The sequence below is a fragment of the Cyanistes caeruleus genome, chromosome 8, assembly GCF_971803275.1.
Source record: "Cyanistes caeruleus chromosome 8, bCyaCae1.hap1.1, whole genome shotgun sequence".
Taxonomy (NCBI): domain Eukaryota; kingdom Metazoa; phylum Chordata; class Aves; order Passeriformes; family Paridae; genus Cyanistes; species Cyanistes caeruleus.
In genome coordinates, this window is record NC_141708.1 from 38304370 (window position 1) to 38375167 (window position 70798).

Genomic DNA, 70798 nt, shown 5'->3' on the forward strand with positions numbered 1-70798 from the left:
CCGCCGCGGCCTCGGGGCCGGCGGAGCGGGGGGCCCGGGCCGGGAGCGCTCCGGGGCTGCGGGACCGGCCGGGCCCAGGCGGGGGCGCCGCGTCCGAACCGGGACCCGCAGCGCTCCCGCAGCCGGCGCCGCCCTCCCGCCGCGATGCCGAGCCCGGGACCGAGCCCGATCCGCCCCACGGGGGAGAGGCGGCACCGCCCGGGACCGCAGGGCGGACACCCGCAGGACCCGAACCCCCGCATCCCGGCTCCGGCTGTGGGCTCCGTCACCCGCTTTCGGTCAGCCCCGTCCCGGCATCGCGGCAGGAGGGGGGAGTCGAGTCCCGGCGAGGGAGTGCCCAGTCCCCCCGGCCTTGTCTCAACCCCAATCCGGCCGTGCTCCGCCGCCCCCGAGACCCGCCACCCGGGGCCGGCCGGGGGAGAGGCGGCACCGCTCCGCCGGCGGACACCGGCAGGACTCTGCCCCGCGGCAGACCCCGTCCCGAGCCGCGGCCCCGCCGCAGCGCGCAGGGCTCGGAGCGGAGCCCGCCGGGAGCAGCCCCCGGGCCGGGGCTCGCCCGGCGCCGAGCGAGAGTCCCGGGCCGGCGGCACGGGGGGCGGGGCCGCATGAGGAGCGGGGCCACGGGGCACAGCCCGAGCGCGCCTGGGAACTGCCGAGGGGTCCCGGGCGGCGCCGCCTCTCCGTCATCGAGGCGGCATCGGCCTCGGGTCCGGGATCGGTTCCGGGTCCGGGATGGCGGCGGCGATTCCCGCCGCGGAGCCCCCGTGTGGGCCCGGGACCCCGCAGGGCGCCCTCTGGCGGACGCGGAGCGCCCGGTGCGAGCGCGCCGCCCCCGGCGGCCCCGGGACAGCGGCACGAGGGGGGCGAGGCCAAGGAGGGGCGGGGCCGGCTCAGGGGCGGGGGCACGGAGCGCGTGCGCAGCTCGGGACAGCAGAGCGCGTGCGCGGCGCGGGGCCGCCTCAGGTGTGCGGGGCGGGGCCGGCACAGGTGCGAGGGGGGGGACCGAGGCCACTTAAACACCAGAAGGGCGGCGGCCGCCATTTTCTCCGGGAGGAGCCGGCTGCGGCCGCTCCGGTGAGGCGCTTCTCTCTTTTCTGCTTTTATCTCTCCATTCTGCTTTTATCTCTCCTTCCTGCTTTTATCTCTTCTCTCTGTCTCTTCTCTCTCCTCTGCTTTTATCTCTCCTCTCTGCTTCTTTCTCCTCTCCGCTTTTATCTTTCCTCTCCGCTTTTATCTTTCCTCTCTGCTTTTACCTCTCCGCTTTTATCTCTCCTTTCTCTGCTTCTTTCTCCTCTCTGCTTCTTTCTCCTCTCTGCTTTTATCTCCTCTCTGCTTTTCTCTTCTTTCTGCTTTTCTCTCCTCTCCGCTTCTCTCCTTTCTCTGCTTTTATCTTTCCTTTCTCTGTTTTTCTCTCTCCTTTCTGCTTTTATCTCTCCTTTCTCAGCTTCTCTCCCCTCTCTCCTTCTCTGTTTTTCTCTCTCCTCTCTGCATTTGTCTCTCCTCTCTGCTTTTATCTCTCCTCTCTGTTTTTCTCTCCTCTCCTTCTCTCTCCCGTCTCCTTCTCTCCCCTCTCTGCTGTTCTCCCCCGTCTCCCCTCGCACCGCCCGCCCCCCCCTGCCCCCGCCTCTGTTCCTGCTCTGTTCCCTTACAAACCCTGACTCCTGTCTCTGTTCTTCCTTCTCCTTCTCCCTCCATCCTCCCGCCCGTCCCGACCCTGCAGCCTCCCGTTATCCTCGCCTGTGCCCGCTCTTACCCTCCCTGTCCCCCTTCTCCTTCCTCTCTCGTCCTTATCCTTTCCCTCTCTTCCTCATCCTCCTTCTCTCTTCCTCACCCTCCTTCTCTCATCCTTATCCTCCTTCTCTCGTCCTTATCCTTTCACTCTCTTCCTCATCCTCCTTCTCTCTTCCTTATCATCCTTCTGTCGTCCTTATCCTTTCCCTCTCTTCCTCATCCTCCTTCTCTCGTCCTTATCCTTTCCCTCTCTTCCTTATCCTTTCCCTCTCTTCCTCATCCTCCTTCTCTCGTCCTTATCCTTTCCCTCTCTTCCTCATCCTCCTTCTCTCGTCCTTATCCTTTCCCTCTCTTCCTCATCCTCCTTCTCTCGTCCTTATCCTCTTTCTCTCGTCCTTATCCTTTCCCTCTCTTCCTCATCCTCCTTCTCTCTTCCTTATCATCCTTCTCTCGTCCTTATCCTTTCCCTCTCTTCCTTATCCTTTTCCTCTCTTCCTCATCCTTTCCCTCTCTTCCTCATCCTCCTTCTCTCGTCTTTATCCTTTCCCTCTCTTCCTTATCCTTTCCCTCTCTTCCTCATCTTCCTTCTCTCGTCTTTATCCTTTCCCTCTCTTCCTTATCCTTTCCCTCTCTTCCTCATCCTCCTTCTCTCTTCCTCACCCTCCTTCTCTCGTCCTTATCCTCTTTCTCTCGTCCTTATCCTTTCCCTCTCTTCCTCATCCTCCTTCTCTCGTCCTTATCCTTTCACTCTCTTCCTCATCCTCCTTCTCTCTTCCTTATCATCCTTCTGTCGTCCTTATCCTTTCCCTCTCTTCCTCATCCTCCTTCTCTCGTCCTTATCCTTTCCCTCTCTTCCTTATCCTTTCCCTCTCTTCCTCATCCTCCTTCTCTCGTCCTTATCCTTTCCCTCTCTTCCTCATCCTCCTTCTCTCGTCCTTATCCTTTCACTCTCTTCCTCATCCTCCTTCTCTCTTCCTTATCATCCTTCTGTCGTCCTTATCCTTTCCCTCTCTTCCTCATCCTCCTTCTCTCGTCCTTATCCTTTCTCTCTCTTCCTTATCCTTTCCCTCTCTTCCTCATCCTCCTTCTCTCGTCCTTATCCTTTCCCTCTCTTCCTCATCCTCCTTCTCTCGTCCTTATCCTTTCCCTCTCTTCCTCATCCTCCTTCTCTCGTCCTTATCCTCTTTCTCTCGTCCTTATCCTTTCCCTCTCTTCCTCATCCTCCTTCTCTCTTCCTTATCATCCTTCTCTCGTCCTTATCCTTTCCCTCTCTTCCTTATCCTTTCCCTCTCTTCCTCATCCTTTCCCTCTCTCTTCCTCATCCTCCTTCTCTCGTCCTTATCCTTTCCCTCTCTTCCTCATCCTTTCCCTCTCTCGTCCTTATCCTCCTTCTCTCTGTCCCTTTCTGTCTTCCCCCGCAGCCGCGGGGCTCGGGGCGCCGGATAATAAAGCCCCGAGGGCCGGAGCCGGCGCCCCCGGCGGGAATCCCCTCACGGGGCCGGAGCCCGCGGTGCGGGTCCCCCCACGCACAACACGGCCCCACACTGCCGGGTGTCCCCACATCACACTGGGGGCTCCCGGGGGGCTTAGGGTGGGCCCCCTCCTCCGGAGGGGTCTGGGGTGGGGTAGCGAGGGTTGGGGGGCTGCGGGGGGGATTGGGATGGGGGGGTTTGGGAAGGGCCCCCTCGTTAGGAGGGGGTCCCGGGTGGGGGGGGAGGGTTAGGGGGGGTTTAGGGTGGGCCCCCTCCTCTGGAGGGGGTCCTGGGGGGGGTGGGGGGGGGGGTTTGGGAAGGGCCCCCTCGTTAGGAGGGGGTCCCGGGTGGGGGGTGGGTTAGGGAGGGCCCCCTCCGGAGGAGGGGGTCCCGGGGAGGGGCGGGGGGCGGGGCCCCCTCCGGAGGGGGGGGCCCGGGGTGGGGGGGGGCTGGGGGGCTCCGCCCCCTAAGCCCCTCCCGCTTCGGGCCCTCCCCTCCGGAGGGGGCTCCGCCACCCGGCCCCTCCCCAGGACCCCCTCCTCCGGACCGGGGCCCGGGGGGGGAGGGGGGGCGGGGTGGGTGGGGGGGGCAGCAGGAGGGGTCACGTCACTCTGCACCGTAATCGCACATTTGTGTCTAACGACAGCACTCCCCCTCCTATTCCCCCCCACCCACCCCGCCCCCCCTCCCCCCCCCGGGCCCCGGTCCGGAGGAGGGGGTCCTGGGGACGGGCCGGGTGGCGGAGCCCCCTCCGGAGGGGAGGGCCCGAAGTGGGAGGGGCTTAGGGGGCGGAGCCCCCCAGCCCCCCCCCACCCCGGGCCCCCCCCTCCGGAGGGGGCCCCGCCCCCCGCCCCTCCCCGGGACCCCCTCCTCCGGAGGGGGCCCTCCCTAACCCACCCCCCACCCGGGACCCCCTCCTAACGAGGGGGCCCTTCCCAAACCCCCCCCCCCCCACCCCCCCCAGGACCCCCTCCAGAGGAGGGGGCCCACCCTAAACCCCCCCTAACCCTCCCCCCCCACCCGGGACCCCCTCCTAACGAGGGGGCCCTTCCCAAACCCCCCCATCCCAATCCCCCCCGCAGCCCCCCAACCCTCGCTACCCCACCCCAGACCCCTCCGGAGGAGGGGGCCCACCCTAAGCCCCCCGGGAGCCCCCAGTGTGATGTGGGGACACCCGGCAGTGTGGGGCCGTGTTGTGCGTGGGGGGACCCGCACCGCGGGCTCCGGCCCCGTGAGGGGATTCCCGCCGGGGGCGCCGGCTCCGGCCCTCGGGGCTTTATTATCCGGCGCCCCGAGCCCCGCGGCTGCGGGGGAAGACAGAAAGGGACAGAGAGAAGGAGGATAAGGACGAGAGAGGGAAAGGATGAGGAAGAGAGGGAAAGGATAAGGACGAGAGAAGGAGGATGAGGAAGAGAGAGGGAAAGGATGAGGAAGAGAGGGAAAGGATAAGGAAGAGAGGGAAAGGATAAGGACGAGAGAAGGATGATAAGGAAGAGAGAAGGAGGATGAGGAAGAGAGGGAAAGGATAAGGACGAGAGAAAGAGGATAAGGACGAGAGAAGGAGGATGAGGAAGAGAGGGAAAGGATAAGGACGAGAGAAGGAGGATGAGGAAGAGAGGGAAAGGATAAGGACGAGAGAAGGAGGATGAGGAAGAGAGGGAAAGGATAAGGAAGAGAGGGAAAGGATAAGGACGAGAGAAGGAGGATGAGGAAGAGAGGGAAAGGATAAGGACGAGAGAGGAAGGAGAAGGGGGACAGGGAGGGTAAGAGCGGGCACAGGCGAGGATAACGGGAGGCTGCAGGGTCGGGACGGGCGGGAGGATGGAGGGAGAAGGAGAAGGAAGAACAGAGACAGGAGTCAGGGTTTGTAAGGGAACAGAGCAGGAACAGAGGCGGGGGCAGGGGGGGCGGGCGGTGCGAGGGGAGACGGGGAAGAACAGCAGAGAGGGGAGAGAAGGAGACGGGAGAGAGAAGGAGAGGAGAGAAAAACAGAGAGGAGAGATAAAAGCAGAGAGGAGAGACAAATGCAGAGAGGAGAGAGAAAAACAGAGAAGGAGAGAGGGGAGAGAAGCTGAGAAAGGAGAGATAAAAGCAGAAAGGAGAGAGAAAAACAGAGAAAGGAAAGATAAAAGCAGAGAAAGGAGAGAAACGGAGAGGAGAGAAAAGCAGAAAGAAGAGAAAAGCAGAGAGGAGATAAAAGCAGAGAGGAGAAAGAAGCAGAGAGGAGAAAGAAGCAGAGAAAGGAGAGATAAAAGCGGAGAGGTAAAAGCAGAGAGGAAAGATAAAAGCGGAGAGGAAAGATAAAAGCGGAGAGGAGAAAGAAGCAGAGAGGAGAGATAAAAGCAGAGGAGAGAGAAGAGACAGAGAGAAGAGATAAAAGCAGGAAGGAGACATAAAAGCAGAATGGAGAGATAAAAGCAGAAAAGAGAGAAGCGCCTCACCGGAGCGGCCGCAGCCGGCTCCTCCCGGAGAAAATGGCGGCCGCCGCCCTTCCGGTGTTTAAGTGGCCTCGGTCCCCCCCCTCGCACCTGTGCCGGCCCCGCCCCGCACACCTGAGGCGGCCCCGCGCCGCGCACGCGCTCTGCTGTCCCGAGCTGCGCACGCGCTCCGTGCCCCCGCCCCTGAGCCGGCCCCGCCCCTCCTTGGCCTCGCCCCCCTCGTGCCGCTGTCCCGGGGCCGCCGGGGGCGGCGCGCTCGCACCGGGCGCTCCGCGTCCGCCAGAGGGCGCCCTGCGGGGTCCCGGGCCCACACGGGGGCTCCGCGGCGGGAATCGCCGCCGCCATCCCGGACCCGGAACCGATCCCGGACCCGAGGCCGATGCCGCCTCGATGACGGAGAGGCGGCGCCGCCCGGGACCCCTCGGCAGTTCCCAGGCGCGCTCGGGCTGTGCCCCGTGGCCCCGCTCCTCATGCGGCCCCGCCCCCCGTGCCGCCGGCCCGGGACTCTCGCTCGGCGCCGGGCGAGCCCCGGCCCGGGGGCTGCTCCCGGCGGGCTCCGCTCCGAGCCCTGCGCGCTGCGGCGGGGCCGCGGCTCGGGACGGGGTCTGCCGCGGGGCAGAGTCCTGCCGGTGTCCGCCGGCGGAGCGGTGCCGCCTCTCCCCCGGCCGGCCCCGGGTGGCGGGTCTCGGGGGCGGCGGAGCACGGCCGGATTGGGGTTGAGACAAGGCCGGGGGGACTGGGCACTCCCTCGCCGGGACTCGACTCCCCCCTCCTGCCGCGATGCCGGGACGGGGCTGACCGAAAGCGGGTGACGGAGCCCACAGCCGGAGCCGGGATGCGGGGGTTCGGGTCCCGCGGGTGTCCGCCCTGCGGTCCCGGGCGGTGCCGCCTCTCCCCCGTGGGGCGGATCGGGCTCGGTCCCGGGCTCGGCATCGCGGCGGGAGGGCGGCGCCGGCTGCGGGAGCGCTGCGGGTCCCGGTTCGGACGCGGCGCCCCCGCCTGGGCCCGGCCGGTCCCGCAGCCCCGGAGCGCTCCCGGCCCGGGCCCCCCGCTCCGCCGGCCCCGAGGCCGCGGCGGGGCCGAGCCGAGCTGGGCGCCCGCGTCTCCCTCCTTCCCTTCCCCGGCGCAGCAGCTCCGTGGGGCTCCGGCCCGCCGCGCCCCAGGGGAATGAGGGAGACCGGCGGGGCGGCGCAAGAAGGGACACCCCGATCACAGCGGGTTTTGTATTTTAGCTTTACTCTCTTCCGGAGGCCAACGAGGAACCCGGCTGCTCCTCGGCTGGCTCACGGGGGTGGCAGATGCCTTCGCCACCCTGCCCAGTTAAGCCCGGGAGAGCTGGAGCAGCACGGAGGAAGGGCGGCGGTGCAGTCGCTAAGACGGGAGCAGGGGGAATTGACAGCTGCCCCTCCTCACCAGACTAAAAAAATACCCGTATGACTTGCAAGTGCACCTGCTTCACTTCCCTGGCCCTGGCCCTTGCAGAGGCCGCCGCTGTCCCTCGGTGGATGAAGGTTCCTGACGGTGCAGCAGCGGCCGCCCGCCGCCTTCGGGGCGCCCCGGGGCAGCTCCACCTCGCTGTTCAAGGGGAGCTCCTCGGGAGCACGCACCACCCAGCGAGGTGTCCTGCCTTTGCAATGGCATTAATTCCTTCAGGAACACGAATAAAGTGTTTTTAAAGAGCTTTCTCATGAGTGCCTCAGGGGAAAAAAAAAATGAAATTACGGGACTAACATCCTCATCTTCATTTCTTGTATCAGAGGTGAAGTGTGAAGGCCCAGAGTCTACAATTCACCAAGTGTTCGGGAGGTCCTGGACAGAGGAGTCCATTTTGGGCTACCAAAAGCACTGGGTACTCCATACCTGGTAGAGAGCATCCACCTTGAGAGTAAATCCATCAACTCCGGGCATGCTGCTCACCGAGTGGAACTCGGACAGCTGGGAAGCAAAGTGGGCAGAGTCAAAAGGCACAGCGTGGAAATACTTACCCGTCACTTCTGTCTGGTTTCGGTGCTGGAAAGTCAGAGAAGTGTGGTGAGGGATGCTGTCTGCTTTCCCAAGGGAGGCTGGAAGCCAGAGCCCCACCAAACACCTGTGTCAGGGATCTAGTCCGAATGCCCCATCTCCACACGTACACGTGGGCACCGATTGAGGAACACACTCAAAGGGTGGGGGAAAACTGATCTGGTGTTCACAGCTGGCAGCAGCAGCAGCAGCAGCACAAAACATCCCCCACGGGCTCCCTTCCTCATCCCTTTGCAGCCACCGCCTGCCGGTTGCCAGAGCAAATCCCAAACGGGAAGAAGCAGGAGCAGAGCACTCACCAGGAGGAGGAATCGGTGCTTCAGGTACTTGTGGGGCTGGATGCAGCCGTACTGGGGCCCCTGGTTGTAGACGGTGCCCGTGGGGTCGAAGAGGGGCACGTGGCCAGCCCTGCCTGTGCACAGGTAGACCTTCTCCAGCTGCAGCTTGTAAGCGGCGTTGAGGTTTTGTTCGGGGGGCCAGAGCACGCGCCGGTACAGGATCTGCCCGGGGGGAGGTCGGGACAAAGAGGGGCAGGTGAAATTTCCCAAGCAGGAAAACGCTGCCAGAGCCAAGTGTCCGTGTTCAGAAGGGTTGGGGTTGTTTGGGAAGGGCTCGGTGTGTGGGAGTGACAAAACGCGGTGCCAGAGCACGCTGTTCTTTCACAGGGCTGTAAGATGTCAATTACTGCTGTAGAAGAGGCAAAGCTACACGTGGGTTCTGCCCTTTCCTCTCCAGGGAATGGAAGCTGTGAAAGCAGAAATGCTGGGCACAGGCAGAAGAGGAGAGGTAAATCCTACCCTTGGATAAAGCCCCCTTGTAATCCATTTCTGCCAGAGACCTTTCCGATTTGGTGGGGTCCATTAGAAAAACCTTCTCGTTGTTACAGAGCTGAAACTCTGTGTTCAGGGAGTAAACAACTGGAAGTGGGCGGTTTGTCTGCCGGAAGGCGATCGGGATCAAAAACCTGCAACTGGGACAAGGAAGGAAACAAAGGGGAGATGAGGTTTGGACGGGTGTGCACCCCAAAGGGGCCGAGCCTGCCCTCCTGCCCTCTTACCGCTCGGGAGCGTGAGCCGGGCAGGGCAGGGCAGGGGCTTGGCTCCAGGCTCTGCCCACGGCGGCGTGGGCTGCACCGTGCAGGGCATCAGGAAGATGGTGTATCCTCCAGAGTAATCCTTCCTGGGAACAGACAGAAGACCCTGCAGCCACCAAGCACAGCTCAAAGCTCTTCACCCAGGGCAGCACCTCTCCCTTGCCCCAGCAATGTCATCCAGCAGTCCCCGAGGGACAAGTGTGACTCTGGGATCAGTCTATCCACAGGCCGCACTGCTGGAAACATTCCTTTCCAAGAGGCTGAGCTGATTTTTCTCGCAGTACAACGGTGCTCCAGCTCTGACCAAGCTCCTGAGCATTCCGTGCTATTGCTGGCGTGGCTGCTGGAGGGGTGCCAGGGAGAACGTGCTGCTGTGGGGGAAGCTGCTGGAGGGGACTGCACCCCCAGCCCTCACCTGTTGTAGGAGCTGGTTGCTCTCCAGAGCTGGTAGGGAGAATCAAAAGTCTGAGCGCTCCACAGCAGCTGCAGGGCAAATTCGATGCCTCCCAGGTGCTCTGGAGTTACCAAAGAGGACCTGACACCTGGCAGGCTGTGGTGCTCCATGACAAACAGCCCTGGGGGAGGACAAGGAGGTGACGGGAGGCAGAGCGCGGAGAGGCCCCACCTCGCAGGGGCAGAGGGGCTCCCGGCGGGGACGGGGACTCGTTCCGCTGCCTGTGCCGTCAGAGCAGAGCTCTGTGTGACCCTGCTCTGTGTCCCTGCCAGGATCGCTGCCCTCACCTCTGAACTTGGCCTGCGTCTTGAACTCGATGACCGGCCGGCCGTCCTCGCGGATGTAGATGGGGATTATCTGCAGGCAGGCCGAGAGCGCGCTGTCCGTCTGGATCCCTGCAAGGACAGCAAGCGCCACTGGGAGCCCACACAGCACCCTCGCTCTCCTCTGCTGGGCTCTGCCAGCCCCAGAAGCGCTTGGGACACCTCCACAAGGCAGGGTTCAGCTGGGATCAGCCTCCAGTGAGCCAGCTGCACGCTCCCTCCGTCAGCCACCGGCTGCCTAAGCCCCCCGCAAGCACAGAGGAAGGCAATATTCCGAGTTCCCCGCTCCCTCAGGACTCTGGGGGCAGTGCAGGAGCTAAGGGGAAAACATGAAGGAACCACTTCTTCCATAGCCCTTGGAGCGCCTCAGGCTCACCTGTCCTCCAGAGAACGGTGTCGTAGAAGAAGGAGAACTCCATCTCGCTGCGGTGCTCCGGGGAAGCCCAGCCCCTCGGTGCCGTCACACAGATGTAGGACACGTAGAGAGGGACGTGGACTGTCAGGAAGGACTGAGCAGAGTCCCTTACCTGGCAATAAAACCCCAGAAAGGGGGTTATGCGCCTTGCAGTGAAGTCAGAGGTGACTCTGGACGTTCTTTACGTGCAGGTACCTCAGACAAACCGGCGTTGTAATGCGGGGGCAGTGCTAAGGCTCCCTGGGACCATGGGACAAAGGAACTCTGGGCACAATTTCACCTCAAAACCCCCCTGATTTCCAAGGCTGTGAATTAAAAATGAGCAATTCTGCTTGCTCAGGCCTCCCAGAGCTCTCCATTTATTATCTGCAGAGTGCAGCTGTACTTTGCAGGCCCTGGAGAATTCGGGGAGATGTTCCAGCCTGGCTGGGGCCAGGCTCCACATGCTCCACTGGGCAGTTTCTCCGGCCAGGCGGCTCCTCTGGGTTTGTGCAAACAATTGGAGCTATAAAAGGAAACTTCATGAACTAGTTCCAGGCTGGCAGGAATTAAGAGAGATGATGCTGGTCCAAGCAATTTAATGGGAGAGCCTGGGGGAGATGGAGTGGGCTGCACGTGGATAACGCAGCCAGGAGAGGACAGTGAGACACCCCAAACAGGGAAAGCCACTCGTTTCTAGAGGAACATTTTTGGCTTCTGGTCTCTTAATTAGGGAATGAGCCAAAATATCCCATGTTGTGGAGCACGGCCTGAGCCGCCTCTGCTCATTTCTATTGGCCGAGAACACAGTCAAACTTATAAAAGGGAGCCCAGCTGAGAACGTTTTGTATTTCCAGTACGGCCCTACATTAAAAGAAACCAGTATTTTCCTGGCACTCTGAAGATTTAGAGAATAAAATAAATGGAAAATGAATGAAATGGAAAATAAATGAAATAAATGAAAAGCACCCAGGCCTCCCAGCTAGTCCCAAATCCAATGAGATTTTTAGGCCAGAATCTCCACAGCCCCACCGGTGCCTCCCCGCCCGCGTACCCTGTGGTTGACGCTGGTGAAGGGCGTGTTGTCCGTGATGGTCTCGAAAGGCCAGCGGGCTTCCGTTCCCGTCCGTGGGGGCGGCCACTTCCCAGCTGAACTGTATGGAAGACTGGTTGATCCCGGCCTCGCCGCAGCGCTCCTTCATCAGGGCGTACTTGGGGATGTGAAGGTCACAGGGAGTGACACAGACGAGGGGGTAGCCTGGGGAGGGGGATTTCTTCGCACCCTCCTTGGTCACTTCTTCCACGCGGTCGTAGTGACCAGCCACGGTGACCACCTGTGGGAAACCAGAGGGCAGCACTCAGCTGGAGCCGAGGGAAAGGGTGGAAAAAGCCATCCACGCCTCCCACGTTGCCACGGCAGCCCCACTTTCTATTTCCCAAATCCCACTGCGGTTTCCACTCTGTGCTTGAAGGGCACCAACTCACATCCACTCACCACGGGAGGTGCTGGGAGAATCGGGCTCCCCGCTGCCTCCTGATCCAAAATAGTCACTGTGGCAGTGCTGCTGTCTCCTAGAACTGCTTCCACAGGATCATCTGGGCCCAGCACCAGAGAAATGGACTCGTGCCACTCCCGGTCTTCGTTGGACATGATCTCCACCTTAAACATGATGTGGGCCACGCCTGAGGGAGCGAGTACAAGAAAAACAGAGAGAAGTGGATTCATCACCAGAGACTGCTCTGAAGTTCTCATCCGGACCCTGCTCCCAGCTGTGACCACGGAGACATTAGGATAAAATACGCATTATAAATTTTATTTCCACTCATTGCTGCTAATAATTTACCCAGAGGAGCCCACTATAAACATAAAACTCCAGCTATGACAACTGATCCAATCGATCCGGTGATAGATTTACTAGCAGATGCCATCTGAGGATTAATAGCGACTGTCTTGTAGTAGCTGCCTGAAGGAAAAATCTGGGATGCAAAGCACATTCCCATCCCTCGTCTTCCTCACACCAGTGTGCAGAGCCATTTGGTGAGGGCTTCTTGGTCCAGCAACGTGGTCTGAGGTGTTCACAGGCCTATGTTCCTTCAGGAGGACTTGACTCTGCCAAGTGCCAGCGCTTCCTCCTCTGCTCTGATCAGCCTTCCTTTAAACACATCAGCTAATTTTGAGTAACAACATTACAGCAAACTTCATGCTTTTCCAGTGGCTTTTCCCAAACCTCCTGGAAGTCCCTGGCGCGCACAAAACGTCCCTGGTCGCATCCCCACCTCAGACCCTCCCCGCCAGGCCCCTTCACCTGGGCTGAACTTGAGCATCCAACTCTTGGGGTAGTAATCCACGCCGGCCTGTGCCGAGCCGTCGCGGGCGCTGCAGCGCACCTTGGACGTTCTGTTCTGGTCACCTCTGCGGATCACCGGGATGTTCAGCACAGCCACTCCCTCCGGGCCCGGCGGCTCCCGGCACCTGGTACGCGGCCTCTTCGAACTCGATGCTGGGGGCTGCAGGCACAGCAGGGAGGGGAAAAGCTCCGGGTTTGCACCCCTGACTGGCTCAGCTCAGCTCCTTTCAGACTCGTCTACACGCCTTCGGAGCGAGGGGCTCCTCAAAGCAGGGGCCAAAAAGGCTTGGGTGTGACTTAGGGCAGAACTTAACGAGGGCATTGGGTTACAGAGGATGGCAAATGATTCTCCCATCCCTGGCATCCCTCTTCTCCCCCCACAGATCTCTCCAGGCTGTGATGCTGTGGAGGGAGAGGAACATCTCCCAGGGGAAGCACAGCAACTTCCAGCAATGGAAACAGGAGAGGTGGTGCGTCTGAGCTCTCTTAGCCAAGCCCTCCCTTCAGCCCAGCACAGGGCTGTGACCACGGCACCGAAGGCATTCACTGCAGCCCTGGGACTGTGCCGACTCCCTGGGAAGCAGCAGGACATCCTTGCAGAGCAGCCTCACTCACCATCTTCCTCATTGGTGACAGTTACGGTTGCCACGTCCATCTTCCCAACCCGAGCTCCGCTCCAATGGTTTCCAAGGGGGCTACTCAGATAGACCTGGAACTGCTCTTCTGGTTCGAAGGCAGAGTCATCACTGATGTGGACGCTGCAGTTCTTCACCTACAGCCAAGTGAAGAGGAGAAAGCAGCGCACACTGATACATCTGATAAAGCCCCGTAAAGGCCAGGCTGTGCCTCACTATCCAGGGTTGCTGTCCATCCTGGAAGAAACCCTTCTATTTTTAGGGCTGCTACTTCAGTGTGGACAAAGCACAGCCTGTTACAGGAGGAGACACATCAGCAAAGACATCTCTTTCCACAATCCCACAGCTCTCTGTAGAACAACCCTGAGTCCTCCTGATGCATCACATTTACATTTCATAACGTAACCAGTTTCATCATGAAACGCACAGCCCCTTCAGAGTGGCTCACGCTGCTAGGACAAGAATCTGTGCCACCTGAAACCAGCCTGGACAACTCTGCCAGCTCCCTCTGACGACAGAGAGCCGAGGAGGAGACGTGAACCTCTCTCCCAGCACCGGTTCTTCGCTCCCCCACGAGGCAGGTCCAGCTCACCTTCTCCCCTTTGAAGAAGGTGACGCGAGACTCCTCTGCATCCCTCCTCTCCGCGAAGTCCTCCGTGACCTGCGCCGTCTGGCTCCGCGTGTAGCACCTGACGGAGGACTCGTAGCTCAGGTCCCCCGTGCGGAAGATGGGGATGTGCAGGGTCCCTTCCTTCTCCTTGGCCGTGTAGGTGTCCTTGGTGAACTGCATGCTGGGCACTGCAGAGGGGCAGAAACAGAGCCCAGCAGAGCTGAGGATCCTCAGGGAGCCAAGGGGCCAGAACAGAGCAGATAGAGCTGCCAGGGGTAACTTACCGTCTTGGAAAATGTCGTTAATGGCCACGACAGCCTGGAACGGCTTTGCCAGCTCGGCTCCGTAGGGGGAGCTGAGGTAAACAACAAATGTCTCCAGCCCTTCTATCACTGGGTACTGAGCATCGTCCAGGATTGTCAGGGGGCAGAACTGGGAGGAAAGTGGAATTCCTGCTGTTAGACGTATAAAGCTTTCATCCCTCTCAGCACTCACATCTGGCAGTCTAGTGTAAAGCCATTATGTCACTGGGTTTTCTGAATCCATTAATCAATGCAAAGAACGTTCTACGTGAATCCAGCTTATCATTTCAGAGAACAGGGCAGCCATCCTTATCATGGAAGAGGTGGCACGGCCAAATCTCTCCTGGCTGGAGTGCTGATGGGATGGGAGTCTGTGCTTAGCAGACTCATTAACAGTTCTCAAGTGGCCCAGCGAGGATATTCAAAACAAATGCTAGATATGCACAGAAACACAAGACAAGTGTCACCAGGCAAAGCAGACCCAGCAGGAATCCAAGTGGCTCCTCACCTCTTCTGTCTTGCCTGGCCTGAACTCTATTTTTCTGGAGCTGGGGACATAATCAACTCCCGGGCTGGCCGAGGGCGGGTCTGACGTCCGAGTGGCACACCACACCGACGTGGGCGTGGAGAGGTCGGGTCCCTGCCGGAGCACTGGGATCTCAATGTGTCCTGCAGCAGCACGTGCACATGAGAGAGAACAAACTGAGAGAGCACAAACTGAGAGAGCAGCCACGTTCCACAAACCCCTGCCTTGCCCTGCAGCACTGCTCCTGCCCCCAGGCTCCCCCTGGGCACACAGGGAACCAGAGCCCATCCGCACATCTCTGAAGTTCTGCTGTGCCCCGAATCGCTCCTTCTGGCACCTCCTGGTGGTGAAAGCTTCTACAGTGAGCATCCCAACACGACCACCTGCTCCTCACCTGCAGCCTCGCTGACAGTAAAGGTGGCATTCCCCAGGAACAGCGTGGAGGCGTCGTTGGGACCGGCGATGACCGCGTTGGCTGAAGCCCGGCTGCCGATGCGGGCGCTGTTCGAGGTGTCGGCCAGCACCACCTCAAACTCCTCTTCCTCTTCATATTCGCTGTCGTCGATCAGAGTGACATCACAGGTCACCAGGGTGACACCTGGCCCCAAAATGAGGCGGCTCTCATCCGACAGCCCCCGGGACTTGAAGTCGGAGCCGGATTCCAGCACGTGAAGGCTGCTGCCCTTGGCCGATTGGGGGACGGTGTAGCAGATGCAGACACGGTGCTGCTGGCATCCCCTAGGAAGCAACAGGGAAACTCCATAGATCTGTGGAAATACTTTTAATCTGTTTGCTGGAGATACTGGTCACTTAAAAAATAAAGCAGCATTCGGAAAAGAGGGCGAGGAATGAAAAAGAACACCGTCCCTGCTCCTGAACTTGCATGGCAGCTGGCTTAGACATGACTTCCAGGCATGCTCCTAAATCCACACTCAGAAAACCGGTGGCACTTGCCTATTAACATGCAGCCCAGTGACAGGGTCCACATAAAACACTGTCTAGGTCACAGAGAAGCAGCAAACAAATACAAGGGTTTGCTCCTGCTGGGAGCTGAAACAAATCCAAACCCAAGAAGCTTTAACAGCAGAGACAGGAACAAACACACTGCGTGTAGCTTGACGTTTCACAGTCGTGCCACATAACATCGGAGAAGACCCCAAAACCACAAGCAGGCACAGCCCAAGGGCTCGCTCTCTGTCACGAGGGTTCCCCCATGGCCCTCCCATGGGGCTCAGCATGTCCTGCCCAGCCCGACCCACCTTTCCTTTGCACGGGAGCCGAGAGCAAGCCGGCGCTCTCGCTGACGTGGAAGGCGTTCCCGTCAAACTGCAGCGTGGGCTCGTCCTCGGGGTCCGCGACGGTGACGGTGGCCCGGGTGACGTTCCCCAGCAGGGCGTAGGCCGGCATGCTGAGCTCTACGGAAAAGCTCTCCGTGCCCTCGAACACGTCGTCGTCGTTGATGGTGACGGTGGCAGGCCTTGGTGTCCTCCCGCTCCTCGAACTGCACCTGGAAGGCAGAAATCCGGCTGCTGTCCTTGGACCGGGCTCTGGAGCTTCCCGTCCTTCCCGTCTCACCCTGCTCTGAGGCGTTCCCTCTTCTGACAGCAAATAACTCGCGTGACTTTAGGAATAAAACACACCCTCCTCGGTGTTTTTAGCACTTTTTGTCTGTTCTTTCCTCCAGGCTCTGTGTGAGGCAGGTGTGGTCAGGCCCACCCACCTGCCCCGCATACTCCACGTAGTCCTGCTCCCCGGGCCGTGATGCGGCTCCAGCGGTGGCCGTTCCCTGCTCGGTGCGGCACAGGACAATGCTGTACCGGTTGAGGTTCCCCACCCGCCTCACGGCGACGCTGACGGAGCCGGCGCTCTCCCTGACCTCGTAGCTGGAAAAAGGGATCGAACACACACAGGTAACGGGCTGGGGAGCAAACCCCGTGCGGGGCTGCGGGGGTGAGCGTGGCCTCCCTGGGAGATCCGAGGAACAATAACAACCGGGGACTTGGGCGCGGGGCAGCTGCTCCACGCTTTAGGCCCCTCTCCTCACTGACAGAATTGCCTTCCCATGCTGCAGGGAGCTCAGCTAAGAGCCCAGCCCCCAGCCAAGTGCCCCTCGTGCCACTTACCTGCCGTGAGTAAAGCTGAGAAGGGACCGCTGGACGTGGAAGACGTTGCCGCTGACCACGTTGAGTTTGCTGTCCTTCACTAGGAACTGAAAGCTGTCCGCGGTCTCCTGGACCATCTCCTCGTGCGCCACGTACCGAATGAGGCCCTGGTTCACATCCTCTGCCGGGAGGGAACGTCCAAGGAGTTGGGACAGAAATCCCAAGGCAGCTTTGGAGATGAGCAGTGTGGGTCTGCACGGCCACATGGAGCGAGGATCACAGGGAGCAGTTACCCCCTCACCTCCCCTTCCCTCAGCCCCGCAAGAGTGAACTCTCCCCACATTTTGCTGGCTCTGCACAGCTAGCCACACCACTGTGATGAACACCTCCTGCAAGATCTATAACCCCTCTTCACTGCCCCAAGTCACAGCTCCAGCTCTAACAAGCCTGGAGAACCTGTGACAAGCTGCAGGACACAGGTTGGTGTCTCCAAGAAATTACAGGATTTCTGCAACTGACAGCCAAGTTCAATGCTTACTGTCAACACACTTTGGAGATCTGCCCCTTGTCTTCTCCCCTCACACCTATTTTTCCCTTATTTTAACAAACTGAATCAAGTGATGGAAAAAAGCAGCAGGACACAGCCCAGCTCCATACCCTGTGTAAAGGTGGTCACAGCTGTGCCCGGCTTCAGCTTGTTCTCCACGTGGCCATTTCTGGGACCGGCTGTTATCTCATAGATCAGCTGTTCGTCATCTGTGTCAGGATCTGTCATCAGTAATTCCTTCTTAGTGATGAGATTGGTGGCCTGGATTAAAGCCAAAACCAAGGGAGTCAAACTGAAGCTCCAGCAGTGCAAGTCTGATTGACTGTTCACACAAAAAGCCCGACCATCCCTCTGTTAAAACAGACAAAGGGAAAATCTAGGGATGTGAAAGCACAGAGCGGCCTTGAACTGAGATATCCCACAACGTGTTTGACAACACAACAAAGATTCAAATTTTGCCTCGCATCTGGTTTAATTAAGCCAGGTTTAGTTTAATTAAGAAGACAGATGTGGCTCAAAGAAAAGCAAATTCCAAAGCAGCTGCCCAGCCTTATTTAGCTGGGGCTAAAAGCTAGGACAAATCTTTGGGTTTAACTTAGAAAGTTCTGTTCCACGAGCTGTGCTGACGCTCAGGTGAGGCCCTGCTTGGCAATAAAACATCTGCAAACAGCCTCAGATTGAAGGACTCACTCAAGACAGTTCGCACAGCCTTGGAGAGCCTCCAGGAGAGCACTTTTCAAATGCCCTCAGGTGGATCTGATTCAGTTCTACCACATTTTGCTTTCTCTTCAAAAGCAGAATGTTTTTGACAGCAGGAGAAAGAGAGAAAATTGAGCTGCTCGAGGAGCAGGAGTGCTTTTCCTGAAGTGAGGAGTTTGAGCTGAGATAGCCATTTCTTAATGCAATTTCTTACTACAGCGTTTTCCACTCATTTTTTTCTGGGAAGAACCAAAGTGTTGCTTTACAGTTAGTGCTGGCTCCTCAGAAACAAGCTGAGAGTTTTATGGGGTTTTGTTTGGATTTCAGCACAACAAAGGCATTTGTTTCACAGCAAGAAACTCCTGCACCGTATCCTTGGAAAGCCATCTATCTCTGCCGCACATCATCAAGACATCTCTACCGTCAGCAAAGCTAAAAATGTACCCTGGGGAGGGTATTCTCCATCCCAAAAATCAAAGTGCTGAAGGATGAGGATGCTCTCCTGCGAAGCCCCTTCTCCTGGAGCAGCCTGAGAAGCAGCCCAAGCTGAGGCCAGGCAGCTGTTACCTTGCCATCCGTGTACTCCAGTCACTGCAGGCCCAGGTTGGTGACCACCCTGGGTGTCCCGTCATCCACAGGGAGGATGTCCACCTGGAAGCGCTGCGGTGCTGCCGTCACCACCTGACACCAGTTCAGAGACACGGGGGTTACTGTGCGAGTCAGAGCCTCAGCCACCACGTCACCAGCTCGGCTCCCTTCGGCTCTGCTGGCACCAAGGGCAGAGTTTGCAGGGAGGGGAAGAAGCAAAGACGTGACCGAGAACGTTCAGTCAGCATCTCAGTCCCCCCTGCCCCGAGAGGAGGCAGATCCCTGTGAGCTCCCAAGGCCCCCTCCCATCCCTTCTCCTCCCTGACCTTCTTCCCTCCCTCCTGCACCACGAAGAGGGGGCTGGTGCCGTCGGAGACGGTGAGGGTGAAGCGGTCCCTGAGCGCGCTGCCGCCGCCGTGCCTGCAGCTGCCGCGCTTCTGGTAGATGTGATGTCATCCCTGGTGAAGGTGGTGGCCTGCAGAGGACGCTGCCCGCGGCCGCTGCGCTCCATCAGCCCGTGCCGGGGCGGCTGCACCGCCCCGAACGTCAGGGACTCCACCTGTGCCCGGACATGGAGGGGCAAAGCTGGGGACACGACCTCAGGACACTGCCCTTCCAGCTCAGGAGGCCCGGACAGGGATTCTGGCCGGGCAGCTCCCCTGCGTTGGTGTTCCCAACACAAGGGTTAGCACAGAACATTCCTGGTTCCCCCTGAGCCCCGCCCTGTCCTTGTCCCTCTCCCAAGGGATTTTGTTTTGTAGGTGTCTCCCTATAAAACAAGGCACATCCCACCGAATTCCTGCTTCAGCTGGTCTGAGACAGCTCCCACCCACCCCTGTGCCTGCTCCACGAACACAAGAGCAGCCCCCAGTCCTGCAGCCATTCCGGGCAGTGTGTCCCTTGCCACTTCTGCCAGGGCAAAAACCTTGGGGGCAGGATTTTGGCTCAGGCAGCCAGATCTCTCGCTGCAGGGGAAACAGCAGTGAGATAGAGCCAGTGTTCGACAGCTCAGCCTCTGGCCAGACCCAGGAAGAAGAGGAAGTGCCATTTCCATCCATGCTGAGCATAAATTCAGCATTAAGTCTTTAAACACAAGCCCAGATGTGCAGCACAAGAGGGGAGCAAGGAGGCTGGGGGTGGTCCTGCCTTACCTCTGTGTCAGCATCTGTCGCTTTGAGCTCAAACTCCGTGATGGTTTTTCTCACCCCTTCCTGAACTGTCATCCCAAAGATTTGCACGATGGGCAAGGAGTCATCCACGGGGTTTATGGTGATGTCAAATGTCTGGCTCACCTGGGACAGGAAGAAAAGCTTCCCTTGCCAAATTCAGCCTTCCAAGAGTGTGACTTCACCGCAAGAGCACAGCGATCCCCAGTTTGGGTCTCTTCATTTCAGCCTTGTCTGAGCTGCTAAGCCCAGATTACTTCTTTATCCCTCCCCACTCATTAATTCTCCCTCTTTCTGTGATATTTACGGACATCCACTTTCCCTCCCTCTCTCACTCAGTTTTGCCCCTCTCCCTCTATGTGCAGCTAGACTTCTTCTCTTTCAGAAAGCAGGAAAAAGGCATTTCTCCAGGGGCTGGCTGTCGTCACTACGCTGTCAGTGCACTGGATCAAAGTTGAGCTCCAGCAACAGTTGGCAAGCAGCTGAAAACCAGGCACCCAGCTCTTGGTGAGCCCACAGGGCAGGTGGCTCCCTGTTCCCTGCACAGGCCTTCCTCCCTCCCTGACCTGAGCGATGTGGGAAATCCCACAGCAGGAGAAGGAGGAACAGCCACATCTGCCCACTCAGGCAAAAGTCAGGCTGGGACTGACCTCGTTTGTCCCATCAGACACAGAAAAGGTGAAGGCATCCGTGTGCTTTTCCTCCTCACTGGTGTGGATGTACTGGATGCTGCCAGAGGCCAAGTCTGCCTGGCTGAAGGAACTAATTCTTGTCCCTGGAAAACGAACAACAGGGAGGAAATGCGCAGCAGAAAGAGCAAGGCAGGGAAAAACTACGGGAAGCAGGACATATTTAGGCATGAGGACTCGGTTTTGGCTGGTTCTGATCCAAGGCAGGCTGCCCCGTGAACCCTCAGCTGAGCCAGGGATTTAGCTGGCACAGAGCCTCCTAAAATTTCCTTCTCAAAAAGAAGTCCAGGCTTCTTTTCATCTCCTCCTGTTGGGAGTGGGCCTCCTGGGGCAGAGAAGCTGGGAGAAAAACTGTCCATGTAACACTTGGATTGTCGCTGCTGGGCAGGACTAAGCCAACCGTGGCATCACTGGGGATGAACCGAAGGCCTCCTGGCCTCACAGCAGTTTTCCAAAATGCCTTCCAAGGATCTCTTCTCTCTGCCCTTCCTTATACCCCTGCATTTAGTACCCAGTCCCATTTTCAGCACTGATTTATAGTGACATCTTTACAGCCCATTAGGTGTGACACAGCCACAGAAAGGTACCTGACAAGCATTTTAAAAAACACTTGAGCATTTTTAAATCTCTTTGCTACGTTCAACAGTTTTTACTGCTGCTGTCAACCAACATCCTGACAAGAAGTTTGCCACCAATATATCACACTAAATGGCTGCTGACAAGTGCTGGCCACACTACAGAAGACACCAGGATCTGATTTAAATAAATGAGCCACAATGGAACGATCAGCTAATATTTCCTCAGAGCTCATCAGCTGGAAAGGTTTGGGTTCTCTTTTGAACACTTCAGTATTCTCTCCTTAGGTTTAGGTCATTTGAATCATTACAGCTACTTCTCAGTCTGTGACTCGGTAGCCTTATTGGTCCCTCACAGACATGAAAAAGCAGAGAAATCAGAATCATCATCAGATTTTAAATAACAGGAGGAATAAAGCCCTTAATTCAAGTCTCCCAAGTACAAGATTCGCTGGTTAGTTTGCAATTTAGACAAAGATACTGCAAGTTTTTAATTTACTCTCACAGCAGAGAGTAGTTTGCTTATTATAACTCATTCACTATTCCTGCCCTTTCAACATGTTTTTGTGAGAAGATGAGGCAAACCACACACCCAAACTGAGCTGTACAGGGACCGTCTGCATCTTGAAAACACAGAGCAGATATTTCCGCTTTCATCTCACGTTAACGAGAAATATAAAGTTAAGAAGAAATACAACCTTAGATGAATATAATAAAATCAGAAGAGCGTATTTTATGACACCACAGATCAAGATTAATTCATCAGGGAGAGGCAGCACACTCGCACAGTCAGCAGGCACGAAAGGCAGCTCTGAAATTCAGATCACATCTGCAGAACTGACCAACCCCCTTCCCTGAACAACCAGAGTTCATTATCCAGCACAACCATCACACCCCAACATCGCTTCCTGTTAAACTCAGTAGACGGTTCCCTTCCTCTCTCCACAGCACAGCTTAGGGAAACAGGCTGGGCTTTAGGGATCAAGGGACATACTGGCCAAGAGGAGGACAGAAAGCACCAAGGAGGACAGTCTGTGCACCAAGATGAGCCGTTCCCAAGGACATTAAGGGATGGATTCTTTGCTGTTCACAGCAAAGGCCAAAGGTTTTCCTGGGAGAAAAGGAAAACCTACTGCAGAAGCAGCAGTAGGGCCAGAAACTGGCCCAGAGGCTGAATAAATCCTAAACTGGGATTATTGGGCTGCTCTGCCTCCACTCACCTTATTCCCTAACCCTCTGGGCTCATTTATTTTAGCTTTGATTTCTAACAGGAACTGGAATTGTGTGTCGCTGCCTCTGGGCATGTTTTTCCTGCAATGAATGTTTAGGGCTCAAAAGCCTCCAGCATTTTGCTGCTGTGAGAGCCCAACACCTCCCAGCTCACCTGGGGAAGCCACGTGCTCCAGATGCCCCAGCTGTGGCTGCCAGGTGACCTTCAACTGGAGCTGGGAGGCTTCGCTGTCCTGGTCAGTGGCCGAGAGCTGGAGGGTTCTGATTGTCTTTGCCGAGTTCTCATCCAACACCAGCCCCTCGTTAGTGATGATGGAGGGGGGAAATCTGTCCTCTGGAAGGGTTAAACACAAAGCTGAGTTAGGAGATGCTTCTTCCCGTGGGTGCTTGGGCAGGAAAACAAAACACACGCACAAATGTTTTGATAATTCCAAACCAGGAACTTTAGGCCTTGCCATTGATCGGGGTTGATAACATTATAATGTCTTATAGACGATCTCAACAAAATGTGAAAGATACTAAGGGGAATTTTTCTACCTTTTCACTGAGTTTGTCAGAAGCCAAAGAATGAACCCTTACATCTGCAAAATCTCCCCGTGCCCCTCACTTCAAAGGCCTTGGAATTGACGGCGCATCAAAACCGAGTCTCAAGAATTACATTTCGCCTTGCAGTACATGTGGGATGGAATCTGGGAGCAGCCCTGAGCGCTGCAGCAAAGAAAGCATAACTGCCTTTTACCTATGACATGGATGTAAAAAACCCGGTCCATCAGTTTGTTGCCATCTGCATCCATCACATCAAAGGTGAAGGGGAAGTTTCCACCAGGATCCCTTTTCTGTGGCTGGCATTTTCACCACATGCCCTGGAGAGAGGGACAGCAGAAAAGAGATGCTTCCTTACAGGCTGCAGCTTCTAATTCTTACTTTGGAAGCAGGCTGACCCCATCAGCTGAGGCACCTGGGGCTTGACAGAGCTCCAGAATTTGGGTTTCACAACTTTCTCTCTTTATTCTTTTTCTCCTGCTGAGAGAGCTGTTTTAACATCTGTTCAATGATACAGGGTTCTGCTCTAATCTTACTTCTTTCCCTCCCTCTCTCATAAAGAATCACAGAATCATGGAATATCCCAAACTGGAAGGGACCCATAGGGATCATCAGGTCCAGGATGTTAAGAGTGTGTTATCCCCTTCTTGCCTCCCTGCCCCACCTGCCCCAGCCCCCGTGATTTCGCGGTCTGTTCCTATGTCCCCAAACCCCACGGCGGATCCCGCGGCGCCCCCTCCCCTTCCCCATCCTCATCCCTCTCCCGTCTCCGACGTGGCAACCGGCGAGCTCCCCGCTCCGTGTTCCACACCCCCCCCAGCCTCGTCACCGGTGTCGCAATCCCCGCCCTGCCCGCCCCCGGCTCTGCCCTCACGGCCCCCGTTCCCTCTGTCCCCACAGGCGTCCCTCCCTTCCCGCCCGCTTAGAGCGGCGCGCCCCCGCCCCTCGACCGCGCGGCCCTCGTTACTCCTACCCCAGTTCCGGCACGCTCCGCTCCCCTACAGCCGCTCCGTGCCGCCCGCGCCGCCTATGGCGCCCCGCGGGCTCCGCTTTCCCGGCAGCCGTGCAGTCGCCGTTCCCGCCGCCGCCGCCGCCGTTCAGCGACGCCGCTCTCAGCGGTGCCGCCGGGGCCCATTCGGAAGTCGCGCCGTCCCACACCACTCCCCCATGCTGCCCTGCGGCGCTGACGTCATCCACGCATGCGCAGTCACAGGTTCTATCGCCGATGTTCCTGCCGCCGCGCGCGGCTGCCCCGTGCCCGCTCGCAGCCGCAGCTTTTCCACCGCCCTCCGTACCGGCCTCTCAAGCCGCGGGGGGGAGAGCAAGGACGGGCACGGGGCCCCGGCTCTACAACTGCTGACAGCCGCGTCGCCTCTGCCACCGCCCGGCCCAGCCGCTGTCCGGTCCCCGCCGTGCGTCTTCACGTCCCCGCGTCCACCACCGCAGCCGCCCGACGCCGGCACACGGCCCCCGCCTGTCTCTGCCCCGCTGCTAACACCGGCACAATAAATAAACGGGAATTGGGGGAAAATCGGGAACTGGGGGAAAAAACGGGAATAAAGAAAAAAACACTGGAAATCGGGAGAAAAAAAAAAACGGGAAAGAAAACAACAAACCAGGAATAAAGAAAAAAAAGGGAATTATGGGAGAAACGGAAATTGGGAAAAAAGGTAATGGGATCAAAGGGAACAGGATCAAAGGTCCCGAGGGTGCTGAGCGCCTTCCAGAAGGTACAGGATGAGTCCCGAGCGTGCTGAGCACCCTCGGTACTCATCCTGCATCCTCGGGATGGTGCTGAGCACCCTCGAGACGGCGCTGAGCACCCACGGTATGGTGCTGAGCACGCTCAGGACTTATCCTGCAACCGCGGGACTCATCCTGCACCCTCGGGATGGTGCTGAGCACCCTCAACACTCATCCTGCACCCTCGGGATGGTGCTCAGCACCCTCGGGATGGTGCTGAGCATGCTGAGGGTGCTCAGCACCATCCCGAGGGTGCAGGATGAGTGTTGAGGGTGCTCAGCACCATCCCGAGGGTGCTGAGCGCCTTCCAGAGGGTGCTGGATCCGTCCCAAGGATGCTGAGCACCTTCCAGAAGGTGCTGGATCCGTCACGATTGTGCTGCGTGCCTACCCGATGGTGCAGGATGTGTCCCGATGTTGCAGAGTGCCTTCCAGATGGTGCTGGATCCATCCTGAGGGTCCTGGGCATCTTCCAGGAGGTCCTGGATCCATCCTGAGGGTGCTGATTGTCTTCCAGAAGGTTCTGGATCCATCCCGGGGGTCCTGAAGGCTGCTGAGGTTCTCCCGGTGTTTTGGACTGTCCTGGGTGATCTGGAACCTCAGCACCGAGCGGGGTCCAGCAGAATAGTCTAGAACCACCGGACTGGTTCCAGAAACTCTGGACTCGCAGGATGGATTTTGGGGTGAAACCCTGGGGGATTTTGGCGCTGAAATTTGGGGATTTGGGGTGAAAATTGGGGGATTTTGGGAGGAAATCCTGGGAGGCTTTTGGGGTGAAATTCGGGATATTTCAACATTTTCCTTCCTAATCCACGAGTAAATAGAGATGTTGGGATTTGATCCAAAAGATCTTACAACCGATTTTGTGGTGAAACAGAGAAAAACTGTGAGCAGCCAACTCACTGGAAAACTGTATATTAAACGCAGAGAAGCACAAAGTGTTTGATGCTGTTAGAGTTCAAAATAACAAGGAAAAATGGTGGGGAATTTACCTGCCTTGGAACAAAGTATGACCCCATCCCATACTCTCAGCTCCCGCTCCCCTTCCAGCGTGGCTGTGACCCGGGCTGGCCGTACCGCTCGGTGTCTCTGGACCTCACAGCATTTCTACGTGGCTGCTGCACCCGGGTCCCCAGTACGTCCTGCTCTGGCCGCCTTCCCCGAGCGGTCCCACGTGCACCAAGCGGGTGCTACAGACCACAGGGGCCTCTTGGCTGCAGAGCTGGGTGATGGGAGACAACAAAGCAATGCCCAGGATGCAGCTGTTCAAGCCAGCCTCGCCTCACGGAGCATTTCTTTCTCACCTGTCCATGGTTCTCTCTGTGTGTGTGTCTGTGCTCCTTTTTAAACTGCAGGGCTGGGAGGCCTGGCCATTCCACCGGGAGTGCTCACCCTGGGAGCACCAGTGTCTACCTTGGGAGGAAGCAAGCTGCCACCAGAATAAAAGCAGGGTGGAGCTGCTCCCACTCCAAGGCAAGAGCCTGCAAGGCCCATCCTTTGGGGACTCGTCTTTTGTGTGAAGGCACATTGTCTAGCAGAGGAAGAGGTTGGTACCTGGTGGAGCAGGGCCAAGATTCCATTTTCCCCAGGCAGCTCCCTCCTCTGCCTGCTGTAGCGCTGGCCAGGGCTGGGAGAGGAGGGGGAGTGTGTTCAGCACTGCTGCTGGAACGGAGTGGCCCTCTCAGGAGGATCCCGGTTGCTTCAGGACCTTGCTTTTGCACTGGTTTGTGTCCACAAAGGAAAGGCATGCAGAAGGCAGCACCATCACCCCAGCCCTGCAGTCAGGAGTCCATCAGCTTTCCCCACAGTGAACGTGGTTAAGGTCTCCTTAACCAAAGGAAAACTCAGCACCACTACAGATGTACAGAACAGCAATTTATCCACTCCGACACACTTTTCCCATTATGTGTCCAGAAGACTCCAAGTACTGACTTTACATGTCCACAAGCGTGGCCAAAGCCACACATACAGAGCAACACCAAGTTTTCAAGGTGTACCAAGAGAAACAAAGATTTAATAACATTATTTCTTAGACAACTGTTGGGGATGAAGTCAAATGTAAAGAAAAAATGGAAATGTAAAAAATCATGGATGTTAGTGCACACAGATAGAGAGTTTCTGCTTTTGAGCTCCGCAGATGTTTTTTTCTTTCCTCTTTCCCTTCTTGTGTGAGCTGCCTTTGAGTCAGTTATGTTATGTTGAGCTCTTGTGGGCACAGAGCGGTACTGCCGCTGTGCCCCGACCGGGGCCCTGCCCCGCTCCGCTGGGTGACGGGGGGGAGGCGGCAGCGGGAGCTACGGCAGTTCCGCGGCTGCCGAGCCTGGGGAGGGAGTGAGCGGGGCGGTGTCTGTAAATAGCAGGGAGGGGTGAAATAGCGTTAAGTGTGTAAAGTGACACGGCTGGGAGCAGGGACACTGCGCTAAAAGGAGCGGCGGCCGTGCAGGCCGGCGGCTAAGAATAGCAGCAGTGGCGGGCGGCAGATCAGTTTCAGCTTCACGGACGGACTGCGGGGAGAAGGACGGTGAGCAGCGGACCCGCAGCAGGCGAGGGGCGGGCACTTAGGTATTTTGCTAAGGTGTTTACCTCGGCCAGCACCTAATCGGGCAGTCCAAGTCCTCGCAGAAGAGGAACCGCTGCGAGGGAAGAGGCGCTCAGAGCCCGCAGCGAGCTGTGCACGCCTTCCCCACCGCCGCTCCCTGCTCCGCGCTGCCATCGCAGCTTTGCGAGCTGGCACCACACCCGGGCGAGTTGGCGGCTACGCCCCTCCCCGCCCCCTGCCCCGAGTGCCGCTGGGGCGCTCCGATAGAGGCTCTGCGGGGGCCTTTTAGGCGGGACCAGGGCAATAGAGAGGGCCGGAGAAGGGGATGGGAGTCTGGCGAGAGGGGCACAGGGCGACCGCGGACCCTGCGAGCACCCCTGGCTCCGCCTAACTGAGCACCTCGCGCTCCCATGGGCCGCAGCCTCAAAGCTTCCGCCAATCCCGGTGGATTGGTTCTAGGTTATGGTTCTAGGTCAGGGTTCTAGGTTATGGTTCTAGGTCATGGTTCTAGGTTAGGGTTCTAGGTTATGGTTCTAGGTCAGGGTTCTAGGTCATGTTCTAGGTTATGGTTCTAGGTTATGGTTCTAGGTCAGGGTTCTAGGTTATGGTTCTAGGTCAGGGTTCTAGGTCAGGGTTCTAGGTCAGGGTTCTAGGTCAGGGTTCTAGGTGGCCAATCACAGCCGCCCTTTGAATCCAGGCGCGGTCCCGCCAAGCTCAGCCCGCTCAGTCGTGGCCCGTTCCCGCTCCCCCGTTTTGCTGGGGTGCCGCTCCGGCCGCTGTCGCTTTGGGAGCCGGCGGAGCCGAGCTGCCGCAGCCCCAAGAGGTGCTGTTGGGTCCCGGGAAGGGTGGGCGGGGGCTCCCCGTTCAGGTCCCGGCCGTAACTTCGCCCAAAGAAACGGGGAGAAGGGGGGGAGCGGGCGGGATCGCGGGAGCGGGGCCTGAGGGGACAGCGGGGGGTCGCGAAGGCGAGCGCGGCGGGAACGGGCGGGCTGGGATTGGCGGGCCCGGCGCTGCCTCGGGCTGTGATTGGCTGGGCTGGCCGGTGTGGGCTATAAATAGCGTGAGCTGGAGGGGTGCGGGCCTTAGTTCGGCGGCGCGGCGGCGAGCGGCGGAGAGGCGGGCGGTGGCGGGAGGTGCGCGGGTGTGATCCAGGGAGCGCCGGTGCTCCAGGACGGGCAATGGAAATACTGAGGCTGGAGCTGGATAAATGCCATGGGGGAAGGGGATGGAGCTGCAGCTCAGGGCCTGCAGGAGGTGCCTGGGGGATTTGCAGCCCCTGTCTGCTGGTACCAAGGAGAGTCTGAGGGTCTGGGGGCTGGGAGGGCTCCAGGGCCTGAGAACCAGCCCAAGGGCACCTTTTGGGATGGGCTAGCAGGGGCCCAATGGCTATTCCCAGCCCCTGGTAATGCCTGGGGGGGGTGAGGGGGGGCCTTTGGGCAAGTGCTGGGCTGAGACCCAGGGGGAGGGGGAAGGTACCTGTTGGGCTAGAGGCCTCAAGTGTCCCCAAAGTTGGGCTCCCATTAGGGTGGGTAGGACAGTATCTAGAGACATTGAAGTGATAGTAATAACTGACTTGTGGCCTTATCAACAGCCCTGGGTTGCAGTGAGAAGCGGGAGCAACTTTCAGCCACCAGAAGTGGGAAGCTGAGGAGCAGGAACTCAGGAAGCAGAGCTGGAGCAGACAGAAACATGGTAGGGTTTAGGGTAAAACTGTTGTGGGGCTGGGATAAGGAATATGGAGCTGGGATGCGAACTGCGTGGCTGGAGCTGAAATCAGTGTAAGGGCGGGGATAGGGCCTTGCAGAGCTGTTCCTCCAGTAAGGATGGTCAGGTTGGGGCTGGAATGTGAGTTCAAGAGCTAAGCTCAAACCACAGGGAGCTAGAGCTAAAACAGAGATCCTGCCTGGAGAGCCAGAAAGCAGCATGATGTGGCACTGCTGGGAAGATGAGGAGGCAGAAGGATAGCACAAGAGCTGGCAGTCAAATAAAGCTTGTGGGACTGAAGCTGAAGTCACTGGGGCTGGGATGGGGACTGCTGCAAACACTGTTCTGAGGGCATAGTGACTGTACATGTGGGAAGCAAGCATAGAATGGTACACAATGGGGCAGGCTGTAAATACAGTAAAGATTGCTTTGGGGTTGGGATGGGGTTGGAGTGGCATTTCTCAGCCTTAAGGTGAAACCTCAGAGCTGGAACCAAGAACAAAGACCCTTTGTCTCAACCTGGAGCAGCTTCACCTAGCAGAGCGGAGGGAAAAGGAAGTGGATGTGGAGCTGGAAGAAGAGAGCTTGCAGTGAAATAAAGCTCGTGGGCCAAGAGCTGAAATCACTGGGGCAGGGAAGGGATCACTAGGGCTGGAGCTATAATCACTGGGGCTGGGATAGAGACTGATAGTGGTATTGACACGGCTGGGTGAGATAACTGTGGTAGCATTCATATGCTGAAATCACTGTAGGTCAGTAATATTGATGTTGGGGCAGGGTCAAAGGGCTGAGGTCAAGTGCAAAAGGTCAGGGGTCAATGGTTAAATTGGAAAGTCAGGGATTCAAACTTCAAGGGTCACATGTGAATGGTCAGTGTTCAAAGATCAAGAGTAAAGGGTCCCAGGTGCAATGTTATGGGTTAATTTTCCAAGGTTATGTGGTTCAAGGTCAATTATCAGGGAATCAAACTTCAGAGAGCTAAAGTCAAGAGTCAAAGGTCAAAATTCAGAGGTTAAGAGTAAAAGGTCAATGGGAGGTTGCCAGGGATTTGCAGGGAAGAGGAGTATTTATAAACTTTATCCATATTTCCCTGTAATTCTGGGTGTTTGGATTTCATTTGTGCTCGTCAGGATAAGCCATAAACAAGCCCCTGAACTCTGCATCCATGCGTCAAGCACTTCCACAGAAAGGCAAGTCAGCAGTGATTCTAGAGGAAAAATTAGAGGTGATGGCTTATGATCCATGGGGAATTACATTGGGAATTGTGAAACTCAAACACATGGAATTGTGGAGGTGGAATTCCATTTTCAGCCTTGGGCACCAGGAGGAGGAGAAGTGTCCTGATCCATAGCAAGGAAAGCCTGGTGCCCCAGTGTGTCAGGTGCAGACAATGTCCTGTCCAGGGAATGAGCGACAAGTTCCTTCTGCCCCTCCCCTCACCCGTAGGATGGCAACAGCACAAACTGAATTGTGAGGTTGATGAGCTCTCAGAGCAGCCCCAGGTGTGAGCAGTTATGGTAAAGAATGGGTGGGTCCTGCCCGGGGCTATTTTAGGGGGAGGGTTTCTGTCACTTCGCTTGAGCATGGAGTGTGGAGCAGTTGGAGCAGAGGGATTTTTGGTGAGCTCCTGGGGGATATTTCATGGAGTAGTACTGGGAGTGTCTCATAGGATCTGGGAGAACAGCTGGATACACCTGGACATGGAGCATTGTTTAAAGCAGCATCTGAGCCAAGTAAGCCTGTGTGGGTTCGCAGGGATTTGCAAAAGGGATTTTCCCTTTTGATTTCATTTTGCCGTTTGCTCCCCAATTCCCCCCGGAAGAAATGGGTATTATGAGGACAAAAGGGGGGCATAAATTGAGGGAAGAAACTCCTGTTATTATCTATTTTTACACTGGGGGGGAGTCCACCTATGATTTTAAGGGTGCTGATTGGAGAAAAACCTGCCTTTTCCAGGGTGTTAGGGGTATCAGTGAACAGTGAATCCCCATGTTCCATTTTAAATGGAAGGGGGGAAATATTGTTGCTATTTTATGGGTTTGACTTGAGGGGAACCCCCCACTTTCCATCATCCTGAGGTTTAAATTGAGAAGGAAGCCTTATAGTCACTACTTTTTAAGGGTCTGATTGAGTGTTCCCCTTTTCCTATCATTTGAGAGATTTCAATCAAGGGAAAAACAACTTTTTACTTTTAGGGGATTAAATTGAAGGGGGGGAGCACTCATTTATTTGCCATCGTATTGGTTTAAGAAGGCACGAACACCCCCCCACTGCCTCAGTTTCCGGGGTTCAATTGACAGAAACACCGGCTTTTCCAGCATTAGGCGGGGTCACATGGAGCCGTGGCGCTGCTTTTGAGAGCGATTCTGACCCCTTACAGCCCTGCACGGCAGCGCTTCTGGCATTCCCTGGGGAATTTGGCGGCTGGGCAGCCCCCGAGGAGTGACAGAGCCGTGCTGAGGCCGGGCGGGCAGGCGGGAGCCGCGGCGCGGAGCTGTGTCTGTCCCGGCTGCTCTGTCCGCTCCGGGCGCGGGGCTCGGGCACCGCCGGGGCCCCTTCGGGCCGGTCCCGGTGCCGCTGGGCGGGCCGGGCTCTCCCGGGGCCGGAGCTGCCCCCGCCCGCCGGAGGAGCCGCTTTCCGGCCGGGAGCGCGGGGCCGCCCCCGGGTGCCGAGTGCCGCCGCTGCCGGGGCTCGCGTGGCTCCCCCGGTCCCCCCGCAGCTGGAGCGGCGCCAGCCCGGGAGCGAGTCCCGGCGGGGGCGCTGGGGGACACTTGTGGCTTGTCAGCTTCAGAGTGCGCTGGCAAAAGCCGCTGGGAGGAGGGGAGGGGGAAAAGCCCGACCTGCCGGGCTTTTTGTCTCGGGGCTTTGTCGATATTGCTCTTTAGCCGAGCTGCGCCTTTAAATAACGATGTGGTGCCTTCTAGAAACTGTGTCCAATACCTTTTGTACCCTCGCAGGAGGGCTTCGAGCTCAGGTTTTTCCATTGCCGAGTTAACTGCAGGTCCGAGCTGGCAGCGTCCCGTGCATCTGGGGTGTGTGAATCTGTTTGTGATGTTCATTTCCCCTGGATGCAGAGCTGGGCTTTTCGGGCAGACTGTATTTCTCAAGCCTCGGGGTTTATTTAAGCCTTGCACGCGATTTTCTGGAGACGCGGGCCGAGTGAGAACTTTGTCTTGGTGCTGTACTGGGGAATGGAATGCAGGGGGTCCCCGCAATATCCCCGTGGAAGCTGGAATGTCCGAGGGAATGGATGTGACAATTCTCGGGGCTGAACCTGGCTCCCAGCGCTCTGCAGCGTAGGATGCGAGAGAGCAGGGCCGGGGGACAGCAGGGTAGGGATAGCGAGGTGCTTCGTGCTCTGGGTTTGGTGTTGATGTTTCCAGAGCCAGAGCAGGTTGATTTGGTTCAGGTGCACTGGAACAGGATCCAAACCTTGGAAAGGTCTGAGACCAATTGGGAGGAAATGTTTTAAAATGAATGTGTTTCTTGATAGAAATCAGGTTTCAGTTAGTTTTTTAATAGATTTTAAAGGAAATTTTTTTTTGAGGAAAAGTGAAAAAAATGTTTATTTCAATAAGTAGGGCGTAGGAAGAAGAATGAATAACGTTAGATAGTTTATTTGTTGTGGAGTAGAGATCAGGAGATTTAGAAGGTTTTGTGGTTTTTATTCACGTGTGTTTGGGATGTGGCGTGGGTCTTTTTGAGCCGTGGGGTGTTTTGGTGGTAGCTTGGGTTTTGGGATTGGAGTCAAGTTGAACAGTTTTAGAAGAAGTTACTATGGTTTTGGCAATTATTTTGTATTCACTAATCAATGATGTCAGGAAAATTAATCCACAAACACCAGAGGTTTATGTCCAAAAAGGAGACGGAGGAGTCCTTTTACTTTATTCAAATAAAGGGAGAGGCCATGGGGCATTCCCCTGGGGTTTCTCAAATTTTTTGAGGGCACAGCCTCCTTTTTTATCCTAATTCCCTGCCGCTTGTCCCTTCTCCCTTTCCCCATAGGCTGAGGTACTTGACAGGTACAGACTGCCCAGAACGCCTGACACCTGGGGTACCTTTTCCCCCTCCACCCCCAATGCATAATCCCTTCTTAACTTTTATGGAACTCCTAGTGTTCTTTCAGTGCCTCTTTGATCTTCTACTGGAATTCATCCCATTGTTTCTGTCGTCTGTCACTGATAGCTACATCTTATCAACTGACCCACAGCTTGTTTGTAAAGACAAGCTCATCATTCCTTTCAGTGTGATGTGTGGAGTTCAATAGGGTTGCTTTTTATTTATGTTTAACTTTGCTGATGTGATAAGAACTGTTAGTGAAAGAGCATAGCATCTGTTTTTGCTGGTGGTTGTATGGCGTGGCTTTTGTTTGTGTTACCTGTTTTGGGGTTTTTTTTGTTAGTGAGATTAAACTTTATTTTGGGGTTAATTTGTGATTATTTTAAAGATTTTAGTGCAATTTAGGTTTTTGATTTGGGGGTGCTGTGATGAGACTGCTTTATTTGTTTTATGTGGTATTGGTGGTGTGGATAGAGGGAATACTTGTTTTTAAAATTTATTTTAGTATTGTTAGTTGAAGTGTTAGGATGCATTGTGTTTCAGTGTTGAATCTTTTTGAGGCGGTTTGGATTTTTTCTAGGTTAAGATTTTTTTCCCTTGGCTGGTGGAGGTATTGTGACTTTATTGATCATATGGGTGAGAATTTGATGCTGTTTGTTTTTTGGTTATTTTTTTTTTTAGGAATTAGATTTTTGCAGTAGACCTGGAAGAATTCACTTTATTTCAAAGCATACTAGTTTAATCACATAAAGGTTCCCATATTAACTCGTAATATTAGATTCTTTTTCTCATTTAGGTTTTCCAGAATTTACTGTTGATTTAGCAATCAAGCAGGGATGGCACTTCGTTCTTGAAAAGATGGCTATGGAAAAACCTGTGTCTAACAACAAGTACCTGACAGAGGGCAATGATTTTGCTGTTATTACAGGGCCAAATACGAGTGGCAAATCAACTTTGGCATGGAACTGCTGGAGGAGAGGAGTTTCTGGTGGGCTCCCAGTGGCATCTGATGGAGTGACGGTGAGAGCATCTCATAGGGTCTGGGGGAGCACGTGGATGCACCTGGACGTGGAGCACTGCATAAAGGAGGTGGTGAGGGACAAAGCTTTCTGCCAGGAAGCAGCACCTGAACAGCTGAGCCAGTGTGGATTTGCAGGGGTGATCTTTCTCCTTTTCCCTTTTGATTTCATCTTGGCAGTCCTTCCTCAGTGCCCTCAATCTGTCACAAGAATTCCAAAAATAAAACGGCTGAGTGAACAGTGAAAAGAAGGGGTATAGGTAAGGTGGAGTTCAGGTGTACCCCACCCCGAACCCTAAACAGCAGCCCTAACAGCGCTCCCATTTCCTTGAGACAGCTGCAGGCAGGAACCCTAAAGCAGCAGAGTGCCAGAACCCCCGAGAGGTGCAGGCAGTTCCCTGGTGCTAGGGCCAGCCAGGAAGAGATAGTGGGGGGACGATCCGCAGGGTTGGGGAAACAGGGGGTTTCCCGCCCCGCCCCACCCTGGGCTCTCTGTCCCTCCGCAGCCGGGGATTGCTCCCACCCCTCCTCGAGGCGGCGGTTGGTAAGGCTTCGTGCCTGGCCTCCGCAAAGAGTTCGGCTCTGTCAGCCTCTGCCCTGTCTCAGGGCCAAACTTAGGTAGGGTAGGGAGCAACTGTGGATTGCCTGGTCCGGGCTAAGGGACATCTCTTGGGGCCTATGGATAAGGAGCATCCCCGGTTGCAAGCGTAGGGTTGTAAGTTTGTAGGGTTCAGCGGGGCAGCTTGGCAGTGACACGGAGAGGCTGAGGGAGGGCTTCAGAGGTCAAGGGCTCGAGGGCTGGAGACAAACAGAGAAAATAAAAGGGGTATAGGTTGGGATATAAGGTAGAGTACAGGACTATTCAAACCCTAAACAGTAGCCCTAACAGCGCTCCCGTTTCCTTGAGACAGCTGCAGGCAGGAACCCTAAAGCAGCAGAGTGCCAGAACCCCCGAGAGGTGCAGGCAGTTCCCTGGTGCTAGGGCCAGCCAGGAAGCGATAGTGAGTGCTCGGGCCTACTGCTGTCATATAAGCTGGGGTTTCTATCCTTGGGGTATCCTGGGCTCCCTGTCCCTCACTGACTGGAGAGTCTTCCTCCCCTCCTTGAGGTGGTGGTCATTTTGCTGTCAGCCAATACTGCTGTGAAGCAAGCCTCTGCCTCCCTGTGGGGTGAAGTGTGCAGCCCATGAACCTGGGCATTCTCTAGAGAAGGTAAGTGCTGGGTTTTCACAGATGTGGCACTAAGCTCCTGCATTGATATTTGGTCTTCTTGGTTGTAGCTGACCAGGAGACGACATCCTGGCAATGGCAGGAGCTTCCCAGATGGCGAGGAGGCCTTCCTTCACACCCCATGTGGATCCACCCCACCAAGCATCCGAGAGCTGAGTCGAAGGCTACGACCCGCAGAGGGGATGAAAGCGGGGTGCCGGGTCGGGGCTCGTGACCTGGGATTTTTGAGTCAGCTTTGGGGACGGGGAGGTCCAGGCTGTGGCCCCTTAGGCCGCACAGTGGGAGAGCCTCACTTTTGTTCACAGTGCTGAGGTGTGCAGGACAGAGCAGCCTCGGGGCGCGTCGTGTCACTCGTCCGTCGTGCCTTCTGTGTCTTTTGTGCCTCTTGTGTTGTACGTGCCTTGCCCTATCTCTTCTGGGGGCTTACCAGAAACCCCAGCATCACTTATAGCATCTCCAATCTCTGGGCTCCTCGGCTCGGCTGCTCTCAGAGGCCTTGGAATCGCGTCTCTTTTGAAAAGCATCCGATCGGATGTCTTTTAGATGTTTTCTTCCGAGCTGTGTCAACAGCCGTGCGCCGCGAGGATCCATTGTTGCGGCTTAGGACTTGAAGAAACGCAAAGATAGGTAGGGGACTGCGGCCCTCAGGTTCTTGAGCATCTGTCTTGGCAGTTCCTGGAGTTAATTGTTCCATCAGCATCTTCTTCCTCCCGGGTTCTGTGAGCTTCATCAGCTCGCCTTCATTCTCACCCGGCTCATCTCGTTCCGCATTCTCTCAGTCCTTGCGGCTGTCCTTGTGGCCCAGAGTTTTGTCTCCCCATTGTGTCCCCTCGTCGGGTGTCTGGTGTGTCACGGGTGTCTGGGTGTAGTTGTCCCGGAGCTGCTCTGCCCTGCTGCCCAGCCTGGCTGTAGGTGTAAAAGGCCAAGTCCCAGGCCCCCGTAATTTGAAATCTGTGATGTAGGGTGTAGTTGGGGTCTAGAACATATTCCTAGATCAACACAAGATGTCCGGAGCTGTGAAGTTACCCTGCAGCACTTTGACTTTTGTCTCAGCTCTCTTTCAGATGCGGATGGATGAAATCGGTGGCAGAGCGCCCCATCCAGGGTAAGGGGGTTCCCCCGAGAAGGTAGGTCAGTGTTTGTCTTTGCAGGGCAACTGGAACCGGTCCCTGTGTTACAGGTCTCCTCTTTGTCTTTATTTTTAGGAAATAGAGCCGGCTAGCAGCAGTCAAGGTGAAGCGGGCAAGGTGAGCGTTGACTGGTGGAGGGAGGCTGTTGTTATCGCTGGGCTCTCAGTTTCTGGTGCGACGCCAAGCGTCCCTTCTTGTTTGCGTGCTTTAGGCGGTCCAGTCGCGTTTCGTCGAGACCCCGTCGCCAGCCGGCCGGCACGCCTGCTTCGCCGCTCCCGTGAGCCCTGCGGAAGCGTCACAGGGACCGCGTGACGGAGCCTTTTCCACGTAAAGGGGCTGTGTGGCTGGCCTTCAGGAAGGGGCCGAGGGCTTCCCGTGAGTTGGGGATGTCGGGGGGAGGAGCGAGGGCCTGTTCAAGTCTCAGCAATGCCACATCACTTTTTCTTCTCTGAACTCAGGCGCGCCCTGTGCTGATGGCGTCCGGCACCCGGCATGTCCGTAGCATGTGGCCTCAGGACACAGCCATTCATAGGAGACCGTGAATAGCGGAATTGTCGGGTTTTGGCTGACGCCCTACAAAGATCAGCTGCTGATTTTCTGTTTTATTTATTGTAGCTGACCTGGAGATGATATCCTGGAGATGGCAGGAACTTTCTGGATGGCGAGGCGGCCTTCCTTGGCGCTCCGTGTGGATCCTCCCCAGCGGGCATTCGAGAGCATAGTCGATGACTGAGATCCGCAGAGTGGATGAAAGTTGGGACTAGTCGGGACTCGTGACCTGGAATATTTGAGTCAGCTTTGGGGACGGGGAGGTCCAGGCTGTGGCCCCTTAGGCCGCACGGTGGGAGAGCCTCACTTTTGTTCACAGTGCTGAGGTGTGCAGGACAGAGCAGCCTCGGGGTGCGTCGTTTCACTTGTCCATTGTGCCTTCTGTGTCTTTTGTGCCTCTCGTATTGTATGTGCCTTCCCTTATCCCTTCTGGGGGCTTACCAGAAACCCTGACGCCGTTCTTAGCATCTCCAATCTCTGGGCTCCTCGGCTCGGCTGCTCTCAGAGGCCTTGGAATCGCGTCTCTTTTGAAAAGCATCCGATCGGATGTCTTTTAGACGTCTTCTTCCGAGCTGTGTCAACAGCCGTGCGCCGCGAGGATCCATTGTTGCGGCTTAGGACTTGAAGAAACGCAAAGATAGGTAGGGGACTGCGGCCCTCAGGTTCTTGAGCATCTGTCTTGGCAGTTCCTGGAGTTAATTGTTCCATCAGCATCTTCTTCCTCCCGGGTTCTGTGAGCTTCATCAGCTCGCCTTCATTCTCACCCGGCTCATCTCGTTCCGCATTCTCTCAGTCCTTGTGGCCGTCCTTGTGGCCCAGAGTTTTGTCTCCCCATTGTGTCCCCTCGTCGGGTGTCTGGTGTGTCACGGGTGTCTGGGTGTAGTTGTCCCGGAGCTGCTCTGCCCTGCTGCCCAGCCTGGCTGTAGGTGTACAAGGCCAAGTCCAAGGCCCCTGTAATTTGAAATTTGTGATGTAGGGTGTAGTTGGGGTCTAGAACATATTCCTAGATCAACACAAGATGTCCGGAGCTGTGAAGTTACCCTGCAGCACTTTGACTTTTGTCTCAGCTCTCTTTCAGATGCGGACGGATGAAATCGGTGGCAGAGCGCCCCATCCAGGGTAAGGGGGTTCCCCCGAGAAGGTAAGTCAGTGTTTGTCTTTGCAGGGCAACTGGAACCGGTCCCTGTGTTACAGGTTTCCTCTTTGTCTTTATTTTTAGGAAATAGAGCCAGCTAGCAGCAGTCAAGGTGAAGTGGGCAAGGTGAGCGTTGACCGGTGGAGGGAGGCTGTTGTTATCGCTGGGCTCTCAGTTTCAGGTGCGACGCCAAGCGTCCCTCCTTGTTTGCGTGCTTTAGGCGGTCCAGTCGCGTTTCGTCGAGACCCCGTCGCCAGCCGGCCGGCACGCCTGCTTCGCCGCTCCCGTGAGCCCTGCGGAAGCGTCACAGGGACCGCGTGACGGAGCCTTTTCCACGTAAAGGGGTCGTGTGGGTGGCCTTCAGGAAGGGGCCGAGGGCTTCCCGTGAGTTGGGGATGTGGGGGGGAGGAGCGAGGGCCTGTTCAAGTCTCAGCAATGCCACATCACTTTTTCTTCTCTTAACTCAGGCGCGCCCTGTGACGACGCTGCCTGGTCCCGGCGTGGCCGTATCGTGCGGCCTCAGGACACGGCCGTTCGCAGGAGACCGTGAGTAGCGGAATTGTCGGGTTTTGGCCGACGCCCTGCACAGATCAGCTGCTGATTTTCTGTTTTATTTTTTGTAGCTGACGGAGAGACGACAGCCTGGCGATGGCAGGAACTTCCCGGATAGCCAGGCGGCCTTCCTTGGCGCTCCGTGTGGATCCTCCCCAGCGGGCATCCGAGAGCTGAGTCAAAGGCTACCACCCGCAGAGGGGATGAAAGCGGGGTGCCGGGTCGGGACTTGTGACCTGGGATATTTGAGTCAGCTTTGGGGACGGGGAGGTCCAGGCTGTGGCCCCTTAGGCCACACGGTGGGAGAGCCTCACTTTTGTTCACAGTGCTGAGGTGTGCAGGACAGAGCAGCCTCGGGGTGCATCGTTTCACTTGTCCATTGTGCCTTCTGTGTTTTTTGTGCCTCTTGTTGTTGTATGTGCCTTCCCTTATCCCTTCTGGGGGCTTACCAGAAACCCCAGCATCACTTATAGCATCTCCAATCTCTGGGCTCCTCGGCTTGGCAGCTCTCAGAGGCCTTGGAATCGCGTCTCTTTTGAAAAGCATCCGATCGGATGTCTTTTAGACCTCTTGTTCCGAGCTGTGTCAACAGCCGTGCGCCGCGAGGATCCATTGTTGCGGCTTAGGACTTGAAGAAACGCAAAGACAGGTAGGGGACTGCGGCCCTCAGGTTCTTGAGCATCTGTCTTGGCAGTTCCTGGAGTTAATTGTTCCATCAGCATCTTCTTCCTCCCGGGTTCTGTGAGCTTCATCAGCTCGCCTTCATTCTCACCCGGCTCATCTCGTTCCGCATTCTCTCAGTCCTTGCGGCCGTCCTTGTGGCCCAGAGTTTTGTCTCCCCATTGTGTCCCCTCGTCGGGTGTCTGGTGTGTCACTGGTGTCTGGGTGTAGTTGTCCCGGAGCTGCTCTGCCCTGCTGCCCAGCCTGGCTGTAGGTGTACAAGGCCAAGTCCCAGGCCCCTGTAATTTGAAATTTGTGACATAGGTTTTACTTTGGAATCTAGAGGCTTTTCCTAGATCAACACAAGATGTCTGCATCTGTGAAGTTATCCTGCAGCGCTTTGAGTTTTGTCTTAGCTTTCTAAGCATTTTATTATTTGCTGCCCAATGTGGGGTTCAGAAGAGTAAGGAAAACCCATGCTGATTATGTTGTATTGGTGCTTAATGTGTGCTGGGATAAAGGACTTTGTAATGGTGTTACTTAAGTTCATGTCTCTCAGGGTGGAGGCCTTTATGTTGTTCTAGTCTCTGAGCTTTTTGGAGGTTTTAATGCCTTTCTTGTCCCTAAGTTTATTTTCTTATCCAAAAATAACTCCAATACTGTCCCTACTACATAACTTTCACAGTAAAAGAGAACAGATTACTATAGCTGTTATGCTAAGGTCAGTAATAATGATGGATAAAAACTTTATAAAAGTACTGAAATTTGTACCAAATAGCTTTAGTTTATTGTTTCTTTGGCCTACCCTACATCCCAATCCCAGTAATATGTTTTAAAAGTGTATTAGTAATTATACCCTGTTTATTAGAAGAGGAGCAAAAAACCCCACTACACTCTTTTTACTAATAATTCATACCCCATCATAAAAGTAAAACAAAACACAAAAAGCTATATAAAACCTAACACAACCCAATCTGCTTAAAAAAACCTCAACAGCTTACTAAACTGAAAACCATTCAATGAGCCCTAAGCATTACTAAAAACAACCTAACCACATCTCTACCTTCTAATTCATAAATAATAATCAATGCTCTATAAAAATAACTTAAGATTAACATTAACATTAACAATAAAAAAAATTAAGCTACTAAAAAATAAGAAATCACTACAAAAACAAACTAACTGTAAAAATCCATCATATAATATATTCATATCCATCATATATATATTCATATCTCAAAAAATACAACTAATAAAAACCACCAAAGCAATAAACAGGTACATGCAACTACAAAAAAAAAAGATCAAAAATAAACTGCAGTTAACCATACAAAACCAAATTGTTCCTAACTCAATAATCTCATAATACCTTGAATCATCAAAATAAAAATACTATCTCCAAATAAACACAAAACCAAAAAATAAATTTAACCATAAACAATATTTTTCACATTAGCCATAAGTTTAAAACATACTACAATCAAACAAATGAACCTCCTCTAAGAAACAATAATCCAAATAGAAATATAAGAAACCTAACGAATTAGCTACATTACTGTACCCCAAACATACATAAGCACTACATACTCACAATAATAAAAATACATCAATAAATAAATGAAAACCTACCCTATACCTCACACTGCTACTCAAAACATCATCCTTAACCTTAAAAAACAAGCCCTTTAAAAACATAATGCCCCTAAAAAATTAAATCAAACCATAAAACTCATTTCAAAAACAACCTTATCAACACCTCAACTAAAAAACATAATATTCAGTAAATATACCATATCCCCTATCATGCACCAAGTACAAAAAAAAAACCCAACAAAACTATTAAAAACCATTTTAAAAACATTAAATAAAAAAGTCTTTCAAATATTAAAAAACATCTAGCAAAAGCCACCTAATTCATTAACACCCCAAACTCCACCAAGCAAACTAACCCTACCCAATCTAAACCCTGGCATATCATTAACAAAACCAAAATCCCAGTAACAAATAAAAAATGTATTTAAAAAAGCAATTAAAATCAATTCCAGGTTAAATAGAAAAAACTCCATAAAATTGTCTTAACTCAAAAACCAAATGACACATGATAAATAATATGAAAAAATAACACAATGTATACCTCAAAAAATATATACCTCAAAAAAATCTAAGCATTAAATAAAAAATACGTATAAACCTCACTTTTTACTCAATATCTCTACTCTTATCTGTCTATATATATAACTAAACCTCACTTTTTACTCAATATCTCTACTCTTATCTGTCTATATATATAACTAATTTCCAAAAGAAACAAAACACCCCACACAAGTTATTTTCAAAAACAACACTCATTCCCTCACATCCTTCTCCTAACGATATTCTGTACAACAAAACAAAAGTCTCCCTTACTTTGAATTAATTTTTAACAAACTAAAACAAAAAAATTCTCCAAACTATATATATTTTTTTCTTTCTCTTAAATCTATTCAAATGTACTCTAAACTAAAAACCCAAACACCAAAAACTCACACATCCAGCCCTCGGGGGTCTGGGCCTCAACGCTTTGCAACACCAAAAAAACTGATATATAACTAAACAAACAAAACTACACTTCCCAACAAGAACTTTCTAAATTGACCATCTCTTCAAACAACAAATAATTTTATTATTTATTATTCATTTGTTTATAATTATAAATACTTTACTCATTAAATAAACATTTTTTTCAATTTTCCTCCAAAGAAATCTTTTCCCAAACCAATTAAACAAAATAAAAAAACCACTTAAATTTTCTTTATTAAAAACCCTTTTCAAAACTTTTCTCCCAAATTTACCCTAAACCAGGAAAAATATCTCTTGTGCATTATACATATATCAATGTAGTATATAAATATATATTTGATAAAAATAGACATTAAAAAAATGTTTGATTACCATTTCAGGTAAAGGGGCTGTTTGGTGTTTATTAGGTTAGAGGTAGAGCTTTTAAATAAATAATGTAGAAATTAAAATGCACAAATCTATAAGATATAGACATAAAAAAGAAATATAAGTAATATAAACATAGACATGTAGATTAATATTAAATAAGATATATATATAGATGTTATATATGCTTATATGTTATATATGCTGCTTCATCCCCTACTGCAAGGTCACCGATGACAACAACACCCCTCCATGTTCACCAAAATCATATTGCCAATATTTCCCATAGATAGTACATACATCACGGCAGCCATGTAAATCCACCACACCGCATCAGCACATGCACACTGCTGTACCATCCACTAACCAACCCACACAGCCCTCCAAATAAACCACACCTCATCAGCACATGCACACTGCTGTACCATCCACTAACCAACCCACACAGCCCTCCAAATAAACCACACCTCATCAGCACATGCACACTGCTGTACCATCCACTAACCAACCCACACAGCCCTCCAAATAAACCACACCTCATCAGCACATGCACACTGCTGTACCATCCACTAACCAACCCACACAGCCCTCCAAATAAACCACACCTCATCAGCACATGCACACTGCTGTACCATCCACTAACCAACCCACACAGCCCTCCAAATAAACCACACCTCATCAGCACATGCACACTGCTGTACCATCCACTAACCAACCCACACAGCCCTCCAAATAAACCACACCACACAGGCCCACCAAAACACGTGTGGCACAGCATCCGGAAACCACACAAATGTACAGCACCGCGTTTGGCCAGAAATGCATGACCACAACCATTTTTAACCACAAATAAATGCACATCACCATATTCAAGCCAAAATGCATCTGCAGACCACCATATCGAACCAGAAATACACATGAACCACCATAGTTACCTAAAAATAAATGCACAGCACCAAATCTGAACCAGAAAAACACAACCACCACCATTCCACTGCTGCTGGAATGGAGTGGCTCTCTCAGGAGGATCCCGGTTGCTTCAGGGCTTTGTGTCCACAAAGGAAAGGCATGCAGAAGGCAACACCATCACCCCAGCCCTGTAGTCTGGACCTAGAAAGGCTTCCAATAAAGTAGGTGCTGCTGTCCAGGGCAGTTGGAGTTGTTCTGTGCCTTCTTTGGGGGGGAAGAGCAAAGGCTGAGGGGGACGGGGTGGAGACTGGGGGGCTCCCGTGTCCCTTGGGGCACGCCGAGGTCCCCGCCAGAGGGAGGGACACGCTGCGCTGGAGGAGCAAGGTGAGCGGGGAATGGGGAGGGCTTGTGCTGGGTACCCTTGCCCAGAGGGGACCCCAAGCTGCCAGGAAATTCCCCGGGAGGGCTGGGTGCAGAATCCAAAAACCTGTGGAGTTGTTCTGGTTTTTACGGTAGCTATTGGCAAGGGACAGGAATTGACCTCTCCAAATCCCCTTGGAAAGGAACCCCCTCTCTGTGCACTCCGTCGTTAGGGTTTTGTTATGTCAGGAACGGCTTAGGGTTAAGAAAGTGGGTTTTGTCTTTCCACCTCTTACTTCCCTGTAAAATGGCAGTGTATAAAACACATGTGTGCATCCCTGAGGTATTAAAATGCACCGAGAGAAATTTCTAGGCCTAAGGTCCATAGAGACGAGCGCGTTCTGCGCTCGGGGTTGAGTAGGGATTTATATTTTTGTCATTCTGACCTGTTAGCTGAAAGAATTGGGAGAGTTTCCAAGAGAAAGAAATGCAAATTTCAAAAACCAGAACATTAGAAAGTGAAATATATAAATGTATACATGTAAAAATAAATATAGGGAAGCTAGGTAGATCTATATATAGAGAGAGAGCCATAAAAAAGAAAGAAATACAAGTAATCCAAGTCTAGACAAGTAGATTAATATTCAGTATGAAAACTATATGGATAGATGCTAATATAATATATTTTAATATCAGTTCTGTATGATATCTCTGTGTATAGATAAAGAAGATCAATATGATAGACATAAATATTACAAAAATTTAAATGTAGGGTCCTTTTGTTATTTATTTGGATAGAGGCATGGCATATAGATGAATAATATAGAAATGAAAATATACACATCTATAATAAAGAAATAAATATAGGGAGATAGATAGATAGATAGATAGAGATAGAGAGATAGAGAGATAGAGAGATAGAGAGATATAGCCATAGAAAAGAAATAAACACAAATTATCTATATCGAGACAAGCTGGTTAATACTCAATATGAAAAATATACAGATAGATGGTAATGTATTTTAATATCTGTTGTGCATTATATCTCTGTGTGTATAAATAAAATCAATATTATAGAAATAGATATTATAAATCTTTCAATCACGGGAATTACTGTTTTTTATTTGGTTACAGGCATGGCATTTAAATGAATAATAGAGAAATGAAAATATACACATCTATAATAAAGAAATAAATATAGGGAGATAGATAGATAGATAGATAGATAGATAGATAGATAGATAGATAGATAGAGAAAGAGAGAGTGAGATATAGCCGTAAAAAAGAAATAAACACAAATTATCTCTATCTAGACAAGGTGGTTAATATTCAATATGAAAAATATACGGATAGATGGTAATGTGTTTTAATATCTGTTGTGCATTATATCTCTGTGTGTATAAATAAAGAAAATCAATATTATAGAAAGAGATATTATAAATCTTTCAATCAAGGGAATTACTGGTTTTTATTTGGTTACAGGCATGGCATTTAAATGAATAATATAGAAATGAAATTTATACACATCTATTATAGGGAGATATATATATATATATATAGAAAGAGAGCCATAAAAAAGAAATAAATACAGAAAATATACACATCTATAATAAAGAAATAGGTATAGGGAGATATATATATATAGAGAGAGAGAGCCATAAAAAATAAATAAATACTGATAATCTAAATCTAGAAAAGTCGATTAATATTCAGTATGAAAGCTATATGGATAGATGCTAATATAATATATTTTAATATTTGTTATGTCTGATTTCTATGTGTATAGATAAAGAAGATCAATATGATAGAAATAAATATTACAAAAATTTAAATGTAGGGGGTTTTTGTTTTTTATTTGGATAGAGGCATGGCATTTAAATGAATAATATAGAAATGAAAATATACACATCTATAATAAAGAAATGAATATAGGGAGATAGATAGATAGATAGATAGATAGATAGATAGATAGATAGAGCCATAAATAGAAATAAGTACCAGAAATCCAAATCTGGACAGGTAAATTAATAATCAGTATGAAAACTATAGGGATAGATGGTAATGTACTTTAATATCTGTTATGCATTATATCTGTGTGTACAAATATAGAAGGTCAATATAATAGAAATAGATATTAAAAACATCTAAAACAAGGGTTTAATTCTTTTTTGATTTGGTTAGATGCTTAGAGGCAGGGCTTTTAAATGATTAATATAGAAATGAAAATATACACGTCTATAATAAAGAAATAAATATAGGGAGATAGATAGGGAGATAGATAGATAGATAGATAGATAGATAGATAGAGAAAGAGAGAGAGAGATAGATAGGGAGATAGATGATAGATAGATAGATAGATAGATAGATAGATAGATAGATAGAAAGAAAGAAAGAAAGAAAGAAAGAAAGAGAAAGAGAGATAGAGATAGAGAGATATAGCCATAAAAAAGAAATAAACACAAATTATCTATCTCTAGACAAGCTGGTTAATATTCAATATGAAAAGTATACGGATAGATGGTAATGCATTTTAATATATGTTGTGCATCATATCTCTCTGTGTATAAATAAAGAAAATCAATATTATAGAAATCGATATTATAAATCTTTCAATCAAGGGAATTACTGGTTTTTATTTGGTTACAGGCATGGCATTTAAATGAATAATATAGAAATGAAAATATACACATCTATAATAAAGAAATGTATATAGGGTGATAGATATGGAGATATATAGATAGGGAGATATATAGATAGGGAGATATATAGATAGGTAGGTAGGTAGGTAGGTAGATAGATAGATAGATAGATAGATAGATAGATAGATAGATAGAGAGATAGATAGAGAGATAGAAAGAGAGATAGAGAGATACAGCCATAAAAAAGAAATAAACACAAATTATCTATATCTAGACAAGCTGGTTAATATTCAATATGAAAAATATACGGATAGATGGTAATGTATTTTAATATCTGTTGTGCATTATATCTCTGTGTATAAATAAAGAAAATCAATATTATAGAAATAGATATTATAAATCTTTCAATCAAGGGAATTACTGGTTTTTATTTGGTTACAGGCATGGCATTTAAATGAATAATATAAAAATGAAAATATACACATCTATAATAAAGAAATAGATATAGGGAGATATATATATATAGAGAGAGAGAGAGACATAAAAAAGAAGTAAATACCGATAATCTAAATCTAGAAAAGTCGATTAATATTCAGTATGAAAACTATATGGATAGATGCTAATATAATATATTTTAATATGAGTTATGTTTGATATCTATGTGTATAGATAAAGAAGATCAATATGATAGAAATAAATATTACAAATATTTAAATGTAGGGTCCTTTTGTTATTTTTTTGGATAGATGCATGGCATATAAATGAATAATATAGAAGTGAAAATATACACATCTATAATAAAGAAATGTATATAGGGTGATAGATCGGGAGATAGATAGATAGGGAGATAGATAGATAGATAGATAGATAGATAGATAGATAGATAGATAGGGAGATAGATAGATAGATAGATAGATAGATAGATAGATAGATAGATAGATAGAGCCATAAAAGAAGAAATAAATACCAGTAATCCAAATCTGGACAAGTAAATTAATGATCAGTATGAAAACTATAGGGATAGATGGTAATGTACTTTAATATCTGTTATGCATTGTATCTGTGTGTACAAATATAAAAGATCAATATTATAGAAATAGATATTAAAAACAGTTAAAACAAGGGTTTAATTGTTTTTGATTTGGTTAGAGGCTTAGAGGCAGGGCTTTTAAATGATTAATATAGAAATGAAAATATACACATCTATAATAAATAAATAAATATAGGGAGATATATCTATGTATAAATTGAAATAAAAACCAAAAAACCCCCAAGTAATCTAAAACTAGACAAGTAGATTAATATTCAATATGAAAAATATATGGATAGACGTTCATATATTTTTATATTGATTATGCATTATATCTCTGTGTAAAAATATAGATTAATATGATAGAAATAAATATTAATTACATTTAAGTGAAGGGGTATTTTGTTTTTTATTTGGTTAGAGGCAGGGCTTGCTAAGTTTCGATGGGGGGTGGGTTTTGGGGCGTTCCTCGGAGAAGAGTTTTTGGAAGGGGGTTGCACACGTGGTTTCTTGCCTCGCTTCTCTGCACGTGCAGGGGCGCCCCCCCGCCCGCCCCGGGCTGAGCTGTGCGGCAGTGCTGCCGCCGTGTGGGCACAGAGCGGTACTGCAGCTGTGCGCCGAGGCGGGCGGGGCCGGGCCGAGCGGGGGCCGAGCAGGGCCGAGCCGATCCGAAGCGGAGGGGGCCGAACCGAGCCGCAGCAGGCCGGAAAGAGCCGAGCCGAAGCGGGACGGAAAGAGCCGAACCGAAGTGGGCCGGAAAGAGCCGAACCGAGCCGAGCCGAGCTGCGTCGGGCCCCCCCCCCACCTCCGGAGCCGGCCGGGAGGACCCCGGCAGAGGCGTTGACTGGTTAATATTCAATATGAAAAATATACGGATAGATGGTAATGTATTTTAATATCTGTTGTGCATTATATCTCTGTGTGTATAAATAAAGAAAATCAATATTATAGAAATAGGTATTTTAAATCTTTCAATCAAGGGAATTACTGGTTTTTATTTGGTTACAGGCATGGCATTTAAGTGAATAATATAGAAATGAAAATATACACATCTATAATAAAGAAATAGATATAGGGAGATATAGAGACAGGGAGAGAGAGAGCCATAAAAAATAAATAAGTACAGATAATCTAAATCTAGAAAAATCGATTAATATTCAGTATGAAAACTCTATGGATAGATGCTAATATAATATATTTTAATATTAGTTATGTCTGATTTCTATGTGTATAGATAAAGAAGATCAATATGATAGAAATAAATATTACAAATATTTAAATGTAGGGGCTTTTTGTTTTTTATTTGGATAGAGGCATGGCATTTAAATGAATAATATAGAAATGAAAATATACGCATCTATAATAAAGAAATAAATATAGGGAGATAGATAGATAGATAGATAGATAGATAGATAGATAGATAGATAGATAGATAGAGCCATAAAAAAGAAATAAATACCAGTAATCCAAAGCTGGACAAGTTAATTAATGATCAGTATGAAAGCTATACAGATAGATATACAGATAGGTAATGTACTTTAATATCTGTTATGCATTATATCTGTTCGTACAAATATAGAAAATCAGTATAATAGAAATAGATATTAAAAACATTTAAAACAAGGGTTTAATTGTTTTTTGATTTGGTTAGAGGCTTAGAGGCAGGGCTTTTAAATGATTAATATAGAAATGAAAATATACAGGTCTATAATAAAGGAATAAATATAGGGAGATATATCTATATGTAATTTTAAATAAAAACCAAAAAAAACCAAGTAATCTAAAACTAGACAAGTAGATTAATATTCAATTTGAAAAATATATGGATAGACGTTCATATATTTTTATATTGATTATGCATTATATCTATGTGTATAAATATAGCTCAATTTGATAGAAATAAATATTAATTACATTTAAGTGAAGGGGTATTTTGTTTTTTATTTGGTTAGAGGCAGGGCTTGCTAAGTTTCGATGGGGGGTGGGTTTTGGGGCGTTCCTCGGAGAAGAGTTTTTGGAAGGGGGTTGCACACGTGGTTTCTTGCCTCGCTTCTCTGCACGTGCAGGGGCGCCCCCCCGCCCGCCCCGGGCTGAGCTGTGCGGCAGTGCTGCCGCCGTGTGGGCACAGAGCGGTACTGCAGCTGTGCGCCGAGGCGGGCGGGGCCGGGCCGAGCGGGGGCCGAGCAGGGCCGAGCCGATCCGAAGCGGAGGGGGCCGAGCCGAGCCGAAGCGGGACGGAAAGAGCCGAGCCGAAGTGGGCCGGAAAGAGCCGAGCCGAGCCGAGCCGCGTCAAGCCCCCCCCCACTCCGGAGCCGGCCGGGAGGACCCCGGCAGAGGCGTTGGCTCCAATGCCTGCCGCCGCAGGTGCGGGCGCCGCCCAGCTACGGAGCCGCTGCGCCCCGCCGCCATCGTCCTCGCCCCGGGAAAGGCGGCGGACAATCGGGCGGAGTGCTCGGAGTCGGTCGGCGTCGGCAGGTTTTTCGGTCAGGCAAGTAAGTTAGACAGACGCGTTGAGAGCAGCGGGGGCCTTAATCTTGCCTCAACAAAGATGGCCGCACAGCCGGAAGTGGCTTCAGCCACAACAAAGATGGCGGCGAGGAAGGGCGGAAGTGACGTCACGCCACGCACAAGATGGCTGCCCGGTCGTGGCCGGCTTGACCTCCCAAGGATGGCGGCCAAAAAGGCGGGAAAATGGAAGGACCCCCGGGCGGTGGGTGCGTGCGCTTTACTGCCTGACAAACACCCCGGCGCCGACGCCGCTCCGGCGCAATTTTCCGCGGCTTTTCCGGCCGTGCGGACACGGGCTGTGCGCTCGGCGGCGCCGGGGCCGGGCGCCAGCAGGTCGGGCGCCGACAGGCAGCGGTGAAGACGCCTCTCTCTGCCGGGGTCCTTGCCGCGGCCGCGTTCTGGGGCTTCTGGCACTCGCGACGACCCGTACCTCGCCGCCGCTGCTCTCGCTCCGTTCTCTCCCCCTCGGCCCCCCCCCGGGCAATGGCGGAAACCCCAATGGCATCGGGACCCAACGGTCGCTCCCCGGCCCCGGGACCGAAGCAGCCCGAGGAGGCGGCTGCTCTGTGTGTCGGAACGGTGAGAGCGGGGGCCGGGGCTGGGGCAGCTTATCAACCGAGTATATATATGTAAGTATAAAGATGATCAAAATAGATATTAAAAAATATTGAAGAAAAAGGGGCTGCTTGGTTTTTATTTAGTTAGAGGCAGGGCTTTTAGATAAATAGGAAAAATACAAATAAATAAAATATTGAAAGAATGAATATATAAAGAAAAATATATACAAATCTATATATCTATAAATATATAGAGAAAAAAATATATATATATATGTAGGCGTAAAAATAAGTAATAGAAATATATACATATATGTTGATTTATAATCTATAATATGATTTCTGTACGTATAGATGGCAATATGATATCTTTTAGGATATGTTATGTGTTTTGTATATCAAGAAGGTATATAAATATGATAAAAAATATATATTAAAATATTTTTAAATACCGTTTAAGATAAAGGGACTGTTTGGTTTTTATTAGGTTAGCTTCGGGGCTTTTAAATAAATACAACAAAAATAAAAACATAGAAATGTATAGTAAGTATATAAAGATATAGATGTATGTGCAACCAGAAAAGTAAAGAAATAGAAGTAATGCCAATATATACAAACAGATTTATATTTAATAGATATGTTATATATATTGATTTTATATATGTATTATATACATAATGAATATATATCATTAAAATGTATGTAATATATTTAATATATAATAACATACGTATACACGTTAAAATAATATATTTTGATACTTTATATATTGCTTGTCATATATAAATGAATATAGTATATAAATTTAAACATGTGTGGTGGAAATAGATGTTAATTTGTATTTTTTTTTTATTTTCATTGTTTTGGTATGTTTCTCGGAGGCAATCCTCCCCTTGCAGCTGCTGACAGCACGGAAAAGCTGTGTGCTTCGTGGTGTCTATTGCCCAGCTGGCAACGATTCCCTTGTGTTTGGTGCATTAAGTCACACCCAGCTGTGTGGGATGGCAGGTGAGCACATTGCCCGACCCTTTTAGCTTTTCTGGCTCAGGCACAACTTCCTTTCCTTTTGGATATGGAAAACAGGGAAGAGAGGGTAGTGTGACATTAGCACTAATTTCTAGCAGATTTTTAACTGCCCCTGATGCTCGTTCATCTTTGCAGTGTGGGTTTTCATGCTGACAAATCCTCTGCTTTGCCTTCTGCTCACAGTCAGCTGGGCCCTTTATTGAACAGATTTATCTGCTACAAGGCTACGCAGAAGGATGGAAAGGAGGAACACAGGGGGGAAAAAAAATAGATTCAAGGCATAGAGAAGGTAGCTGGTTTATTTGTATGACATGTAGCTTTTTTAGGATGTTTTGTTCTTTATATGGCGTTAATTTCAAAGAGAAGCCTGTGAACTTTGTGTTCCCCTTTTGGGGCTGGTTCTGGGGTAAGGGGGAAACACGAGGCCTAAGCACCTCTGGCTTATCTGTCCAAGGATCTGCCTCAGTTGTGGCTCCCATCCTTCTGAAGGACTCTTCAGCGCAGTGAGTTACCTTCTATAACTATTCATTGTTGTATTGTTGTTGTGAGACCTCATTGCTGGGTGAGAGGACCAGGGGAAATGAAAGGCTGTATGCCACTGTTACTTCATCACTGAATTCTTGCACTCTGTTAAAATCAAAACAAAAGGGATTTACACTGTCAGAAACACTTAACTGTAAGTTAAGGTAAAGGTCACAGTGCTAACACCTAAGAGCAGATAGGGTTGAGCTCCTTTGTCTTCCCTCTCCGGCAGCTTTTGTGACTCCTGCCTCCAAGGTATCATCAGCTATCCCCTGGATCTTGCAGTGGAAGAGATGCTGAACCACCAGCTGTTCCATATTCTACACCATGTGTCTTTTTACCATGCTCCTCTGAGAAGCATCTCTCCCGTCTCTGTTTCTTTGCAGACCAGAAGGGATAAACTGGGATTCCTTTGTTCTTTTGCCTGTTAATAAAAAGGCTGCTTGTGGCTGTGTGCAGTGGCAACTGCATCACAGAATCTTAGAGGTGATTATTCACAGGTTAAGGAAATAATTCCTTTTTTTGTCACTGCTGCACTGAATTTCATAGGCGTGTCTGTGGCTTGATGCCTAAGATATTTAAAGCAGGTTTTATTCTTACAGGGGTTTTGCACACTAAAGTGTCTGCCCAGGTTTTGTTTCCAAAAGTGAGGTATAGTGCTGGGTGTTTAATTTGGTATGTTACTTGTTCTGTTGTGTAAATAACTGCAGCTCCCTCCCTGTGCCTGTGTATTGCAGGGGCAAGCGAGCGCTGGTTATAAAGGTGGCGATAATTAGGAAGAAGCTGTTTAAGCTTGGATAAATGTTTAGAGATCATTGCTTAGGGTACTGCATAGATGTACCAGAAGGAACTGCACCCTGGAAGTGCTGTGTGTCTGAAACCGACTACACCTGCTCATTTTTAGCTCCTCTTTCTGACTCTGACTCTGCTCCTATTCCGACAGACCCGTCCGAGCCTGGCGTTCGCTACAGGCCTCCGCGTGGTGGGAGATGAGTCTAGGAGGAAATACCTTCAATCCACAGACGAAGCAGAAAGGACTCAGTACAAGGAGGACTGGACTCAGATGAAGGTAAAGTCCTTAACAGTCTATTTCTTCCCCATAACAAGTACTTCATTAGTGCATTCCTGGCCGTGTGCTGCAGGGCACGTTGGAAGTTACACGTGAGCGACGCTTCCGCTCGCGTCGAGGCGCACGCACGCGTTCCTCGTGCACCTTCTCCCTGCCTGACACGAGCTAACAGAGTCTGCCGAGGTGTGCCTGACCGGTTGTGAGGGCCAGATCTTTGTTGCCCTCATTTCAGTGAAGGAAACTGGAATTCCTTCTTGTATTCAGCACCACGTGTGGGTGTAAAGTTGAGCTGCCACGTGCCAGTTGAGAGCTGATTTGGTCAAGGAGAGGAATTCTTGCCTAGGAAGATTTGGCACTCCAGTTTCTCTTGCATGGCAGAGGCCACCCGAGATCGAAATGTTGCTACAAGTGTCCCGAGCTATTTCCAGTACGTACTTAAAAATGTCTGTCTGCAACTGGAGCGATTCTGTGCCTTATCCAGAGATGGTGCATTCTGGCTTTTCAGCGTGCACAGTGACGCTCCCGAGTTTTAAAGTGTCGATCTTTCTCTCGTAGGTTAAGATGGGCACAGCTCTAGGTGGCCCATAGCTTGGGGTTCATCTCAGAAGGAGGGACTTCATTTGGTCACAGAGAAGACATGCCTTCCCTGCAAGGAGCAGCAAAGATAATGCACAGCCTCTCGGAGAGGCTTAAACTTGAGTAAATTTTTGTAGCCACTGATGCTGTTGAGGAAGGTACGTGGATTGCAGTCACCTGAGGATTGGTAACTTTTGACAGTGAGTGCAGCACTTGCCAGTGGCTCCCCTCCCTGGCTGCCATGCTGTGGGTTTTGGCAGCTGCATTGTAAAATTTGTTGGTAGATTTTGGAGTCGCTTCCCCTGTAAGCGTTCAGCCAGGGTTCCCTTTAACAAACACACTGTGTGGCAGCAGCGCGTTGCTCTTCATAAAATAGAGATAAATTTCTGTGCTTCCTTTTTTAAGCAACTGAACTGCTCAAGAAACTGCTGCCCGAGATGGTGAGGTTTGAAGCCTCTCTGGAGGAGCTGGAACTCTCTAAGGACGGGGGCTCGTGATTCACCCGTAGATTTGCGCACATGCAATGTAGCAAACCTGACTTTGATTTCAGCCAAAGCTTAATGTCACTGTCAGAAAACTGAGTATGATTTTTGGCCCATAGTTGTTTACGAATGGTGTAAGCCATTATATAATCAAGTATATCATTGAGATGTGTCGGGTAGATGTATTACGGTTATAGTGTGTGTGTGTGTGTGTGTGTGTGTGTGTTTGTGTGATGATTTCATTATCATACCATTTCACTGAACAGTCAAGTTCATTGGAGTGAAATCTGATTACTTGCATTTTAAAAACTTGCCCACCCCAACCCGTTTTGATTTTTTTTTCACAGGTATTTTATAGGCATATTTCAACATTTTCCTTCCTAATCCACGAGTAAAGGGAGATGTTGGGATTTGATCCAAAAGATCTTACAACCGATTTTGTGGTGAAACAGAGAAAAACCGTGAGCAGCCAACTCACTGGAAACCTGCATGTTAAACGCAGAGAAGCACAAAGTGTTTGATGCTGTTAGAGTTCAAAATAACAAGGAAAAATGGTGGGGAATTTACCTGCCTTGGAACAAAGTATGACCCCATCCCATACTCTCAGCTCCCGCTCCCCTTCCAGCGTGGCTGTGACCCGGGCTGGCCGTACCGCTCGGTGTCTCTGGACCTCACAGCATTTCTACGTGGCTGCTGCACCCGGGTCCCCAGTACGTCCTGCTCTGGCCGCCTTCCCCGAGCGGTCCCACGTGCACCAAGCGGGTGCTACAGACCACAGGGGCCTCTTGGCTGCAGAGCTGGGTGATGGGAGACAACAAAGCAATGCCCAGGATGCAGCTGTTCAAGCCAGCCTCGCCTCACGGAGCATTTCTTTCTCACCTGTCCATGGTTCTCTCTCTGTGTGTGTCTGTGCTCCTTTTTAAACTGCAGGGCTGGGAGGCCTGGCCATTCCACCGGGAGTGCTCACCCTGGGAGCACCAGTGTCTACCTTGGGAGGAAGCAAGCTGCCACCAGAATAAAAGCAGGGTGGAGCTGCTCCCACTCCAAGGCAAGAGCCTGCAAGGCCCATCCTTTGGGGACTCGTCTTTTGTGTGAAGGCAAATTGTCTAGCAGAGGAAGAGGTTGGTACCTGGTGGAGCAGGGCCAAGATTCCATTTTCCCCAGGCAGCTCCCTCCTCTGCCTGCTGTAGCGCTGGCCAGGGCTGGGAGAGGAGGGGGAGTGTGTTCAGCACTGCTGCTGGAACGGAGTGGCCCTCTCAGGAGGATCCCGGTTGCTTCAGGACCTTGCTTTTGCACTGGTTTGTGTCCACAAAGGAAAGGCATGCAGAAGGCAGCACCATCACCCCAGCCCTGTAGTCTGGACCTAGAAAGGCTTCCAATAAAGCCAGGTGCTGCTGTCCAGGGCAGTTGGAGTTGTTCTGTGCCTTCTTTGGGGGGGAAGAGCAAAGGCTGAGGGGGACGGGGTGGAGACTGGGGGGCTCCCGTGTCCCTTGGGGCACGCCGAGGTCCCCGCCAGAGGGAGGGACACGCTGCGCTGGAGGAGCAAGGTGAGCGGGGAATGGGGAGGGCTGGTGCTGGGTACCCTTGCCCAGAGGGGACCCCGAGCTGCCAGGAAATTCCCTGGGAGGGCTGGGTGCAGAATCCAAAAACCTGTGGAGTTGTTCTGGTTTTTATGGTAGGTATTGGCAAGGGACAGGAATTGACCTCTCCAAATCCCCTTGGAAAGGAACCCCCTCTCTGTGCACTCCGTCGTTAGGGTTTTGTTATGTCAGGAACGGCTTAGGGTTAAGAAAGTGGGTTTTGTCTTTCCACCTCTTACTTCCCTGTAAAATGGGAGTGTATAAAACACATGTGTGCATCCCTGAGGTATTAAAATGCACCGAGAGAAATTTCTGGGCCTAAGGTCCATAGAGACGAGCGCGTTCTGCGCTCGGGGTTGAGTAGGAATTTATATTTTTGTCATTCTGACCTGTTAGCTGAAAGAATTGGGAGAGTTTCCAAGAGAAAGAAATGCAAATTTTAAAAAGCAGAACATTAGAAAGAGAAATATATAAATGTATACATGTAAAAATAAATATAGGGAAAGCTAGGTAGATCTATATATAGAGAGAGAGCCATAAAAAAGAAATAAATACAAGTAATCCAAGTCTAGACAAGTAGATTAATATTCAGTATGAAAACTATATGGATAGATGCTAATATAATGTATTTTAATATCAGTTCTGTATGATATCTCTGTGTATAGATAAAGAAGATCAATATGATAGACATAAATATTACAAAAATTTAAATGTAGGGTCCTTTTGTAATTTATTTGGATAGAGGCATGGCATATAAATGAATAATACAGAAATGAAAATATACACATCTATAATAAAGAAATAAATATAGGGAGATAGATTGGGAGATAGATAGATAAATAGATAGATAGATAGATAGATAGATAGAGAGATAGAGAGAGAAAGAGAGAAAGAGAGAGAAAGAGAGATATAGCCATAGAAAAGAAATAAACACAAATTTTCTATATCTAGACAAGGTGGTTAATATTCAATATGAAAAATATACGGATAGATGGTAATGTATTTTAATATCTGTTGTGCATTATATCTCTGTGTGTATAAATAAAGAAAATCAATATTATAGAAATAGATATTATAAATAGGTATGAAGAGATATATATATATAGAGAGAGAGAGCGCCATAAAAAAGAAGTAAATGCAGATAATCTAAATCTAGAAAAGTCGATTAATATTCAGTATGAAAACTATATGGATAGATGCTAATATAATATATTTTAATATCAGTTACGTCTGATATCTATGTGTATAGATAAAGAAGATCAATATGATAGAAATAAATATTACAAATATTTAAATGTAGGGTCCTTTTGTTTTTTTTTGGATAGATGCATGGCATATAAATGAATAATATAGAAATCAAAATATACACATCTATAATAAAGAAATGTATATAGGGTGATAGATAGGGAGATATATAGATAGGGAGATATATAGATAGGGAGATAGATAGATAGATAGATAGATAGATAGATAGATAGATAGATAGATAGATAGATAGATAGAGCCATAAAAGAAGAATTAAATACCAGTAATCCAAATCTGGACAAGTAAATTAATGATCAGTATGAAAACTATATAGATAGATTGTAATGTACATTAATATCTGTTATGCATTGTATCTGTGTGTATAAATATAGAAGATCAATATTTTAGAAAAAATATATTAATTTTTTTAAACAAGGGGCTTTTCTTTTTTTATTTAATTAAAGGCATGGCATTTAAATGAATAATATAGAAATGAAAATATACACATCTATAAGAAAGAAATATATGTAGTGAGAGAGATAGATAGATAGATAGATAGATAGATAGATAGATAGAGAAAGAGAGAGAGAGAGAGATAAAGAGATACAGCCATAGAAAAGAAATAAACACAAATTATATCTAGACAAGCTGGTTAATATTCAATATGAAAAATATACAGATAGATGGTAATGTATTTTAATATCTGTTGTGCATTATATCTCTGTGTGTATAAATAAAGAAAATCAATATTATAGAAATAGATATTATAAATCTTTCAATCAAGGGAATTACTGGTTTTTATTTGGTTACAGGCATGGCCTTTAAATGAATAATATAGAAATGAAAATATACACATCTATAATAAAGAAAGAGATATAGGGAGATATATATATATATAGAGAGCCATAAAAAAAAAGTAAATACAGATAATCTAAATCTAGAAAAGTCGATTAATATTCAGTATGAAAACTATATGGATAGATGCTAATATAATATATTTTAATATCAATTATGTATGATATCTATGTGTATAGATAAAGAAGATCAATGTGATAGAAATAAATATTACAAATATTTAAATGTAGGGGCTTTTTGTTTTTTATTTGTATAGAGGCATGGCATTTAAATGAATAATATAGAAATCAAAAGATACACATCTATAATAAAGAAATGTATATAGGGTGATAGATATGGAGATATATAGATAGGGAGATATATAGATAGGGAGATATATAGATAGATAGGTAGGTAGGTAGATAGATAGAGAGAGAGAGAGAGAGAGAGAGAGAGAGAGAGAGAGCACGAGCCATAAAAGAAGAAATAAATACCAGTAATCCAAATCTGGACAAGTAAATTAATGATCAGTATGAAAATTATATAGATAGATGGTAATGTACTTTAATATCTGTTATGCATTGTATCTGTGTGTATAAATATAGAAGATCAATATTTTAGAAAAATATATTAATTTTTTTAAACAAGGCGCTTTTCTTTTTTTATTTAATGAAAGGCATGGCATTTAAATGAATAATATAGAAATGAAAATATACACATCTATAAGAAAGAAATATATGTAGTGAGAGAGAGAGAGAGATAGATAGATAGATAGATAGAGAAAGAGAGAGAGAGAGATAAAGAGATACAGCCATAGAAAAGAAATAAACACAAATTATCTATATCTAGAAAAGCTGGTTAATATTCAATATGAAAAATATACGGATAGATGGTAATGTATTTTAATATCTGTTGTGCATTATATCTCTGTGTATAAATAAAGAAAATCAATATTATAGAAATAGATATTATAAATCTTTCATTCAAGGGAATTACTGGTTTTCATTTGGTTACAGGCATGGCATTTAAATGAATAATATAAAAATGAAAATATACACATCTATAATAAAGAAATAGATATAGGGAGATATATATATAGAGAGAGAGAGAGCCATAAAAAAGAAGTAAATACAGATAATCTAAATCTAGAAAAGTCGATTAATATTCAGTATGAAAACTATATGGATAGATGCTAATATAATGTATTTTAATATGAGTTATGTTTGATATCTATGTGTATAGATAAAGAAGATCAATATGATAGAAATAAATATTACAAATATTTAAATGTAGGGTCCTTTTGTTATTTTTTTGGATAGATGCATGGCATATAAATGAATAATATAGAAATGAAAATATACACATCTATAATAAAGAAATGTATATAGGGTGATAGATCGGGAGATAGATAGATCGGGAGATAGATAGATAGGGAGATAGATAGGGAGATAGATAGATAGATAGATAGACAGAGAGATAGATAGAGAGATAGATAGAGAGATAGATAGACAGAGAGATAGATAGATAGAGCCATAAAAGAAGAAATAAATACCAGTAATCCAAATCTGGACAAGTAAATTAATGATCAGTATGAAAACTATATAGATAGATTGTAATGTACATTAATATCTGTTATGCATTGTATCTGTGTGTATAAATATAGAAGATTAATATTATAGAAAAAGATATTAATTTTTTTATACAAGGGGCTTTTCTTTTTTTATTTAATTAAAGGCATGGCATTTAAATGAATAATATACAAATGAAGATATACACATCTATAAGAAAGAAATATATGTAGTGAGATAGATAGATAGATAGATAGATAGATAGATATAGATAGATAGATAGATAGATAGATAGATAGATAGATAGATAGATAGATAGATAGATAGAGCCATAAAAGAAGAAATAAATACCAGTAATCCAAATCTGGACAAGTAAATTAATGATCAGTATGAAAACTATATAGATAGATTGTAATGTACATTAATATCTGTTATGCATTGTATCTGTGTGTATAAATATAGAAGATTAATATTATAGAAAAAGATATTAATTTTTTTATACAAGGGGCTTTTCTTTTTTTATTTAATTAAAGGCATGGCATTTAAATGAATAATATACAAATGAAGATATACACATCTATAAGAAAGAAATATATGTAGTGAGATAGATAGATAGATAGATAGATAGATAGATAGATAGATATAGATAGATAGATAGATAGATAGATAGATAGATAGATAGATAGATAGATAGAGCCATAAAAGAAGAAATAAATACCAGTAATCCAAAGCTGGACAAGTAAATTAATGATCAGTATGAAAACTATAGGGATAGATGGTAATGTACTTTAATATCTGTTATGCATTGTATCTGTGTGTACAAATATAAAAGATCAATATTATAGAAATAGATATTAAAAACAGTTAAAACAAGGGTTTAATTGTTTTTTATTTGGTTAGAGGCTTAGAGGCAGGGCTTTTAAATGATTAATATAGAAATGAAAATATACACATCTATAATAAATAAATAAATATAGGGAGATATATCTATGTATAAATTGAAATAAAAACCAAAAAACCCCCAAGTAATCTAAAACTAGACAAGTAGATTAATATTCAATATGAAAAATATATGGATAGACGTTCATATATTTTTATATTGATTATGCATTATATCTATGTGTAAAAATATAGATTAATATGATAGAAATAAATATTAATTACATTTAAGTGAAGGGGTATTTTGTTTTTTATTTGGTTAGAGGCAGGGCTTGCTAAGTTTCGATGGGGGGTGGGTTTTGGGGCGTTCCTCGGAGAAGAGTTTTTGGAAGGGGGTTGCACACGTGGTTTCTTGCCTCGCTTCTCTGCACGTGCAGGGGCGCCCCCCCGCCCGCCCCGGGCTGAGCTGTGCGGCAGTGCTGCCGCCGTGTGGGCACAGAGCGGTACTGCAGCTGTGCGCCGAGGCGGGCGGGGCCGGGCCGAGCGGGGGCCGAGCAGGGCCGAGCCGATCCGAAGCGGAGGGGGCCGAACCGAGCCGCAGCAGGCCGGAAAAAGCCGAGCCGAATTGGGACGGAAAGAGCCGAACCGAAGTGGGCCGGAAAGAGCCGAACCGAGCCGAGCCGAGCTGCGTCGGGCCCCCCCCCCACCTCCGGAGCCGGCCGGGAGGACCCCGGCAGAGGCGTTGACTGGTTAATATTCAATATGAAAAATATACGGATAGATGGTAATGTATTTTAATATCTGTTGTGCATTATATCTCTGTGTGTATAAATAAAGAAAATCAATATTATAGAAATAGATATTATAAATCTTTCAATCAAGGGAATTACTGGTTTTTATTTGGTTACAGGCATGGCCTTTAAATGAATAATATAGAAATGAAAATATACACATCTATAATAAAGAAAGAGATATAGGGAGATATATATATAGAGATAGAGCCATAAAAAAGAAGTAAATACAGATAATCTAAATCTAGAAAAGTCGATTAATATTCAGTATGAAAACTAAGGATAGATGCTAATATAATATATTTTAATATCTGTTATGTATGATATCTATGTGTATAGATAAAGAAGATCAACATGATAGAAATAAATATTACAAATATTTAAATGTAGGGGCTTTTTGTTTTTTATTTATATAGAGGCATGGCATTTAAATGAATAATATAGAAATGAAAATATACACATCTATAATAAAGAAATGTATATAGGGTGATAGATATGGAGATATATAGATAGGGAGATATATAGATAGGGAGATAGATAGATAGATAGATAGATAGATAGATAGATAGATAGATAGATAGATAGATAGAGCCATAAAAGAAGAATTAAATACCAGTAATCCAAATCTGGACAAGTAAATTAATGATCAGTATGAAAACTATATAGATAGATTGTAATGTACATTAATATCTGTTATGCATTGTATCTGTGTGTATAAATATAGAAGATCAATATTTTAGAAAAATATATTAATTTTTTTAAACAAGGGGCTTTTCTTTTTTTATTTAATTAAAGGCATGGCATTTAAATGAATAATATAGAAATGAAAATATACACATCTATAAGAAAGAAATATATGTAGTGAGATAGATAGATAGATAGATAGATAAATAGATAGATAGATAGATAGATAGATAGATAGATAGATAGATAGATAGAAAGAGAGATAGAGAGATACAGCCATAAAAAAGAAATAAACACAAATTATCTATATCTAGACAAGCTGGTTAATATTCAATATGAAAAATATACAGATAGATGGTAATGTATTTTAATATCTGTTGTGCATTATATCTCTGTGTGTATAAATAAAGAAAATCAATATTATAGAAAGAGATATTATAAATCCTTCAATCAAGGGAATTACTGGTTTTTATTTGGTAACAGGCATGGCATTTAAGTGAATAATATAGAAATGAAAATATACATATCTATAATAAAGAAATAGATATAGGGAGATATATATATATAGAGATAGAGCCATAAAAAAAAAGTAAATACAGATAATCTAAATCTAGAAAAGTCGATTAATATTCAGGATGAAAACTATATGGATAGATGCTAATATAATATATTTTAATATCAATTATGTCTGATATCTATGTGTATAGATAAAGAAGATCAATGTGATAGAAATAAATATTACAAATATTTAAATGTAGGGGCTTTTTGTTTTTTATTTGTATAGAGGCATGGCATTTAAATGAATAATATAGAAATCAAAATATACACATCTATAATAAAGAAATGTATATAGGGTGATAGATATGGAGATATATAGATAGGGAGATATATAGATAGATAGGTAGGTAGATAGATAGATAGATAGATAGATAGATAGGTAGATAGATAGATAGATAGATAGATAGATAGATAGATAGACAGAGAGATAGATAGATAGATCGAGAGAGCGAGCCATAAAAGAAGAAATAAATACCAGTAATACAAATCTGGACAAGTAAATTAATGATCAGTATGAAAATTATATAGATAGATTGTAATGTACTTTAATATCTGTTATGCATTGTATCTGTGTGTATAAATATAGAAGATCAATATTTTAGAAAAATATATTAATTTTTTTAAACAAGGCGCTTTTCTTTTTTTATTTAATTAAAGGCATGGCATTTAAATGAATAATATAGAAATGAAAATATACACATCTATAAGAAAGAAATATATGTAGTGAGAGAGATAGATAGATAGATAGATAGATAGATAGATAGATAGATAGATAGATAGAGAGAAAGAGAGAGAGAAAGAGAGAGAGAGAGATAAAGAGATACAGCCATAAAAAAGAAATAAACACCAATTATCTATATCTAGACAAGCTGGTTAATATTCAATATGAAAAATATACGGATAGATGGTAATGTATTTTAATATCTGTTGTGCATTATATCTCTGTGTGTATAAATAAAGAAAATCAATATTATAGAAATAGGTATTTTAAATCTTTCAATCAAGGGAATTACTGGTTTTTATTTGGTTACAGGCATGGCATTTAAGTGAATAATATAGAAATGAAAATATACACATCTATAATAAAGAAATAGATATAGGGAGATATAGAGACAGGGAGAGAGAGAGCCATAAAAAATAAATAAGTACAGATAATCTAAATCTTGAAAAGTCGATTAATATTCAGTATGAAAACTATATGGATAGATGCTAATATAATATATTTTAATATTAGTTATGTCTGATTTCTATGTGTAGAGATAAAGAAGATCAATATGATAGAAATAAATATTACAAATATTTAAATGTAGGGGCTTTTTGTTTTTTATTTGGATAGAGGCATGGCATTTAAATGAATAATATAGAAATGAAAATATACGCATCTATAATAAAGAAATAAATATAGGGAGATAGATAGATAGATAGATAGATAGATAGATAGATAGATAGAGCCATAAAAAAGAAATAAATACCAGTAATCCAAAGCTGGACAAGTTAATTAATGATCAGTATGAAAGCTATACAGATAGATATACAGATAGGTAATGTACTTTAATATCTGTTATGCATTATATCTGTTCGTACAAATATAGAAAATCAGTATAATAGAAATAGATATTAAAAACATTTAAAACAAGGGTTTAATTGTTTTTTGATTTGGTTAGAGGCTTAGAGGCAGGGCTTTTAAATGATTAATATAGAAATGAAAATATACAGGTCTATAATAAAGGAATAAATATAGGGAGATATATCTATATGTAATTTTAAATAAAAACCAAAAAAAACCAAGTAATCTAAAACTAGACAAGTAGATTAATATTCAATTTGAAAAATATATGGATAGACGTTCATATATTTTTATATTGATTATGCATTATATCTATGTGTATAAATATAGCTCAATTTGATAGAAATAAATATTAATTACATTTAAGTGAAGGGGTATTTTGTTTTTTATTTGGTTAGAGGCAGGGCTTGCTAAGTTTCGATGGGGGGTGGGTTTTGGGGCGTTCCTCGGAGAAGAGTTTTTGGAAGGGGGTTGCACACGTGGTTTCTTGCCTCGCTTCTCTGCACGTGCAGGGGCGCCCCCCCGCCCGCCCCGGGCTGAGCTGTGCGGCAGTGCTGCCGCCGTGTGGGCACAGAGCGGTACTGCAGCTGTGCGCCGAGGCGGGCGGGGCCGGGCCGAGCGGGGGCCGAGCAGGGCCGAGCCGATCCGAAGCGGAGGGGGCCGAACCGAGCCGAAGTGGGACGGAAAGAGCCGAGCCGAAGTGGGACGGAAAGAGCCGAGCCGAGCCGAGCAGCGTCGGGCCCCCCCCCACTCCGGAGCCGGCCGGGAGGACCCCGGCAGAGGCGTTGGCTCCAATGCCTGCCGCCGCAGGTGCGGGCGCCGCCCAGCTACGGAGCCGCTGCGCCCCGCCGCCATCGTCCTCGCCCCGGGAAAGGCGGCGGACAATCGGGCGGAGTGCTCGGAGTCGGTCGGCGTCGGCAGGTTTTTCGTTCAGGCAAGTAAGTTAGACAGACGCGTTGAGAGCAGCGGGGGCCTTAATCTTGCCTCAACAAAGATGGCCGCGCAGCCGGAAGTGGCTTCAGCCACAACAAAGATGGCGGCGAGGAAGGGCGGAAGTGACGTCACGCCACGCACAAGATGGCTGCCCGGTCGTGGCCGGCTTGACCTCCCAAGGATGGCGGCCAAAAAGGCGGGAAAATGGAAGGACCCCCGGGCGGTGGGTGCGTGCGCTTTACTGCCTGACAAACACCCCGGCGCCGACGCCGCTCCGGCGCAATTTTCCGCGGCTTTTCCGGCCGTGCGGACACGGGCTGTGCGCTCGGCGGCGCCGGGGCCGGGCGCCAGCAGGTCGGGCGCCGACAGGCAGCGGTGAAGACGCCTCTCTCTGCCGGGGTCCTTGCCGCGGCCGCGTTCTGGGGCTTCTGGCACTCGCGACGACCCGTACCTCGCCGCCGCTGCTCTCGCTCCGTTCTCTCCCCCTCGGCCCCCCCCCGGGCAATGGCGGAAACCCCAATGGCATCGGGACCCAACGGTCGCTCCCCGGCCCCGGGACCGAAGCAGCCCGAGGAGGCGGCTGCTCTGTGTGTCGGAACGGTGAGAGCGGGGGCCGGGGCTGGGGCAGCTTATCAACCGAGTATATATTTGTAAGTATAAAGATGATCAAAATAGATATTAAAAAATATTGAAGAAAAAGGGGCTGCTTGGTTTTTATTTAGTTAGAGGCAGGGCTTTTAGATAAATAGGAAAAATACAAATAAATAAAATATTGAAAGAATGAATATATAAAGAAAAATATATACAAATCTATATATCTATAAATATATAGAGAAAAAAATATATATATATATGTAGGCGTAAAAATAAGTAATAGAAATATATACATATATGTTGATTTATAATCTATAATATGATTTCTGTACGTATAGATGGCAATATGATATCTTTTAGGATATGTTATGTGTTTTGTATATCAAGAAGGTATATAAATATGATAAAAAATATATATTAAAATATTTTTAAATACCGTTTAAGATAAAGGGACTGTTTGGTTTTTATTAGGTTAGCTTCGGGGCTTTTAAATAAATACAACAAAAATAAAAACATAGAAATGTATAGTAAGTATATAAAGATATAGATGTATGTGCAACCAGAAAAGTAAAGAAATAGAAGTAATGCCAATATATACAAACAGATTTATATTTAATATATATGTTATATATATTGATTTTATATATGTATTATATACATAATGAATATATATCATTAAAATGTATGTAATATATTTAATATATAATAACATACGTATACACGTTAAAATAATATATTTTGATACTTTATATATTGCTTGTCATATATAAATGAATATAGTATATAAATTTAAACATGTGTGGTGGAAATAGATGTTAATTTGTATTTTTTTTTTATTTTCATTGTTTTGGTATGTTTCTCGGAGGCAATCCTCCCCTTGCAGCTGCTGACAGCACGGAAAAGCTGTGTGCTTCGTGGTGTCTATTGCCCAGCTGGCAACGATTCCCTTGTGTTTGGTGCATTAAGTCACACCCAGCTGTGTGGGATGGCAGGTGAGCACATTGCCCGACCCTTTTAGCTTTTCTGGCTCAGGCACAACTTCCTTTCCTTTTGGATATGGAAAACAGGGAAGAGAGGGTAGTGTGACATTAGCACTAATTTCTAGCAGATTTTTAACTGCCCCTGATGCTCGTTCATCTTTGCAGTGTGGGTTTTCATGCTGACAAATCCTCTGCTTTGCCTTCTGCTCACAGTCAGCTGGGCCCTTTATTGAACAGATTTATCTGCTACAAGGCTACGCAGAAGGATGGAAAGGAGGAACACAGGGGGGAAAAAAAATAGATTCAAGGCATAGAGAAGGTAGCTGGTTTATTTGTATGACATGTAGCTTTTTTAGGATGTTTTGTTCTTTATATGGCGTTAATTTCAAAGAGAAGCCTGTGAACTTTGTGTTCCCCTTTTGGGGCTGGTTCTGGGGTAAGGGGGAAACACGAGGCCTAAGCACCTCTGGCTTATCTGTCCAAGGATCTGCCTCAGTTGTGGCTCCCATCCTTCTGAAGGACTCTTCAGCGCAGTGAGTTACCTTCTATAACTATTCATTGTTGTATTGTTGTTGTGAGACCTCATTGCTGGGTGAGAGGACCAGGGGAAATGAAAGGCTGTATGCCACTGTTACTTCATCACTGAATTCTTGCACTCTGTTAAAATCAAAACAAAAGGGATTTACACTGTCAGAAACACTTAACTGTAAGTTAAGGTAAAGGTCACAGTGCTAACACCTAAGAGCAGATAGGGTTGAGCTCCTTTGTCTTCCCTCTCCGGCAGCTTTTGTGACTCCTGCCTCCAAGGTATCATCAGCTATCCCCTGGATCTTGCAGTGGAAGAGATGCTGAACCACCAGCTGTTCCATATTCTACACCATGTGTCTTTTTACCATGCTCCTCTGAGAAGCATCTCTCCCGTCTCTGTTTCTTTGCAGACCAGAAGGGATAAACTGGGATTCCTTTGTTCTTTTGCCTGTTAATAAAAAGGCTGCTTGTGGCTGTGTGCAGTGGCAACTGCATCACAGAATCTTAGAGGTGATTATTCACAGGTTAAGGAAATAATTCCTTTTTTTGTCACTGCTGCACTGAATTTCATAGGCGTGTCTGTGGCTTGATGCCTAAGATATTTAAAGCAGGTTTTATTCTTACAGGGGTTTTGCACACTAAAGTGTCTGCCCAGGTTTTGTTTCCAAAAGTGAGGTATAGTGCTGGGTGTTTAATTTGGTATGTTACTTGTTCTGTTGTGTAAATAACTGCAGCTCCCTCCCTGTGCCTGTGTATTGCAGGGGCAAGCGAGCGCTGGTTATAAAGGTGGCGATAATTAGGAAGAAGCTGTTTAAGCTTGGATAAATGTTTAGAGATCATTGCTTAGGGTACTGCATAGATGTACCAGAAGGAACTGCACCCTGGAAGTGCTGTGTGTCTGAAACCGACTGCACCTGCTCAGTTTTAGCTCCTCTTTCTGACTCTGACTCTGCTCCTATTCCGACAGACCCGTCCGAGCCTGGCGTTCGCTACAGGCCTCCGCGTGGTGGGAGATGAGTCTAGGAGGAAATACCTTCAATCCACAGACGAAGCAGAAAGGACTCAGTACAAGGAGGACTGGACTCAGATGAAGGTAAAGTCCTTAACAGTCTATTTCTTCCCCATAACAAGTACTTCATTAGTGCATTCCTGGCCGTGTGCTGCAGGGCACGTTGGAAGTTACACGTGAGCGACGCTTCCGCTCGCGTCGAGGCGCACGCACGCGTTCCTCGTGCACCTTCTCCCTGCCTGACACGAGCTAACAGAGTCTGCCGAGGTGTGCCTGACCGGTTGTGAGGGCCAGATCTTTGTTGCCCTCATTTCAGTGAAGGAAACTGGAATTCCTTCTTGTATTCAGCACCACGTGTGGGTGTAAAGTTGAGCTGCCACGTGCCAGTTGAGAGCTGATTTGGTCAAGGAGAGGAATTCTTGCCTAGGAAGATTTGGCACTCCAGTTTCTCTTGCATGGCAGAGGCCACCCGAGATCGAAATGTTGCTACAAGTGTCCCGAGCTATTTCCAGTACGTACTTAAAAATGTCTGTCTGCAACTGGAGCGATTCTGTGCCTTATCCAGAGATGGTGCATTCTGGCTTTTCAGCGTGCACAGTGACGCTCCCGAGTTTTAAAGTGTCGATCTTTCTCTCGTAGGTTAAGATGGGCACAGCTCTAGGTGGCCCATAGCTTGGGGTTCATCTCAGAAGGAGGGACTTCATTTGGTCACAGAGAAGACGTGCCTTCCCTGCAAGGAGCAGCAAAGATAATGCACAGCCTCTCGGAGAGGCTTAAACTTGAGTAAATTTTTGTAGCCACTGATGCTGTTGAGGAAGGTACGTGGATTGCAGTCACCTGAGGATTGGTAACTTTTGACAGTGAGTGCAGCACTTGCCAGTGGCTCCCCTCCCTGGCTGCCGTGCTGTGGGTTTTGGCAGCTGCATTGTAAAATTTGTTGGTAGATTTTGGAGTCGCTTCCCCTGTAAGCGTTCAGCCAGGGTTCCCTTTAACAAACACACTGTGTGGCAGCAGCGCGTTGCTCTTCATAAAATAGAGATAAATTTCTGTGCTTCCTTTTTTAAGCAACTGAACTGCTCAAGAAACTGCTGCCCGAGATGGTGAGGTTTGAAGCCTCTCTGGAGGAGCTGGAACTCTCTAAGGACGGGGGCTCGTGATTCACCCGTAGATTTGCGCACATGCAATGTAGCAAACCTGACTTTGATTTCAGCCAAAGCTTAATGTCACTGTCAGAAAACTGAGTATGATTTTTGGCCCATAGTTGTTTACGAATGGTGTAAGCCATTATATAATCAAGTATATCATTGAGATGTGTCGGGTAGATGTATTACGGTTATAGTGTGTGTGTGTGTGTGTGTGTGTGTGTGTGTGTGTGTGATGATTTCATTATCATACCATTTCACTGAACAGTCAAGTTCATTGGAGTGAAATCTGATTACTTGCATTTTAAAAACTTGCCCACCCCAACCCGTTTTGATTTTTTTTTCACAGGTATTTTATAGGCATATTTCAACATTTTCCTTCCTAATCCACGAGTAAAGGGAGATGTTGGGATTTGATCCAAAAGATCTTACAACCGATTTTGTGGTGAAACAGAGAAAAACCGTGAGCAGCCAACTCACTGGAAACCTGCATGTTAAACGCAGAGAAGCACAAAGTGTTTGATGCTGTTAGAGTTCAAAATAACAAGGAAAAATGGTGGGGAATTTACCTGCCTTGGAACAAAGTATGACCCCATCCCATACTCTCAGCTCCCGCTCCCCTTCCAGCGTGGCTGTGACCCGGGCTGGCCGTACCGCTCGGTGTCTCTGGACCTCACAGCATTTCTACGTGGCTGCTGCACCCGGGTCCCCAGCACGTCCTGCTCTGGCCGCCTTCCCCGAGCGGTCCCACGTGCACCAAGCGGGTGCTACAGACCACAGGGGCCTCTTGGCTGCAGAGCTGGGTGATGGGAGACAACAAAGCAATGCCCAGGATGCAGCTGTTCAAGCCAGAACATTTCTGGCTCACCTGTCCATGGTTCTCTCTGTGTGTGTGTCTGTGCTCCTTTTTAAACTGCAGGGCTGGGAGGCCTGGCCATTCCACCGGGAGTGCTCACCCTGGGAGCACCAGTGTCTACCTTGGGAGGAAGCAAGCTGCCACCAGAATAAAAGCAGGGTGGAGCTGCTCCCACTCCAAGGCAAGAGCCTGCAAGGCCCATCCTTTGGGGACTCGTCTTTTGTGTGAAGGCAAATTGTCTAGCAGAGGAAGAGGTTGGTACCTGGTGGAGCAGGGCCAAGATTCCATTTTCCCCAGGCAGCTCCCTCCTCTGCCTGCTGTAGCGCTGGCCAGGGCTGGGAGAGGAGGGGGAGTGTGTTCAGCACTGCTGCTGGAACGGAGTGGCCCTCTCAGGAGGATCCCGGTTGCTTCAGGACCTTGCTTTTGCACTGGTTTGTGTCCACAAAGGAAAGGCATGCAGAAGGCAGCACCATCACCCCAGCCCTGTAGTCTGGACCTAGAAAGGCTTCCAATAAAGCCAGGTGCTGCTGTCCAGGGCAGTTGGAGTTGTTCTGTGCCTTCTTTGGGGGGGAAGAGCAAAGGCTGAGGGGGACGGGGTGGAGACTGGGGGGCTCCCGTGTCCCTTGGGGCACGCCGAGGTCCCCGCCAGAGGGAGGGACACGCTGCGCTGGAGGAGCAAGGTGAGCGGGGAATGGGGAGGGCTGGTGCTGGGTACCCTTGCCCAGAGGGGACCCCGAGCTGCCAGGAAATTCCCTGGGAGGGCTGGGTGCAGAATCCAAAAACCTGTGGAGTTGTTCTGGTTTTTACGGTAGGTATTGGCAAGGGACAGGAATTGACCTCTCCAAATCCCCTTGGAAAGGAGCCCCCTCTCTGTGCACTCCGTCGTTAGGGTTTTGTTATGTCAGGAACGGCTTAGGGTTAAGAAAGTGGGTTTTGTCTTTCCACCTCTTACTTCCCTGTAAAATGGGAGTGTATAAAACACATGTGTGCATCCCTGAGGTATTAAAATGCACCGAGAGAAATTTCTGGGCCTAAGGTCCATAGAGACGAGCGCGTTCTGCGCTCGGGGTTGAGTAGGGATTTATATTTTTGTCATTCTGACCTGTTAGCTGAAAGAATTGGGAGAGTTTCCAAGAGAAAGAAATGCAAATTTTAAAAAGCAGAACGTTAGAAAGAGAAATATATAAATGTATACATGTAAAAAAAAATATAGGGAAGCTAGGTAGATCTATATATAGAGAGAGAGAGCCATAAAAAAGAAATAAATACAAGTAATCCAAGTCTAGACAAGTAGATTAATATTCAGTATGAAAACTATATGGATAGATGCTAATATAATATATTTTAATATCAGTTCTGTATGATATCTCTGTGTATAGATAAAGAAGATCAATATGATAGACATAAATATTACAAAAATTTAAATGTAGGGTCCTTTTGTAATTTATTTGGATAGAGGCATGGCATATAAATGAATAATACAGAAATGAAAATATACACATCTATAATAAAGAAATAAATATAGGGAGATAGATTGGGAGATAGATAGATAAATAGATAGATAGATAGATAGATAGATAGATAGAGAGATAGAGAGAGAAAGAGAGAGAAAGAGAGATATAGCCATAGAAAAGAAATAAACA

At 48.4% G+C, this 70798-nt stretch overlaps 4 long non-coding RNA genes and 1 pseudogene across 10 annotated transcripts; 4 read left to right on the forward strand and 1 right to left on the reverse strand.

The window, feature by feature from the left end:
* Nucleotides 1-7359: 7359 nt before the first annotated feature.
* Nucleotides 7360-25541, reverse strand: LOC111945448 (extracellular matrix organizing protein FRAS1-like; annotated as a pseudogene).
* Nucleotides 25542-27484: 1943 nt separating this feature from the next.
* LOC147652033 (uncharacterized) lies at nucleotides 27485-33623 on the forward strand. 3 transcript variants are annotated; one of them, XR_015290259.1, is made up of 3 exons: nucleotides 27485-27591; nucleotides 28360-28460; nucleotides 33460-33623. It is a non-coding gene; the product is annotated as an uncharacterized LOC147652033 (long non-coding RNA). The 3 variants fall into 3 exon arrangements; XR_015290261.1 differs by lacking the exon at nucleotides 27485-27591 and adding an exon at nucleotides 27838-27909; XR_015290260.1 differs by lacking the exon at nucleotides 27485-27591 and adding an exon at nucleotides 27838-27901.
* A 2208-nt stretch (nucleotides 33624-35831) lies between these two features.
* Nucleotides 35832-36765, forward strand: LOC147652034 (uncharacterized). Its single transcript, XR_015290262.1, has 5 exons — nucleotides 35832-35905; nucleotides 35984-36025; nucleotides 36120-36283; nucleotides 36367-36446; nucleotides 36524-36765. It is a non-coding gene; the product is annotated as an uncharacterized LOC147652034 (long non-coding RNA).
* Nucleotides 36766-48848: 12083 nt separating this feature from the next.
* On the forward strand, nucleotides 48849-53575 carry LOC147652035 (uncharacterized). 3 transcript variants are annotated; one of them, XR_015289943.1, is made up of 4 exons: nucleotides 48849-49804; nucleotides 50614-50740; nucleotides 52224-52349; nucleotides 52905-53575. It is a non-coding gene; the product is annotated as an uncharacterized LOC147652035 (long non-coding RNA). The 3 variants fall into 3 exon arrangements; XR_015289944.1 differs by lacking the exons at nucleotides 48849-49804; nucleotides 52905-53575 and adding an exon at nucleotides 52582-52898 and having other exon boundaries at nucleotides 50375-50740; XR_015289942.1 differs by lacking the exon at nucleotides 48849-49804 and having other exon boundaries at nucleotides 50390-50740.
* Nucleotides 53576-65294: 11719 nt separating this feature from the next.
* Nucleotides 65295-69145, forward strand: LOC147652036 (uncharacterized). Of its 3 annotated transcripts, XR_015289690.1 has the most exons (4): nucleotides 65388-65632; nucleotides 67116-67241; nucleotides 67797-67975; nucleotides 68649-69145. It is a non-coding gene; the product is annotated as an uncharacterized LOC147652036 (long non-coding RNA). The 3 variants fall into 3 exon arrangements; XR_015289688.1 differs by lacking the exon at nucleotides 68649-69145 and having other exon boundaries at nucleotides 65295-65632; nucleotides 67797-68473; XR_015289689.1 differs by lacking the exons at nucleotides 65388-65632; nucleotides 68649-69145 and adding an exon at nucleotides 65639-66153 and having other exon boundaries at nucleotides 67797-68473.
* The last annotated feature ends 1653 nt before the right edge of the window (nucleotides 69146-70798 follow it).